Here is a 72,089-nt window from a genome sequence, read left to right as displayed (position 1 = left end):
TGATTTGACAGTTTCGGTAGCTCCGTATCGTGATTTGGGACTTGGGCGTATGCCCAGAATTTAATTTGGAGGTCCCTAGCTCAAGTTACGATCATTTAACGAAAACTAGTAATTTAAAGGCTAAAGATTTCCAAATTTGACCACGGGGTTGACTTTTTGATATCGGAGCCAGAATCCGATTCTGGAAATTTGAACAGCTCTGTTATGTCATTTATGACTTGTGTACCAAATTTGAAGTCATTCCGGATTCATTTAATATGTTTTGGCACGAAATTTGCAAATTGAAAAGTTTAAAACTCAAAGTTCGAATTGGGGTGTGAATTGTAATTTTAATATTGTTTGACGTGAATTGAAACCCTGAGTAAGTCCGTATTATGTTTATATACTTGTTGGAATATTCGGACGAGGTGCTGAGTGGCTCGGATGTGTTTCGGACGAGCCACAAAGCAATTGGAACCTGCTGCCCAGTGCTGGTTCTAGTGTTTCGCACTTGCGACATTTTGTGCGCAGGTGCGTGGTCGCTCCGGCGGAATTCAAGTTGCTTCTGTGACTTTAGTCAGCCTTGCTGAGCTCCGCTTCTGCGGAGAAATGAGCGCAGGTGCGAAACCGCATCCGCGATGGACAAGATTCTGCTAGGACGACCGCTTCTAAGGTCACTTGTGCGCTTCTGCGATGTCGCAGGTGCGACATTTTAGGCGCAGATGCGGCCACTGGACAAGTTGCCCTGTTCCGCAATTGTGAGCTTTGTCTCGCAAATGCGAGGCCGCAGGTGCAAAAATATAGCCCGCAGATGCAAAAATGCTAGGCAGAATACATAAAATCGGGTCTTAGCCATTTTTACTCATTTTTGAGTTTCAAGTCTCGGATTTGGGCAATTTCAAGGGGGATTTTCACGACGTTGAATTGGGTAAGTATTCTATAATCAAAAGTGATTATATTTCACAAATTCATGTCTATATTCATCATTTATTTCGGATTTATATGGAAGAAATTGGAATTTTTATAAATTCTTCCAAAAATGAAAAGTTAAGATTTGAAGGTCCATTTGATATCGGAATTGGATAATTTTTGTATGGTTGAACTTGTATCGGAACGGGTGTTCGGATTTCGCAAGTTTTTTCGGGATTTGAGACGTGGGTCCCACTGTCGAATATTTAAATGAATTTTAGATTTTTATCCGGAAAATTTGTAAATTCATATGGAATTAATTCCTATGATTAGTATTGAATATATCGAATTGCTTGTGAATAGATTTTAAGCTTTGGAGACAAATTTAAAAGGAAAAGATGTGGTTGAGTAATTGATTAGAATTTGCAAAGCGAGGTAAGTGTCATGGTTAACCTTGACTAGGGGGGAATAGAACCCTTAAATTAATTGTTTTGTGAATTGCATGTGAACGATGTATAGGGGAGGTGACGAGTGCCTATACGTCGTCAAATTAATTGTTTGCATAATTATTTGAAAATCCTAAATTTATTTTAATACATGAATTAATTGTTATAATAATTATTTCTTTTCTATTATTTGCCAAATATTAATTCTTAAATTCCTGTAATAATTGCTACATACTTATTTGAATTATGTGCACTAATTGCTACTTGGCATTTAGCATATTAAATAATAAACTGTCTATTTTCTTCCTGATTTTCAAAATAAATTATTATTGAAATTGTTTGTTCATAAATAAATTATAATTATTGTGTGCCTTGATGCTTAATAGTTTCTCATTAAATGTGGTATTTATTGGAGTAATTTTTATTTATATTATGAGTTGTTTAAAGTTAAATATATTGGGGGAACGGGTTGCACGCCGCAACGGAAATGAAAGTAAATATATCTATATTGGGGGATCGGATTGCACGCCGCAATAGACTTATTTAAAAGTCAATATTGCACGCCGCAATAGACTTATTTAAAAGTCAATAATGGGGGATCGGATTGCACGCCGCAACAGACTTATTTAAAAGTCTATATATATACTTGATTGAAATAAATAAATGACAGACTTGATTAAAAGGAATATATTGGGAGAGCGGGTTGCACGCTGCAACAGAATTGAATGTGAAAATATTGTGAGAGCGGGTTGCACGCTGTAACAGAATTGGTTAAAATAATACTGGATTATGACTACTGAATTGGCTTCAACTATTATAAATGAGTTACCTGATTTATTTCTATTATTTGTTGTTGTTAGTAATATTGCGCACAGGTTAATGTAAGTGACCCGCCTTAGCCTCGTCAATACTTCGTCGAGGTTAGGCTCAGCACTTACCAGTACATGGGGTCGGTTGTACTGATACTACACTCTGCACTTCTTGTGCAGATTTTGGAGTTGGTCCCTGCGGCGTACCATAGACTTGCTCGGATTTCAGCTACCAGAGGAGACTTGAGGTATAACTACATGGCGTCCGCAGTTCTGAAGTCCCTGTCTATTTTACTTTAGCTGTGTGTTTATTTCCAGATAGCTTTATTTTGTTCAGACCTTATTTGTATTTATTCTAGAAGCTCGTGCACTTGTGACACCAATTCTAGGAATGTATTTAGACACCGTTGTTTTTATGGGTTATTTCACTATATTTCAAACTTTGCTTCCGCATTTCTTTGATTATTAACAATTTAAAGATTGTTTAAAAATTGGTTAATATTATTCTAACATTGGCTTGCCTAGCAAGTGAAATGTTAGGCGTCATCACGGTCCGAAGTTGGGAATTTTGGTAAGTCTTATGGAGGGCGTGGCCTAGAATGGTGCATTTCCAGTGGCACCAGCCGTCTCACAGGCTGGGGGAGGAGCATAAACTCCCACTACTCACGCTCCGGAGCAGATTGCTCCCCAGAATCAGGCTCCAGCAGCCCCGCCAGTTGGGTTAGTTCAGCCAATTGTTGCGGCATAGATCGGTGATAGGCCCGCCATGTCTTTTGAGGCCTTATTCAGACTGGATAAGTTTACCAAGATCTTTACAGTTCACTTCAGTGGTACATCTTATGAGGACCCACAAGATTATCTTGAACATTGCCATGAGGTACTGCGGAACATGGGTATAGTTGAGACCAATGGGGTTGATTTTGCTGTATTTCAGATGACGGGTTCCGCCAAGAGGTGGTGGAGAGATTATACATTGACTTGATCAGTCGGATCGCCTGCACTTACCTGGGAGCAGTTCTCTCAGCTATTTCTAGAGAAGTTCCTCCCTATCACACTGAGAGAGGAATTTCGCAAGCAATTTGAGCGTCTACAGTAGGGCACTATGACTGTTACTCAGTATGAGTCTCGTTTTGTGGATTTGGCCCGGCATGTTCTCCTTTTACTACCTACGGAGGGAGAGAGGATGAGGAGGTTTATTGAGGTACTCACTCACCCTATCAGACTTCAGATGGCCAAGGAGACCAGAAGTGAGATTTCTTTTCAGGTGGCTGCTAATGTCGCAAGGAGGATCGAGATGGTTCTTGCACAAGAGAGAGGGCAGAGGTCCGATAAGAGGCCTCGTCAGTTCGGTGGTTTCAGTGGTGCCTCGTCTAGAGGTAGGGGTAAATTTGGTAGGGGTCATCCTTCCAAACTATTTCATTCATCACTTCATGCATCTCCCGGTGCTTCAGGGAGTCACGGTCTTATTATGCCTTACTCTGGACAACCGGCATTCAGTGCACATTCAGCTCCTATCAGTGCTTCACCACTCCAGAGTTATTACAGCGGTTATCCGGCCCATTTAGTTCAGCTTTATCTTCAGCAGCCACGGCATCAGGATGGGTGTTATGAGTGTAGAAACATTAGTCACATCAGGAGGTATTGCCCTAGATTGGCGAGTAACAAATCTCGGCAAGATTCTCGTGCCATCATACCGGCACCGATTGCTTCACCGTCTGCTCAGCCAGCTAGAGGTAGGGGTCAGGCAGCTAGAGGTGGAGGTCATGCCATTAGAGGTGGACGTCAGGCCATTAGAGGTGGACGTCAGACCATTAGAGGGGGAGGCCAGTCAGTTAGAGGCCGTCCTAGGGACGCAGTTCAGAGTGGTAGGGCCCAGCCCCGATTTTATGCTTTTCCAGCTAGGCCTGAGGCCGAGTCATCTGATGCTATGATCACAGGTATTATTCCAATTTTTCATAGAGATGCTTCAGTTCTATTTTATCCAGGATCTACTTATTCCTATGTGTCCTCCTATTTTGCTTCATATTTGGTTGTGCCTTGTGATTCTCTGAGTGCTTCTGTTTTTGTATCCACACCGGTGGGAGATTCTGTTGTAGTAGATCATGTCTATCGTTCGTGTGTGGTTACTATTGGTAATCTTGAGACTAGTGTGGATCTTCTACTTCTTGATATGGTAGATTTTGATTTCATCTTGGGTATGGATTGGTTGTCTCCTTATCATGCTATATTGGATTGTCATGCAAAGACAGTGACCCTAGTTATGCCGGGGTTACCTCGGTTAGAGTGGAAAGGAACTCTTGGTCATTCTGCCAGCAGGGTTATTTCTTATATGAAAGCTCGGCGTATGGTAGAGAAAGGGTGTCTAGCCTATTTGGCTTATATTCGCGATCCCAGTGCGGATGCTCCTTCTATGGACTCAGTACCAGTTGTTCGTGAATTTCTAGAAGTATTTCCTGCAGATCTGCTGGGGATGCCCCCCGACAGAGATATTGACTTCTGTATTGATTTGGCTCCGGGCACTCAGCCCATTTCTATTACACCATACCGTATGGCCCCGCCGGAGTTGAAAGAATTGAAAGAGTAGTTACAAGACTTGCTTGATCATGGATTCATTAGACCCAGTGTCTCGCCATGGGGTGCACCAGTATTATTTGTAAAGAAGAAAGATGGCTCTATGCGGATGTGTATAGATTATCGGCAGTTGAACAAGGCCACTATCAAAAACAAATCTCCGTTGCCAAGATTTAATGAATTATTTGATCAGCTTCAGGGTGCCAAGGTATTTTCGAAGATCTATTAGAGGTCTGTTTACCATCAGTTGAAGATTAGGGCATCTTATGTCCCTAAAATAGCTTTTCGAACTCGGTATGTGCATTACGAATTCCTAGTGATGTCATTTGGCTTGACAAATGCCCCAGCAGCATTTATGGATTTGATGAATCGGGTGTTCAAGCCTTATTTGGATTCTTTTGTGGTAGTATTCATTGGTGATATCTTGATTTACTCCAGCAGTCAAGAGGAACATGAGCAGCATCTTCGAAGTGTGCTTCACACCTTAAAGAATAATTAGTTATATGCCAAGTTTTCAAAATATGAGTTTTGGTTAGACTCAGTTGCCTTTTAGGGGCATGTTGTATCGGTAGAAGGCATAAAAGTGGATCCTAAGAAGATTGAGGTTGTTCAAAATTGGCCTAGACCTACTTCAGTTACAGAGATCCGGAGTTTCTTGGGTTTAGCAGGTTATTATCGTCGGTTCGTGGATTGGTTTTCATCTATAGCAAGTCCATTGACCAGATTGACCCAGAAAGGTGTCCCAATCAGATGCTCAGACGAGTGTGAGTTGAGATTTCAGAAGCTCAAGACCGTTTTGACTACGGCGCCAGTGTTGGTATTACCCACAGGTTCAGGATCGTATACAGTATATTGTGACGCATCACACATTGGGCTTGGTACAGTATTAATGCAAGATGGCAAGGTAATTGCATATGCGTCGTGGCAGTTGAAAGTTCACGAGAAGAATTATCATGTTCATGACTTAGAATTGGCAGCCATTGTTCATGCACTGAAGATTTGGAGGCATTACCTCTACGGTGTCTCGTGTGAGGTATTTACTGATCATCATAGCCTTCAGTATCTGTTCAAATAAAAGGATCTTAATTTGAAGCAGAGAAGATGGTTGGAGTTGTTGAAAGACTATGATATCACCATTTTGTATCACCCCGGAAAGGTCAATGTGGTGGCCGATGCTTTGAGTAGAAAGGCTGTGAGTATGGACAGTCTTGCGTATATTCCGGTTGGTGAGAGGCCATTAGCCGCAGATGTTCAGACTTTGGCTAATCAGTTCGTGAGGTTAGATGTTTCAGAACCCAGTCGGGTTCTAGCTTGCACAGTCATTCAGTCTTCTTTATATGAGCGCATCAGAGAGAGGCAGTATGATGATCCTCATTTACTTGTCCTTAAGGACACGGTGCGGCACGGTGATGCCAAATAGGTTGTTGTGGGGGAAGATGGGGTTCTGCGAATGCAGGGTTGTATTTGTGTGCTAAATGTAGATGGGCTTCATGAATTAATTCTTGAAGAAGCACACAGTTCCAGGTATTTTATTCATCGAGGTACCGCCAAAATGTATCAAGATTTGCGGCAACATTATTGGTGGAGGAGAATGAAAAAGGATATAGTTGCATATGTAGTTCGGTGTCTGAATTGTCAGCTAGTTAAGTACGAGCATCAGAGACCTGGTGGTTTGCTTCAGAAGTTAGAAATTCCTAAGTGGAAGTGGGAGCGTATCACTATGGATTTTGTTGTTGGGCTCCCACAGACTTAGAGAAAATTTAACGCAGTTTGGGTCATTGTGGACAGGTTGACCAAGTCAGCACATTTCATTCCAGTGGCAGTTACCTATTCTTCAGAGAGGTTAGCTGAAATTTACATTCATGAGATTGTCCGCCTTCACGGTGTGCCCGTGTCTATTATTTCAGATCGAGGTACGCAGTTTACCTCACATTTCTGGAGGGTTGTACAGCGTGAGTTAGGCACGCGGGTGAAGTTGAGCACAACCTTTCATCCACAGACAGACGGATAGTCAGAGCGCACTATTCAGATATTGAAAGATATGCTCCGCGCTTGTGTTATAGACTTTGGAGATTCTTGGGATCATTTCTTGCCACTTGCAGAGTTTTCTTATAATAATAGCTACCAGTCAAGCATTCAGATGGCTCCATATGAGGAATTATACGGAAGGCGATGCCAATCGCCAGTTGGTTGGTTTGAACTGGGAAAGGATCGGTTGTTGGGTACCAATTTGCTACAGGATGCCCTGGATAAGGTCAAGATTATTCAGGATCGACTTCGCACATCTCAGTCTAGGCAAAAGATTTATGCCGACCGTAAAGTTCGTGATATTGCATTCATGGTTGGAGAAAGAATATTGCTCTGGGTTTCACCTATGAAAGGTGTAATGAGGTTCGGAAAGAAGGAAAAGTTGAGCCCTAGGTATATCAGACCCTTTGAAATTTTTGAAAGGGTGGGTGAAGTAGCCTACAGGCTTGCATTACCACCTAGTTTATCAGCGGTTCATCCAGTTCTCCATGTGTCTATGCTCCAAAAATATCATGGTGATCCGTCCCATGTGTTAGATTTCAGCTCAGTCCAATTGGACAAAGATTTGACTTACGAAGAGGAGTCGGTGGCTATTCTAACCCGGCAGGTCCGACAGTTGAGGTCTAAGAGTTATCCTTCATTTCGGGTACAATGGAGAGGTCAGTCGGTAGAGGCATCTACCTGGGAGTCTGAGTCGTACATGCGGAGTAAATATCCACACCTTTTCTCCAGCTCAGGTACTTTTTCTAACTCCGTTCGAGGATGAACGATTGTTTTAGAGGTGGAGAATAAGATGACCCAAAATGTCATCTTTAAATTTAATAAGTAATTCTGTGTTCTAAGACCTCGAAAAGTACCTTTTATCATTCCTCGACTTACGTGCACAGTCCGTAAATTTTCCGAAAAGTTTTCATGTGAAAAATGGATTAAAATGTGAAATAGAGCTTTAAAACTCAATTGAGTTCACTTTGGTCAACATTTTTAGCAAACAGACCTGGATTAGTGATTTGACAGTTCTGGTAGCTCCGTATCGTGATTTGGGACTTGGGCGTATGCCCGAAATTTAATTTGGAGGTCCCTAGCTCAAGTTATGACCATTTAACGGAAACTAGCAATTTAAAGGCTAAAGATTTTCAAGTTTGACCACGGGGTTGACTTTTTGATATCGGAGCCGGAATCCGATTCTGGAAATTTGAACAGCTCTGTTATGTCATTTATTGTGTGCCAAATTTGAAGTCATTCCGGATTCATTTAATATGTTTTGGCACGAGATTTGCAAATTGAAAAGTTTAAAACTCAAAGTTCGAATTGGGTGTGAATTGTAATTTTGATATTCTTTGACGTGAAGTGAAACCCCGAGTAAGTCTGTATTATATTTATGTACTTGTTGGAATATTCGGACGAGGTCCCGAGTGGCTCGGATGTGTTTCGGACGAGCCACAGAGCAATTGGAACCTGCTGCCCAGTGCTGGTTCTGGTGTTTCGCACCTGCGACATTTTGTGCGCAGGTGCGTGGTCGCTCCTGCAGAATTCAAGGCCCTTCTGCGACTTTGGTCAGCCTTGCTGAGCTCCGCTTCTGCATAGAAATGAGCGCAGGTGCGAAACCGCATCCGCGATGGACAAGATTCTGCGAGGACGACCGCTTCTAAGGTCACTTGTGCGCTTCCGCGATGTCGCAGGTGCGACATTTTGGGCGCAGATGCGGCCACTGGACAAGCTGCCATGTTCCGCAAATGTGAGCTTTGTCTCGCAAATGCGAGGCTGCAGGTGCAAAAATATAGCCCGCAGATGCAAAAATGCTGGGCAGAATACACAAAATCGGGTGTTAGCCATTTTTACTCATTTTTGAGTTTCAAGTCTCGGATTTGGGAGATTTCAAGGGGGATTTTCACGACGTTGAATTGGGTAAGTGTTCTATAACCAAAAGTGATTATATTTCACAAATCCATATCTATATTCATCATTTATTTCGGATTTAGATGGAAGAAATTAGAATTTTTATAAATTCTTCCAAAAACGAAAAGTTAAGATTTGAAGGTCCATTTGATATCGGAATTGGATAATTTTTGTATGGTTGAACTCGTATCGGAACGGGTGTTCAGATTTCACAAGTTTTTTCGGGATTTGAGACATGGGTCCCACTGTCGAATATTTAAATGAATTTTGGATTTTTATCCGAAAAATTTGTAAATTCATATGGAATTAATTCCTATGATTAGTATTGAATATATCAAATTGTTTGTAAATAGATTTGAAGCTTTCGGAGACAAATTTAAAAGGAAAAGTTGTGGTTGAGTAATTAATTGGAATTTGCAAAGCGAGGTAAGTGTTGTGGTTAACCTTGACTTGAGGGAATAGAACCCTTAAATTAATTGTTATGTGAGTTGCATGTGAACGATGTATAGGCGAGGTGACGAGTGCTTATACATCGTCAAATTAATTATTTGCATAATTATTTGAAATTCCTAAATTTATTTTAATACATGAATTAATTGTTATAATAATTGTTTCTCCTATTCTTTGCCAAATATTAATTCTTAAATTCTTGTAATAATTGCTACATGCTTATTTGAATTATGTGCACTAATTGCTACTTGAAATTTAGTATATTAAATATTAAACTGTCTATTTTCTCCTTGATTTCCAAAATAAATTATTATTGCCATTGTTTGTTCATAAATAAATTATAATTATTATGTGCCTTGATGCTTAATAGTTTTTCATTGGAAGTGATATTTATTGGAGTAATTTATATTTACATTATGAGCTGTTTAAAGTTATATATATTGGGGGAACGGGTTGCACGCCGCAACAGAAATGAAAGTAAATATATCTATATTGGGGGATCGGATTGTATGCCGCAATAGACTTATTTAAAAGTCAATATTGGGGGATCGGATTGTACGCCGCAACAGACTTATTTAAAAGTCTATATATATACTTGATTGAAATAAATATATGACAGACTTGATTAAAAGGAATTTATTGGAAGAGCGGGTTGCACGCTGCAACAGAATTGAATGTGAAAATATTGTGAGAGCGGGTTGCACGCTGCAATAAAATTGGTTGAAATAATAATGGATTATGACTGTTGAATTGGTTTCAATTATTATAAATGAGTTACCTGATTTATTTCTATTATTTGTTGTTGTTACTAATATTGCGTACAGGTTAATGTAAGTGACCCGCCTTAGCTTCGTCACTACTTCGTCGAGGTTAAGCTCAGCACTTACCAGTACATGGGGTCGGTTGTACTGATACTACACTCTACACTTCTTGTGCAAATTTTTGAGTTGGTCCCAGCAACGTACCATAGACTTGCTCGGATTTCAGCTACCTGAGGAGACTTGAGGTATAACTGCATGGCGTCCACAGTTCTGAAGTCCCCGTCTATTTTACTATAGCTGTGTGTTTATTTCCAGACAGCTTTATTTTGTTCAGACCTTTATTTGTATTTATTCTAGAAGCTCGTGCACTTGTGACACCAATTCTTGGATGGTATTTAGACACCGTTATTTTTATGGGTTATTTCACTATATTTCAAACTTTGCTTCCGCATTTGTTTCTTTGATTATTAATAATTTAAAGATTGTTTTAAAATTGGTTAATATTATTCTAACATTGGCTTGCCTAGCAAGTCAATTGTTAGGCGCCATCACGGTCCGAAGGTGGGAATTTCGGGTCGTGACAATAATGAACATAAAGAGCGTGGATATCAAAATTGAGAATGAGGACCAGGCCTTGATTGTGTTATGTTCTTTACCATTGTCTTATGCTACTTTTGTTGATATGATACTATATGGGAAAGATAGTATTTCACTAGAAGATGTTAGTAATGCACTAAAATCTAAAGAGTTGAAAAAAAAATTTCAGACAGTAGAATTGAGGGCGAGGGTCTTGTGAGTAGAGAAAGAACTCAACAAAATGACTTTAACAAGAAAAAGTCAACTGCCAGGTCGAAGTCTAGAGCAAGGAAGCAGAACTGCTATGAGTGCGGGGATCAAGGTCACTACAAGAGAGATTGTCCTAAGCTGAAAGAGAAAAGAAGGAAGCAGAAAATAGATAATTCGACAAATATTGTTGACATTGGCAAATTCTAATGATAGTGACTATGTAGGGGAAGTTTGTGTCGTGAGTTCTAGTCATCGGCAGAATTCATGGGTTCTTGATTCTGGTGCTACTTTCCACATGTGTCCACGCAAGAATTGGTTTGCAACTTAAAAGCATATGAGTGGGACTGTCTAAATGGGAGATGATAATCCATTACCAATAGAGGGGATTGGTAACATCATATTGAGAATGTTCCATGGAATTATCAGAAACATTTAGTGTTGGCATGTTCCTCAGATAAAGAGAATTTTGATTTCCCATTCGACCTTGGATGATCAATGATATAAATTTCACTCTGAGAAAAGAATATTTAAAGTGTGTAAAGGCTTTATGGTACTCATGAAGGGTAAATTGCATTCTAAATTGTATCATCTTCTGGCTAGTGTAGTTGAAGGGGAAGCTGTTGTAGCTTTTGGAAAAAGTGATATGAATCAGTCTCAGTTGTGGCACTTACGACTTGGTCATATGAGTGACAAGGGTTGTCTTTGTTGAGAAAACAGAATTTGCCGGATGGGTGCAAAAATCAAGTTTTGAATTTTTGTGACAATTGTGTGTTTGGTAAATAGACAATGGTAAAATTCAACAAGAAGGCAGAGCACATTCAAACTTGTGGGATCCAAAAAGAGTTCCCTCCAAGAGTGGTGTGAGGTATTTTATGATTTTGATTGAAGATTACTCAAGGATGAGGTGGGTGTATTTTCTGAAAACAAAAGATAAGGCACTTTCGACTTTTGTTAAATGGAAGATAATGGTTGAGAGGCAGACAGAAAGAAAATTTAAGCATCTTTGGACTGGCAATGGATTGGAATTTTGCAATTCTGAGTTCAATAATTTCTGCAGCAGAGAAGACATAGTGAGACATCGCACTTTTGTCGGAACACCACAACAGAATGGTGTTGCAGAACGTATGAACAGAACACTTTGTGATAGGGCATGAAGCATGTTTTCACACTCATGTGTTAGCAAGGATTTTTGGGCTGAAGTAATCAATACAATTTGTTATTTGGTCAACAAATCTCCATCCACATCTATTGAGTTCAAAACTCCTTTTGAGTTATGGTCCGGTTCGCTTGCTAATTATTCAAATTTAAGGATATTTGATTATCCTGCTTATGCTCATGTGAGGGATGAAAAACTTGAGCTGGGGGCAAAGAAGTGCATATTTCTAAGATATGCAACTGGAATGAAAGTTTATAGGTTGTGATGGACAGATCAAAGACTCCAAGGCTAATTATCAGTAAGGATGTAACATTCAATGAATCTGCCTCACAGGACAGTCAGAGGGAGAAGGCAATAATAGAAATAGATCGTAGTGTCAGTGACCGCATAGAGCTGGAGATTGAATCTCCACTAGCTCAGCCAGGTAGTTCAAAAGTAGAGAAAATGGAGGAGATGCAAAATATTGATCAAGATGATAATGTTGATGCACCTGTGCAACATCATCTATATGGCATTGCAACAGACAGAGAAAAGAGAGTGATCAACTGAACGCAAAGGTTTACAAAAGTAGTTAATGGGAATCTTCTTGGATATACGAATCCTGCGCGATTTGCTTTGGCAGTTGCAGAGATCGTTGATGCGTTTGAGTGTTATAGCTATCCAGAAGTTATTTCGAGTACAGAACCAAATTGATAGATTATTGCTATGAGTGAAGAGATTGAGTCTCTTAACAAGTTTAGGTGTTTCCTAGATTTGGTTGATGTATGCGGCAATGGGTAGAGCCCTTGCGAGAGTTTAGGACAAGGTAGAGAGACGTTGTTCCTGTTGATGAAGAGAATTCAAGCCAAGGAGAAGATTTGTTATTTGTGGCGTAAATTATTTTCTTGTATATTTAGAAAACTCATTGTCCTAATAGATTTAGGAAAGGAAAACCTATTGTCCTTGTCAAATTGGAAAACGTTTATCTTATAGGTTTGAGACTATTTGGGATCTATATATAAGAGTTGTCGTTGAAGATTTTATAGATTGTATTGTGCTTTCACTACTAAAAAACAACAAACTTGTGACCGTCAAATCAGTCAAAAATCAGTCAAATATTGTGTTTTTCTGACGGATTTTCTACTGAAAAGTGTCAGTCAGAAAATACGTGGTCGCAACATATTTGCGACGGATTCAGTCGCAAACTGAAAAATACAGGGACATTTGAATTTAAGCAATTGCGACCGAATTGGTCGCTAATTTTGCGACTGATTCAGTCGCTCACCAGAATAAAAAAAATACAAATTAAAAGTTTCAACCGATTTCGTCCGAAAATTAAATAATAAAGTTAATTTTTAATTATTTATTCCGACTGAAACAGTCATACATATTGAGTATTAATTAATTAATAAATTTTCAAAAAATCTCAATTTGCGACTCACCCAAATTATTTTAATTTTTTTTCTTGATTTACTATTGGATACATACAAGTATACTAACCATTTTCACAAGAACATCTAACTAAAAAGAAAAAAAAAAAAGCTAATTAATCTAAACAAGTAAATTTTTTACACGTCACTATACATATTATATTGAAAATATTATTGCTAATTTATCTATACTATATTGCAAATTATATAGCTAATTTATACATACTATTTTGCTAAATTAATGCAAAACAAAAACTGGAAAATGACCAACGGATCTGCTGCCGGACCACCACCAGATGGGAAATGAGCCACCGGATTCCTGCATCAAAAACAAGTTAAACAACTAGGGGAAAAATAATAGGGCGAGGGGAGGGGCGGTTGGAAGGGGGAAAGGGAACGGATGAGGAGAAGGAGAGTGACAGAGGGGGAAATCATACCTTATATGGTTAGATTAGAGGAGAAAATCAAGCAACCAAGCGGGTGGGGGCAGAAGATGAGAGGGGAGGAGAGGAAAAAACTAGAGAAGAAAGAACAAAGAAGAAAAAACGGGTTAGGGTTGTATTAAAAACAGATTTGCGACCGAATCGGTCGCAAATTTGAAATTTAAAATTTTCAAATAGCGACTGATTCGGTCGCAAATTCCGTTGACTAGTCAGACCTCGTTTTTATTGCAGATTCCGACCAAATTGGTCGAAACATTTAATTTATTTTTTTAATTTTAATTTTTGCGACTGATTCAGTCGAAAACCGTAAAAAAATATTTTTGCGGCATTTTTCGTGTAATTGAGCGACTGAATCAGCCACAATTTGGAGCCAACAATTAAAAAAAATTAACATGTATTTTTAATAAAGTTTCCGACTGAATCAGTCGAAAATTGCGACTGAATTATATCGGTCGGAATTATTCAGTCGCAAATTTGTTGTTTTTAAGTTGTGTTTTCTTCTCATTCATAGTTGAAACTCTCTCTGCTTCTGCCCCGAGGATTAGGCTTAGTCGAACCTCCTTAAATCCTTATGTTGATTTTTCTTCTCTATTTATTTTGTATGTGATTGTGTGCTAGTTAACTCACGATCATCGCAAAACGGGAAAATGATCTCAAAAGTTGAGATTACCACCTTGGGCAATGCCATCCATGTACACAAAAGAATCTCCTAACACTAATTGCACGCCCCAAAAAGAACAAGGGTAAAAAACCCACGAGAATGGATAAAAAGAAGGGAAAAGGTCCAAATATACCTCCTCTACTTTGGTATGTTGTTCACATGTACCCTCCGTTATACTATAAGGCCACATCTACCCTCACCGTTATCCAACTTTATAAAAATACCCCTCATTAAAGGGAAAATGTTGGCATGACCGTTTTTAAAATTAAAAATTTCGACCCATCTACCCATAACCCGTCTACATGTCTGATGTCTGTGTTGGGAGGAGATTACAGCTTCACAAACTTCTGATGTCTGTGTTGAGCCAAGTGGCTCCAGATTTTGAAAAGGGTAAAGGAATGTATTTCATGCTCATAACCACTGAAGACAAGACCCCAGGAGGATTAATAGCTCGCTTTATTTCAACTAGTATTTACAAGAGTCCTTATTTCAAGTACAGTCCTCTTCATCACCCCAGGATAACTACACTAGTCCAACTGCAACCATTTTGTGCTCAGACTCTTACCAAAGCACGTACTCGCAAATGCTTTGTGGCCTCTGCCAAAACCAACAAGTTTTCCAGGTTGGCTCCTTTTTTGCAACCACCTTTGTTCGTGCCATGTGATTCCTGGAGAAGTACTGGTCTCTACTTTGTAATGATATCCGTACCGGAATCATTAACACCCAAATAACTAATCCTTCAGTGAGAGAGGCAGTGATGGAAATTCTCAAACCTGACCAAAAATTAGCTGGTTTCATGGAGGCTGAATGCAGCAATTGGCTAAACGGGTTATGGGTCGATGGGTCGAAACTTTTTAATTTTAAAAATAGGTCATGCCAACATGGCTGATTGCTTTCTGTTTAATGAGGGGTATTTTTATAAAGTTGGGTAATGATGAGAGTAGACGTGGCCCATAACAGAGGGTACATGTGAACAATATACAAAAGTAGAAGGTTATATTTGGACCTTTTTCCTAAAAAGAAAGCATTGGAGCTCTCCCTCTGTATGTATATAGAAGCTTTTAACTCCTTGACAACTTCAATGGTGACTTTGTTTTAAGTAATAGATCACAATTATCCTCTCATTTCAACATATATTGGTCATTGGACCTATTGCAGTCTGTGTATCAAAAAGTTGAATTTTCAGCAGAAAATGGAATAACTTTACAAACCCAGTTTCCTTAGCATTCATACTTTTAGAGACATGAAAGGATCCACATGTCCAGATGGTCACCATCACATAATGTGGCAAGACCATTTGTGGTAAGGAAATCAATTTTATTATGAAGTAGAGAGCCTGACAATTATAGCTACCATTTTTGCTTCTATTAAAGGTATATATCCAATAACCAAGTGGAGCACTGTTGCATCTCTATGGGGTAGATATCGCAATTCGCATAACCAACTGCAGTACTGTTGCTTTTTCTCTATGGGGCATTTTAATCTTACTGTGCACTTCTTAAGTTAATAAACTTTCTTGTCAAGTTAATTTTTAGTTTCTTTTGCGATAAATATCATAAGGAGAGAAAAAGTGAAAACATAACTAGCAAAACAGCATGTTCATGAAACTATGCAATAATATTTCTCTTCACTTTAAAATACAAACATACTTTTCAAGATACAAAGAATACAGAAAAATCAAACACAAAAAATCCAGAAAGTAAATGATGTTATTATAATTTTGGAAAGGAAAAGTAACCTTTTGATGCTACTCTCGGATAGAAAGGAAATGAGAATTTCAAACACAAAGGGAAACAGAATTGGATTGGTAGAGGTTTTATGTATCTGGTAGTCGTCTTTTCTCTTATAACATTTGGATTCAGGAAATGGAATTTCTCCATCTTCTAGGTGTCTTCCTTGTCAGTTCAGCATTTGGGACCTGCGAACCAATTTCATGGGATTCTAAATTTGTCATCTTGGTGAGCTTGCTTAACTTTTTCCACCCTGAAGTCCATGCCGAGGATTGCTTTGGCTTTGTGATCTTATCAAACTGTCTTTGTAAGCTATCCATGTCGTTTTGGAGTTCTAGGTACTTAGTTTTCACAGTCTCGAGTTCAAACTTAAGAGTATTGATGTCTTTCTTGGCTGTAGTCCATCCCTCTTGAAATGATTGTGGTGTTGCTTCGAGCAATGATTTGCGGTTTGATACCAGAGGCTGATAATGAGAATCTCCTGCATCTTTGAGTGAGTTGTTGGATATTGCATTGCTGATCTTCACCTGCTCAGAAAATAGGACTTGCACCACTACTCTTAGTGGGAGCCGTTCGTTCTGAGCAGCGTGCATGCAAGCATCAATAGAGAGTTTCTGGCAGTCCATCACCCTGCACAGCCGCTTTCTCTCATGTTCGGAGAGAGTTGGATGGGCCTGTCATGTTGTATAGATACTAAGTTTCTGAAAAAATGAAGTATTTCTTACAGTTTCGACCTTGAACCATGACCTTTTTCTATTTCTGTGCTGGCATTTGTGTTAGATGTTTGTAGTCCCAACCGTTCTTTTAGCCCCAAACCCAATAAAGAAAGGGCTAACTTAGAACAAAGTTTTCGTGTTGTTAATCCTAGGTGTTGTGCTATCGCACAATGCAGAAACTATGATCGTGAATGAAATTAAATAGCTGCAAACGAATAGCTGATGAGACCGTAGTCTTATCAGATACTATCAGGATTTGTAACATTTCAATTCTTATATAGTTCTTCCTTTAGAGGACTTGTTCTTTACTCATCATGTATGTGTATATAAGAACGGCAGCAATGCTTAAATTTGATTATGTTTTAATGGGAAAATCGGATGTAAATGCAGGATTATAATGCTATTTGCATAGACATTAGTGTAGAACAAAAGAACTGGCTATGGTTGAAATCATTGAAGGACTAAGACAATAAGAGATGTAGGTATTATGTAACATCATTTGGTTTCATGATGAGGAATGACACTAGCAGAAACTACAGGCTCAACATAGATGACTTCAAGAAATAATGATGCATGAATTTAAAAGATGTAGAAAATCGAAGGAATTAGATTGAAATACCTTAAGATAGGAATCAATTGCTCGATATAATCCATCATCACAAGTTCTTGCTGATTCCGGCAAAGCCTCTGCCAAGACCTGAAATTTTGTCAAGGAAAGATTTCTATCTCTGGATACTTCTGTGAGGTAACTGTCCACAAGCCTTGCTACTCTCATCTTAGCATTGAGATTGCTACCCCTTTGATTTCCATCATGCATATGTTTATCGGAGAATGAACTTCTACTGGGGCTTGAACCTTCTGTCTGTTCTTGAACTAAGAAATGTTCCAAAAGCCTCTGAACAAGATCAACATCGTACAAGGTGTCGGTCTTATTATAGGACGGTATGAGAAGATCAGCCAATGTAGCCTGCTCAAATTGCATCCCGACTCGTTTCTCCAATTCTGTCACAAGAGCAGGAGCCACTTTCAACAGGTTTGCCATTCTCAAAAGACGAAGAAGGAAGCTACACGAGACGCTGTCCTTCTGTTGTGGGATTATGCTAATTAGGCTTTCGATAATCATCCTTTGATCTTTGGCCTGAACACTTGGTACTTCATCTCTAGTTCCTGACACTATCATATGAAGACCCCCTTTCCAACTATTGCTACTACTGCCATTACTATTATTGCTATTGCTACCTTCATCCGACGATCCTGATCCTTCTTTAATTAGGCCCGGGAGCCATTTAGCAGCATAGTGCATAAGGGCAGCACCAATTAGTTCATGTCTCATACCCTTTACCTTAATAGCAGTAATCACTCTGACAAAGTGATCAATCCTGAGAATAGACACATCTTCAAACCACCAATCAGGAGGTACTACTTGCTGGTTTCTGCTCGGGCTAGAATCCTTCATTTCGTTCCATTTTGGGCTGGAAACATTAGGGTGTTTGCCTGTGTATTGCCATTTTATTCCTTTTGGATTGGCGCAGGCTTTCCAAGCGATGGACTCGCTGCATCTTCGAACGATTTGGAGGTTTTCTGCCCATGGTGATAACTTGGCACAACTCTTCAATACCAGTATGGAGTCTCTCCATGATGATAAAACCACATAGCTGAGGAAAGCTTCAGTCTTGAATATAAGGTTTCCTTCTTCTAAGTCCTCAGTCATTTCTAGGTACTCTGCTGCACAACGTAGGCCGGAGATATTGGTTGCTGTGAGATCAACAGCAATTCCATAGCAGAACTTTGCAGCTAACTCAAATGCCTCAGGTCCACCTGGTAGGTCATCTATAACTATTTTGCTCAATTCTTCATCCCTTGAGTCATATATGATTCTGTTCATCTTTCCACTTCTAGAAAGCAAAGGATACTTTTTTGAGAACAAAAAGGATTAGTTAGTCATTTAATTATCTAAGACAAAGGTCTGAAATAGAAACTGGAACAGTTTTAAGCAGAGGGTATATCTACCTTGTGTAAGTGGAAACTAACATCTCCAATTTGAACTAAAAGGTCACTGGGGATATCAGTTGCTACATACCTATAAGCCATTGGGCATTTTCATCATTTGCTTCAAACTAAATTCAGTTATTCTGAAAAGTATTTTATCTTTAAGACAGTAATAACAGTGAAGATGATGGCATTGAAACAAAAACAAAATCACAAAATATAAATGGTTAGTTGTTACATACCAAGACTGTCCTTTTTGCTCAAAACCATCAGTCTTGACTCCATGTTTGGTACTGCTGAGAACTCCATTCCCATAGTCTCTTCCACTAACAGACTCAGTCTCTGATTCCCACATGGTGAGAAGCTGCAAAAGAAATTACAAGGAAATCTGCAGCAGAGTTTTCTCAGGAAAGTGACACTAAGTTATCAAATAAGAGAGCAGAGAAAAAAGCAAGAACAAGAAGATAAGCTAGAGTCAGCTAGTAAAAAAGAAGAATTCCACATGGGGATACTTGGAATTATCTCTAATTGTCGGCTTTTTCAACAATTTTCAAGGCCCTCTACAAGCTGTGAAGTAATGGGCATACTACTTGGTACTACTGTGCTGTTTCTTTGGGATCACTTCACTAATAATTCCATTTTTCTAATTCCTAAAACTCATACGACTTGCCAGATGTTTGTGACCGAAATGTAATTATAGTTGTTGTTTGACACAAAGATAAGTGCCGATTTAACTTGTTTGTGACTTATGCGTAGTTGTGGTTGTTGTTATTTGACACTCGAATACCATATCGATCCCAACTTGTTTGTGATTGAGATATAGTTAGGGTTGTTGTTATTTGACACTCGAATCACGTGTCAACCTCAACTCGGTTGTGACTGAGGGCTTGAGGCATAGCTACAGTTGTTGTTTGAAACTCACATAACTTCCGTTAACGGTAAGGTTCGTAAACTGTAAATCTTCACTTTCTCATTGAGGTGTCGTTTGATACGATGGATAGGCAAAAATAATCCTGGGATAAAAATTCAGTATCGCCTTATCTCTTGTTTGCTTACTAATCATGGGATAAATTATTCGAGGATTAAAAATAGTACAGGGATAACTTATACCTGCCAAAGAGTGGAATAGTAATCCCAGGATAAAGCAATAAAATTGACAATTCCAAGATTAATATAACATTACCAAACAGTCAATAAAAAATAATATCAGAATAACTAATCATAAGATAACTAATTTCAGTGTAACTAATAGCCTGTTTGGCCAAGCTTCTAAAATCAGCTTATTTTGAGAAGTGTTTTTCTCCAAAGTACTTTTTAAAAAAGTGCTTTTGGTGAGAACCAGTTTGTGTTTGGCTAATTAATTTGAAAAGCACTTTTAAACAGTAATTAGTGTTTGGCCAAGCTTTTGAAAACTGCTTCTAAGTGTATTTTTCTCATAAGTGCTTCTCAAAAAAGTGATTTTGGAGAGAAGTTATTTTTTTCTACTTCTCAAAAACTACTTTTGCTTCTCCTCAAAAGTATTTTTTTTCTTCCAAAAGTTTGGCCAAACACTTCAATTTTTGGCCAAAAATGATTTTGGCCCCAAAAAAAATACTTTTGGCCAAAAATAAACTTGGCCAAACAGGCTATAATTCAAACATAACTTGACTTCAAACCAAATGCCCCAAGTATTCTCTGTACCTCTAAATAAACAGTAGAGTGCATTGACCTGTTGCAATCACAAAAACATTCTCTTTCTGAGAAGAGAAAGAAACAAAAATTATTAATGGAATAGGTTTGGTGTTCTACAAAAGTATACATCAAATTTAATATAGGAGAATGGACCACAATTTTAATTTCATACTGAAGTATAATCATTTTTTTGGTAAGCAGAAGGTCGAAAACAGGTAATGAAAAAACGAATAAATTTATTCGATCCAGCCTATATTTAATACGAATAAGGAAGGGGTTAACCGCCGGATAATATGGATATCCATATTATCCATGGCTTCTTGAATATGATCACTTTTGAAAGAATTCCTAATCTTTCAAACTTGAGGAACCCCAATTTGAAGCTTTACAAATGTAAAAGTTAAACACACTAGTTATCTATTGATTATTTATTTTCTAAGTGGATAATATAATTCTTTTATATTTTTGACCCGTTTTTAAAAAGTTTATTATCCAACCTATTTTTTTATGGATAATATGGGTGAATAACTATTTTCTTTTAACCATTTTGCCACCACTACCGGTAAGTATTGTAGGCTTTTTTAGATATATGTGCCAACTTTGAGATCAATGATTGTTCTTTCTCTCTTTGTATCTTATACTCCCTTCGTTAGCTTGACTTGTACAAACTTTAATAAGAGAAGACTTTTGAGATTTGTGATCTTAAATAAATTATATCATTTGTGTGATTACAAAATTTTTGACCTGTTACATTATTTGTGTGACTATAAATACTATTAGAAAGTGTCTATTTTTTTTAAACATATTAATAATGAAATAGTGTCAATTGTTTTTTGAAACGGTAGGAGTATACGTTTTCTTTTGATTGATGGTCTTCGGCATGGACCAAGAGAAATTGCCAATGCCAAGCCATTAATTAGTTTAGGAGAGAGAGAGAGAGACTGCAGTTCCCCAGGCCCCTACATATACGACAGATGGGTTCCTGCTTTCTTGTAAAAATTGGCTCTCTACTTTACATCTCAATACGATATGTCAATATATAAGTTACTTATATGCTTTGGATATGCAAATAATTTTTGCATCTCAATATATTTAAACTAGTTAATTTTTCCATGCTTTGTATAGTCGGATAATCTTTTTATAAATTTAGTTGACATAAAAGAAAAAAATATATATATATTGTGTCTATCAATTGATTTTCATGTTATGAAATCAAGATTATAATGCACAGTTAGTTGTTATTGTTAATCAATTTAATTTAATGATGAAAAGAATTATTTACCCAAAAAATGGATAGAGTTAAATTTATACGTAGCTCTAAGAATACTTGGTATAAATCGATACAAATCGGGAAAGATACATAAATGTGTATTGAGATTAGTTATAAAAGAAATGAGTGCAAACCAGATGAACTAATTAGCGTAAGCCTTCAAGTTTAATCACCTCCAAATCGGGTGAAGAACGATTGATAGAAGAAATAATTTGATTAAAATACCAAAAGCCACCAAAAAATAGTATTGGCTCTATTTTCTGTATATATTAGAATGAGTGTATGTCTGAATCCCCCTCCTTATAAATGATAACCACTCTTAATATAGTGGGGGAATTCCATTTTGGGTATAATTAAAAATACATAGTAGGGATCCCATGATAGACTAATTAATTAACTTTTTCTTGATTTCCGCCGAGATTTTCTCCCCAAATACGGTCATAACGGCTCTTTTTTCCCTTGGCTCGATCTCGATCTTGGCCGGTCTCGGTATGGATCGGTCTCTGGGACTCGAGCTCGATATTGATTGGTCACTGGGTCTCGATCTCGATATTGATCGGCCTCTGGTCTCGAGCTCGATATTGACTCGAGCTCGATATTGATCACTAGGTTTCGAGCTCGAAATTGATCGGCTTTTAGGTCTCGAACTCGATATTATGATGACGAACCTCGGTCCATCATTCTCCAATCTTGATTAATCAGACAAAGGGCAAATTCGGTTTTGACCGTATACAGATAGTCCCCTCGTTTCTCGAAAAGAAGGTGGCGAGAAACGATATGATTTTTCAACCTCCGACTAGGCGAATTCTGACATCTGCGATGAGCCCGATTGTGACGTATGTGACAAACGTCCCATCGGTCTAGTTACCAAGGCATTAAATGCGCGTCAGTCGATGGTCGGCCACTGCCAATTTTGAACCGTCACTGCGAAATCTATAAATAGCCCATTTCTTCATTATTTCAAACTATTATCTTTAAACCTTTTTCATTCCAATTTTTAAAGTCCTTCGCCTTCTCCAAAGTTTCCTATTTTCAGGTTTTGGAATTTCTTTGCTTGTTCTTCTCAAAACACCAAATACTTCAATCTCCCTTCTTCTTTATTCACAGAAATTCAGATGGCCAAAACATCTAAAATCGTTCCGCAAAAAGAGGTTGCTTCTTCATCACGACCCGTCGGCGGTGAGGATGCAGCGAAGCCTCGCCCTGAGGAATTCGTTTCGGTAGGGTGTTCAACTGTCAGTGATTTTAAAGTTGAAAAACCTTTTTGGTACCAAGTCAATGTGAGCCGATGTCGAGGTACCAGTGCACAATCACCGAGAAAATTCTCGAGAAAGTCAAACAAGAATGCAACTGGGCCGGTAAGCACGTGGTAGTCCCATTGCCTGATGAATCAATTACTACCCACGTGGAAGGATTCCTAAGTGTTTATACTTATCCTTTCACGTTGGGTCTTTTAGATCTTGTCATCGTTGCTTTTTGCAAGAGATACGACATGACCCTTGGCCAGATCCATCCTTCTTTTTGGAGAATAGTGATTCTTCTCTGATTTTTCTCGAGCAAAATTGAGGGGTGTCTTTTCACCCTCGACCACCTCATGCGCCTTTATAGTTCCCGACTTTATCGAGGAGGGTTAATTAAGCTTGCTCGCCGAGCCACAAAAGCATCATTCTCGAGTGTAGACGAGACTCGTGATCGAGGTTGGATGGGCCGATTTGTTCGAGTCAAAACTTCGGACCTGATCCCTGTCGATGACATGCCATTTCCTAAGAAATGGAATATGAACCGTGAGCACTTATTTCCCTTCGTTCGTTTTAATTTTGTAACTGCCTTTCATTTTCTTGATCCATTTTTTCTTTCTTGTCACAGTTGTGGCTCGGATGCCTAAGCCGATTCCGGATCTTAAACAATGGGTTGAAGGTCTGGTGCTGAAGAGACCGTACTCCGAGTGCGCTTGGGTGGAATTATCAAAGGGTCGATGGGAGGCCCGTAGTCATGGTAAGTCTCTTTCTAAATTTGTTTGTCATTTGCTCTTCTTTACTTGCTTAACCCCCTTTTTTCCTTTGTAAGACTTGGGAAGGATGTTGCCATGAGGCCCCCATCTAGTGATGAGGAGGTTCCTATCCCAAAGCAGGTTAAAGAAAATAAGAAAAAAAGATGTATTGAGTTCCCCAGTCTCGAAAAAGAAAAACCCGGCGAAGAAATCTCGCAAGCCAAAGGGGGCCCTGGTGTTATGCTTCCAGAATCGATCCGCCGATTAAGGGACGAGCCCGAAGAAGGAGAAGAGGAATTAGCCGGTGTACGGGCTAATGTTGTGATACAACAATCTTCCTAATCGGCGGAAGTGAATAAGGGAACCCTGGCCATAATCCCGGAACAAGAAAACACCGAGACTATTCTGTCTCGAGCTGAGATGGTTGAAGGGGAGACCGAGGGTAGGACTTCTCGGGCAGTAGAAGATATCTCGAGGGATGAGCTCGGGATAGTTTATATTAGCGAATCCCCTCAGATTTCGGATGCTATGATCCGCGAGGCTAGCATGATGGAAGGTCAATCCTATGAGGGCATTCAGGAGCTAACCGATATCCACGGTTTTCTGGATGGGCTCGAGTCAGCTGCCTCGGAGGAGGTTATCGGGTTCGGTGGATTACCGATACAAAAGAAAACATCACGGTTGGGCTCTATCGGGTCTTCATCGGTTCCAAAACTGGTGGACCAATTCCCGGCCTCGAGTATTGATCCTGATCGTAGGCAGAAGGTAGTGCTCTCCGTCCCGGAAGATACCCAAATTTTCTCTTTCCCTGTGGGGATTGCTAGTTACCTTCGGTCCCTAGTGACCAAAAAGGATCAAGCAGTGATGAATGCGGTAGGACCCGCCTGCCTTTTCAACGAGGCCCAGCATGCTCTGAATCGGGTAACTTTGATGGCATCTATGATGTTTCTTTTATACTTGTTGTAGATAATTCTAACATTTTTTCCATGTTTGTAGGCTTTGGTGTTGCATCACGAGGCTTTCCTCCGAATCCGAGAGGAGCATGAGGCCGAGGTTCGGGACCTCACTGAGAAGAGTGACTCCTATAAACTTCTTAGCGAGAAACTTGAGCAGATTTGGCAGCGGCTCGGGATGAGCATGAGGAGATGGCCGAGCAGGTATTCCGAATTCTTCATGATAGTGAAGACGAATTGGAGATAACCACTGACAATCTGATTCTGCAGGTTCGGCAAAGGCTTGAACAGATCGGACTGCTCAATTCGCAAGTAGATGAGCTAATGGCCGAAGGGGAAAAATTCAAAGAAAATATGGACATCCTCGCCTCCAAAAAGGAGGTCATTCAAGCGCAATTGGAGTCGGTTGAGGCCCAGCTTCGGGTTGCAAAAGAAAATGCCTCAGTGCAGATCGAGAGGGTTAAAGAGCTTTAGAGTCTGTTAGATTTGGCCACTTCCGATAAGGCAAGCTTGGCTAATGAACTCGAAGTGGTCAGATCTGAGGTGACCGAGGCTAATAAAAGAGCTGATGCTAAATTGGTCCAGTTCAGGATCGATATTGAGATTAATCGGGCCAAGGCCAAGAGCATGGTTGAACATGCTACATTGCAGGCTCTGAGAGAAGCTCTCGAGGAGGTCAGTGCTCAAGGCTTCGATGTTGAGGCCGAAATTGAAAACGACAAGGTGGAGGAAAACAGGGCTCGAAGGCTGGCCTTTCCTGAGGAAGACTCCGATAGCTCGAGCGAATCTGAAGGTAGGGAAGATCCCAAGGACGTGGTCTCCGATGAAAACCAAGCCATTTAGGATCTTAAGTAGTTTTTTTTATCGAGGCTGCTTCGGCCTTTGTAAAGAATTTCCTTCGGGTTGTGTTGCCTTTGTAAAAGATTTTGATATATATATATATATATATATATATATATATATATATATATATATATATATATGTAAAACTTTTCCCTTTTATGGCTTTTTAATCTTTTGCCTTTACGTTAACTTATACAAAGGTCAAAAAGTGCCTTAGCATGGAATAATTATTCGAAGGCCCAAGATTGAGATAGTAAGGACCAATAGCAAGTACTGTACTCGACATTTTCTTATATGTAGTCCCCGAGTGAATGTTCAAACTCGAACTGAGGTGGCTCTTAGGCTTGATAAGTAGATGTCAAGTGAAATGATTCGCTCGAACTCGAAGCAAAGTATCCCTTAGGCTTTACAGTTGAGTGAGAATGATTTCTCGAACTCGAATTAAGGTAGCCCTTGGACTTTGTAGTCGAGTGAGAATGATTTCTCGAACTCGAATTTAGGCTTTGTAGTCGAGTGAGGATGATTTCTCGAACTCGGATCAAGGTAGCCCTTAGGCTTTGTAGTCGAGTGAGGATAATTTCTCGAACTCGAATCAAGGTAGCCCTTAGGCTTTGTAGTCGAGTGAGAATGATTTCTCGAACTCGAATTAAGGTAGCCATTGAGCTTTGTAGTTGAGTGAGGATGATTTCTCGAACTCGGATCAAGGTAGCCCTTAGTCTTTGTAGTCGAGTGAGGATGATTTCTCGAATTCGAATCAAGGTAGCCCTTAGGCTTTGTAGTCGAGTGAGAATGATTTCTCGGACTCAAATTAAGGTAGCCATTGGGCTTTGTAGTCGAGTGAGGATGATTTCTCAAACTCGGATCAAGGTAGCCCTTAGGCTTTGTAGTCGAGTGAGGATGATTTCTCAAACTCGAATCAAGGTAGCCCTTAGGCTTTGTAGTCAAGTGAGAATAATATCTCGGACTCAGATTAAGGTAGCCATTGGGCTTTGTAGTCGAATGAGGATGATTTTTCGAACTCGGATCAAGGTAGCCCTTAGGCTTTGTAGTCGAGTGAGGATGATTTCTCGAACTCAGATCAAGGTAGCCCTTAGTCTTTGTAGTCGAGTGAGGATGATTTCTCGAACTCGAATCAAGGTAGCCCTTAGGCTTTATAGTCAAGTGAGAATGATTTCTCGGACTCGAATTAAGGTAGCCATTGGGCTTTGTAGTTGAGTGAAGATGATTTCTCGAACTCAGATCAAGGTAGACCTTAGGCTTTGTAGTCGAGTGAGGATGATTTCTCGAACTCGGATCAAGGTAGCCCTTAGGCTTTGTAGTCGAGTGAGGATGATTTCTCGAACTCGAATCAAGGTAGCACTTAGGCTATGTATAATTCGATCTCGTTGATTTTTCGGATGGGAGTCCCCGATTTATGGGGTAATTATTCGAACTCCGGTCATGGTCGGTCCCTAAGCCTGTTTGCATAATAGATCGAGAATATGAAGTAGAAGAACCTTTCTGAAGTATGAGATATTGGTAAAGAAGAAATTTCTCTTTTATAGGTCATGCGTATATGTTTTGTGCCAGGGCTTGAGCAAACTATGCGGGCATGGTTCGTTTGACCATTTGGCCCTTACAAATTTTTCCTACCGAGATCATGTTGCCATGAAGTAACGATCTTGCCCGAACTTGATATTCGACGGCAATGCCCCCCAGTATTCGAGATTGATTGTAAAGAGGCCTCGGATACTGTTGAATTGTTCTAAGTTAGCACGATCAATGGTTGCCTCATTAAAAACCTCGCCGGAAAACCCATTTGGGACAAAATCGGTCTAAGGAAAAAAGAGTGCAATGCGTGCATTCAGACCTAAAGGCTTCACGTTAAAGAATCCATCCTTACTTCTGCTCGAACACCTGCAAGGGTTAGTTTCAAAATACAAATGAACATGGGAGGGTCGTACCTTAGCAATAGTAATGTTTTAGGTGCGATACGTTCCAATTGCTCGGTAGTTGTTTGCCATTTATCATACCGAGCTTGTAGGATCCGTTTTCGATGATTTCGAGAACCTGATACGGTCCTTCCCAGTTCGGACCCAGTTTCCCTTCATTTGGATTTCGGGTATTGAGTGTGACTTTTCTTAGCACCAAGTCCCCGATGTTAAAATGTCAAAGATTAGTTCTTCGATTGTAGTATCTTTCGATTCGCTATTTTTGGGCGGCCAATCGGACGAGAGCGATTTCTCGTCTTTCGTCCAACAATTCTAGGCTCCTATTCAAGGTCTCGCTATTTGACTCCTCTGTTACATATAGAAACCTGATGCTAGGCTCTCTAACCTCGACTGGGATAAGAGCTTCGACGCTATAAACAACGAGAATGGCGTTGCTCCGGTACTGGATTTTGATGGTGTGCGGTATGCCCATAAGACCTCAGGTAATATTTCTCTGCATTTTCCTATGGCGTCGGTCAATCTCTTCTTAAGATTTTGGATGATGGTTTTGTTGGTTGATTCGGCTTGTCCGTTCCTGCTGGGGTGATAAGGTGTTGATAGGATCCTTTTGATCTTGTGGTCCTCGAGAAATTTAGTTACTTTGCTGCCGATGAATTATTTTCCATTATCACATACAATCTCGGATGGCATCCCGAATCGACATATGATGAGGTCCCAAATGAAGTCTATCACTTCCTTTTCCCTGATTTTCTCGAAAGCCTGTGCTTCAACCCCTTTAGAGAAATAATCAGTCATAAACAAAATAAACTGAGCTTTACCTGGGGCCGATAGGAGGGGGCCAATGATGTCCATTCCCCATTTCATGAAAGGCCATAGAGATAGGACCGAGTGGAGTAGTTCCCCGGGTTGATGAATTATGGGCACATGCCTTTGGCATTTGTCGCATTTTCAAACGAACTCCCTTGCATCCTTATCCATATTGGTCCAATAATATCCTTCTCTGGTTACTTTGTGGACCAGCGAATCGGCACCGGAATGATTTTCACAAGCGCCCTCGTGAATTTCATGTAGGATGTAATCGGTATCTCCTAGTCCTAAACATATTGCCAATGGTCCATCGAACGTCCTCCTAAATAACGTTCCGTCTTCATACAAGGTGAAACTTGCTGCCTTTGTGCGCAGAGCTCTCGATTCCTTTGGGTCTGATGGAAGCTTCCTGTTCTTGAAATACTCTATGTATTTGTTTCTCTAATCCCAGGTTAAACTTGTGGAGTTTATCTCGGCGTGACCTTCTCCGATTACCGATCTCATGAGTTGTATGACAGTCCCCGAGTTAAGTTCGTCATCATCGACCGATGAACCTAAGTTTTCAAGGGCATCGGCCTCACTGTTTTGTTCTCGGGGTACATATTGCAAGGTCCATTCCTTAAATCGATGTAGAGTCACCTGTAGTTTATCCAAGTACCTCTGCATTCGATCTTCTCGGACTTCAAAAGTCTCGTTGACTTGGTTTACCATGAAGAGGGAATTGCACTTAGCCTCTACGACTTCCGCTCCCAAACTTCTAGCTAGTTCGAGACCTACAATCATGGCTTCATACTCGGCCTCATTGTTAGTCAATTTTGTAGTTCTGATAGACTGTCTAACTACATTACATGTGGGTGATTTTAGTATGATGCCTAGTCCGAACCCCTTCGCATTCGAAGCACCATCCGTAAAGAGGGTCCAGAGTCCCAAAGAGGTACCCGATGTTATTAGTAGTTCTTTTTCGATCTCGGGTACGAAGGCCAGTGTAAAGTCAGCCACGAAGTCCGCCAAGATTTGAGATTTGATGGTGGTTCGGGGTCGATACTCAATATCATACCCATTGATTTCTATGGCCCATTTGGCCAATCGACCCAAAAGCTCGGGTTTGTGCAAAATATTTCGAAGAGGATAAGTTGTTACAACACATATCGGATGACACTAGAAATATGGTTTTAGTTTCCTAGAGGCGCTTATTAAAGCAAGCGCTAATTTTTCTAAGTGTGGATATCTAGTTTCGGCCTCGCCTAAGGTTTGACTGACATAATAAATAGGGAATTGCGTACCTCGTTCTTCTTGAACCAGGACTCCACTTACCGCTATCTCCGAGATAGCCAAGTACAGGTAAAGTTGTTCGTCCATTTTTGGGGTACGAAGCAGCGGCGGGCTCGATAAATACCGCTTTAGTTCCTCCAAAGCTTGTTGGCATTCCGGAGTCCATGCAAAGTTGCTCTTCTTCTTAAGTAGTGAGAAAAATTGGTGGCTTCTATCCGAGGATCTCGAAATGAATCGTCCTAGGGCGGTTATCCATCCCGTTAGCCTCTGCACGACCTTCACATTATCCACTATCGTGATATCCTCGATAGCTTTGATTTTATCGGGGTTGATCTCGATTCCCCGATTGGATACCATGAAACCAAGAAACTTACCTGAGCCAACTCCGAATGCACATTTTTCGGGGTTGAGCTTCATATTGTACTCCCTCAGTATATCGAAAGTTTCCTATAAATGATTTAAATGGTCCTTTGCTCGCAGGGACTTAACTAACATGTCATCAATATAAACTTCCATTGATTTTTCTATTTGTTTTTCAAACATTCAATTTACTAGGCATTGATAAGTTGCACTAGCATTTTTTAGTCCGAATAGCATTACGTTATAACAGTAGGTACCGTACTTAGTGATAAACAAGGTCTTTTCCTGGTCTTCCGGGTTCATCTGTATCTGGTTGTACCCGAAGTAGGCATCGAGAAAACTGAGAGTCTCGTGGCTGGCCGTGGCATCGATCATACGATCGATATTAGGCAATGGGAAAGAATCCTTAAGGCATGCTTTGTTTAGGTCTTTATAATCTATACACATTCTAAGTTTGCTTCCCTTCTTAGGGACTACCACCACGTTTGCTAGCCATTCGGGGTATTTTACTTCTCGAATGGATCCTATTTTAAGAAGTTTGGTTACCTCATCCTTGATGAAGGCATGCTTGACCTCGGACTGGGGCCTTCTTTTTTTCTTCACCGGATGGAATTTCGGATCCAAACTTAGTCTATGAGTGGTTATTTCCGGTGGGATCCCTATCATGTCAAGATGGGACCAAGTGAAACAGTTCATGTTAGCTATAAGAAATTGAATAAGCTTTTTCCTGACCTCGGGATTTAACCCCGTGCCCAGGTATACCTTTCACTCTGGCAGATGTTCGATTAGCGTGATTTGCTCCAGTTCTTTGACCATTGATTTGGTAGAGTCAGAATCATCGGGAACTATGAAGGATCAAGGAATCCCATAATCATCATCTTCGTCAGTTCTTTGATTCTCTAATTGGGTCGAGGCTGACATTTGTGATTGCTATTTGGTGTCTCATTTCTCCTTCGAACCTGATCCATTTGTCGATGATAGTGATGATATCGGAATCATTTCATCGACGGCAAACATTTCCTTTGCAGTTGGTTGCTCCCCATAGACCGTTTTGATTCCCTCTGGTGTTGGGAATTTTAGAACCTGGTGAAGGGTCGAGGGTACTACTCTCATGTTGTGGATCTACGACCTCCTGAACAGGGCGTTATATCTCATGTCACCCTCGATCACGTGGAACTTCGTTTCCTAGATGGTCCTGGCCATGTTTACTGGCAAAATTATTTCGCCCTTAGTAGTTTCACACGCCATATTGAATCTGTTTAGTACCAGGGTTGCGAGCACGACCTGGTCCTGTAGACCAAGTTGCTCTACGAACCTTGATCGAATGATGTTGGCCGAACTACCTAGATCAATTAACACACGTTTAACTTGAGTTTTATTCATAAGTACAAATATTACCAGCGCATCGTTATGGGGATGCATGATTCCTTCCGCGTCTTCGTCACTAAAGGACAAGGTCCCTTTAGGTATGTAATCCTGAGTTCGAGATCGCCTCTCTCTTATAATCGACATATTAGTGCGTTTAAGCACCGGCCCTTGGGAGACATCGATCCCTCCGATGATCATGTGGATGATGTGTTGTGGCTCTTCCTCTTTGTTTTGTCTATTGAACTCTTTGTTTTTGAAATAGTTCTTGGCTCGGTCGCTTAAAAACTCTCGAAGGTGCCCTTCATTGAATAACCGGGCTACCTCTTCTCTCAACTGCCTGCAATCTTCCGTTCTGTGGTCATGGGTTCCATGATACTTGCACATTTGATTGGAATTTCTCTGGGCTGGATCGGACTGCAGAGGTCGAGGCCATTTAGTATCTTTGATGCGTCTGATAGCCGATACGATGGCGGATGCATTAATGTTGAAGTTATATTCTGATAACTGTGGTGCTTCCTTAGGTCCGGTATGCCTACCGAACCCACTCTTGTTCATCATTCATCGATACCCTTGGCCTCGATCACTTCCCCTCTTAACTCGTACGGGGTTACGTCTCGGTTTTCTATCCCTACGATCTTCATTATACGGCCGGTATCGGTCCCTGTTCGACCTTGGTCCTCGGTCGGTTTCCCTTTTAATAACGGACCCAGAACCCAACTGGTTGTCTTCGACTCTAATCTTCGATTGATATCGATTATGTACGTCGGCCTAGGTAACAGCCGGGTACTCGATCATGTTATGCTTCAACCGTCGTGAAGCCATCGAGCTTCGTTCATTCAGTCCTTGGGTGAAAGCTTGAACGGCCCAATCGTCCGTGACCGGTAGTAGATCCATTCATTCCATTTGAAAAAGAGATACGAACTCTCTTAGCATCTCATTATCTTTTTGCCTTACCTTGAAAAGGTCTGACTTCCTGGTTTCGACCTTTATGGCTCCTGCATGTGCTTTTACGAAAGAATCTGCAAGCATAGCAAAAGAATCGATAGAGTTAGGCGGTAAATTATGATACCATATCATTGCTCCCTTTGACAGGGTTTCACCGAACTTCTTTAATAATACGGATTCGATCTCGTCATCTTCTAGATCGTTCCATTTGATAGCACATGTGAAAGAGATGACATGTTCGTTAGGGTCAGTCGTTCCATTATATTTAGGAATTTCGAACATGCGGAACTTCTTGGGGATCGGTTTTGGAGCCGCGCTTGGGGGGAAGGCTTTTGTACGAATTTTTTGGAATACAAGCCCTTCAATATTGGTGGTGCCCCCGGGATCTGATCAACCCTGGAGTTATAAGTTTTTACTTTTTTGTTGTTTGCTTCAATCCTCCTTTCTCCTGACTCTATTCGTTTTGTCAGTTCCTCGAGCATTTTAATAATTTTGGGATTGGTCCCTGATTCTTGTTCATTTGACCTTACTATAGCTGGCCCCGTTTTGTGGGTGTCTTCTTGGGGTGGACCGGGCTCGAGCCTGCTCGGTGTCTGGGTTTGGCTTTGCAACTGAGCTATCACTACCTGTTGAGATTGCAACATTTCGAAAATCATACGCAGACTGATCCCGTCTTCTCCAGCATTTTGGGCATTTTGAACTGCAGATCGAGCTCCACCATGAATGATGTTTTCAGGGTCAGAACATTGGTTCGCCTCAATTGCCACATGTGAATTAACGTCAATTTGATCTACGGCTCGAGTTCCAACCGGGTCGACGAGTGGCCTTTCATCCCCGGGCGTCAAGTTGTTGTTCTCATCTTGAAGACCAGCTTCGTTATCGATAGGTAGGGCCATTAATTGAGAGTTCGTCGTTTTTAACCTAAAATCAAAGACACTTCCAAGAACAAGTGTAAAATAGCGTGTTTCACGAAGGTTCGTACCAAATAATCACTATTATCCTTAGCCCCACGGTGGGCGCCAAACTGTGTTACCCGAAAAACGGATAGAGTTAAATTTATACGTAGTTCTAAGGATACGTGGTACAAATCGATACAAATCGGAAAATATACATAAATGTGTATTGAAATTAGTTATAAAAGAAATGAGTACAAATGAGATGAACTAATTAGCCTAAGCCTTCAAGTTTAATCACCTCCAAATCGGGTGAAGAACGATTGATAGAAGAAACAATTTGATTAAAATACCAAAAGCCACCAAAAAATAGTATTGGCTCTGTTTTCTGTATATATTAGAATGAATGTGTGTCTGAATCCCCCTCCTTACAAATGATAACCACTCTTAATATAGTAGAGGAATCACATTTTGGGTATAATTAAAAATACATAGTGGGGATCCCATGATAGACTAATTAATTAACTTTTTCTTGATTTTCGCCGAGATTTTCTCCCCAAATACGGTCATAACGGCTCTTTTGTCCCTTGGCTCGATCTTGATCTTGGCCGGTCTCGGTATGGATCGGTCTCTGGGTCTCGAGCTCGATATTGATTGGTCACTGGGTCTCGAGCTCGATATTGATCGGCCTCTGGGTCTCGAACTCGATATTATGATGACGAACCTCGGTCCATCATGCTCCAATCTTGATTAATCATACGAAGGGCAAACTCGGGTTTGACCGTATACAAGAATAATACCACATCATTAATGTACACAAGTTAAACCGATATATCTTTTATTTAAGTATGAAATGCATAATTTGGAGTAGGAATCCTACTATACTACTCTTTTCTCTATAAGGAACATTTATGTAGACAAATCATTTTGAATCGTATTATCACGAAATCATATTTTGAATTGTATTGTCGCGAGTTAAATTTTTATACTCCATCAATTACAGTGTCGGGAGTTTGAATTTTTAATAACTTGCTAGCTTGTCCAATTAGATCTTTCCTAGTCTTTTGTTGATTATGAAGAAAAAGAAGAATCTTCCTCATTTACAAATTTTATAATCTATTGTTAGCAGTCTCAAAAGGAAAAATTAAAGACAGGAAAGAGTTCTAGTTACTCTAATTGTAGCAGCATGTGTTTGATCTTCTTAACGTTTGATAATAGGTAAAATGATAAGCAGAATTTTTTGTCAGAGCTAACTTAATCCTAGAACCGGTGGCACAACAGCCAGGCAATACAGTGATCGCTGTTTTATTATAAGTACATGATTTAATAACTCAATAGCTATTCGAAAAATGTGAACTACAAATTACTATCACTACTCCCTTTTTTTAAATGAGTGAATTATTTCTAATGTTTCCTAGATTAGTTAAAAGGAAGAAGACAAACATTGCCATTAGTTAAGACACTTTTCACTGCAATGATTGATAGCGATAAGGTTCGTGGGACCAAACATGGTTTCCTTATATTCATTCCTATCCCTTTTATTTTTTTATGTTTTCCTTTATTTTTATTTTCTTTTTCTTTTTTATGAAAGTGGAACTGGCCAAAAAAAGCCAGTTCATTGTTCAATCAATCAGAAAATCATGGAACAAGAATGTAAGAAATCATATAGATTGGCATTACCCCAGATCTTCTTTATCAGTTCTAGGAATGTGCGAAAAAGAACCATTTCGAGTAAAAGATAATGGAAAGAGATTTGATTTTCTAATCTGAAATATAATAGAACTATGACTACTTACTAAGAACCATACCGCACTTATTTTTGTATTTCATTAAAAAAAAATTGAATTATTTGAGGATGCAAATCGGTCGAAACAAATTAAGCTATCAATCATTGCAGAATTGAGTGATAGCTCTGTTAGTATAACTGTTACGTTGTATCCCGCAAGAACAACAAAGGTAGATTTCCTCTTATCATGAGAAAATAGTAGTAACTGTTTAATCATTTGTGAATTAAACTAGCAAGTGAAATTTGTCTAAGTTTGATTCATTATGATTTAAATGAACTTGAAACAGATTAAGTGACGACTCGAATTTGTGTTGTGTTAAGTGGTCAAATTGGCGCATTATATATTGTTGAGGTTTTATTTTAAGATGTAATATTCTTAAAATGAGGGTGAATGGGAAATGGAGGGAAAATGAAATTTTGAGTAAAATTTTAAGTTTCCCCCTCTTAACAATGAGACATTGTCCCATATTGGAAGTGGAAGACATTTTTGGTGGGTATATATATAATTGCTCTTCTTGTAGCTCTTAAAGAGTTAAGAAGAAAGCAAGCCTCGCGCCGTCGTCGTCGTCGCTCGCTCGGCTCGGCTTCGGCTACGGCTACGGCTTCGGCTTCGGCTTCGGCTTCGGCTTCGGCTTCGGCGTGATTTGCTACCGAACTTTGTGTTCGCCGAAACACTGGGGTTTGAAGTACCGCTACACCAGTGTATTATTCGTTCTATCCTGGGAGGAAATAATCCATTACCTTGGGTACTAGGAGGGGATTAAATTCCTTAAGGAAACACTGTGAATTCAGTGGGCTCGAATTTATTATTATTGTTTCATTACGTTAACTTATATTTTGCAGAATTAATATTTACAAATACAGGAATATTGACGGGAATAACAATCTTAAGGAATTTAATATTTATTTCTGTACTTGTGTTATTCTTATTATTCTGCAAACTAAAACCTTTGTGGTTTGTGTACTCCCGTTTTGGAGAGTTAAGCCTTCGTGGCGTTTTGTTGGATATTAAAATCTACGTGATTTTTACTCCAGTTTGAAAACGTGTATTAAACGTTTGTTTGTGTCATTCTTTTCTGAAAAAGATGATGACTGAAAACGAAAACCAAGCTGTTCCGATGGCGACTGCCAACGCAACGACAAGCCGAACACCGGCGTTGGCACCGGCAGAAAAACCCGAAAAATTTTCCGGGATTGATTTCAAACGCTGGCAGCAGAAGATGTTCTTCTACTTAACTACGTTATGTCTACAGAAGTTCATCAAGGAAGATGTTCCTGATCTGCCGGATAAAACTCCAGATAATGAACGCTTTCTCGTGGTTGAAGCGTGGAAGCATTCTGATTTTTTATGCAAGAATTATATTCTTAGCGGACTGGATGATAATCTGTATAATGTATACAGTAGCATGGAGACATCCAAAGAATTGTGGAATGCGCTTGAAAAGAAATATAAGACTGAAGATGCCGGGATGAAGAAATTCGTTGCCGCAAAATTTCTGGACTACAAAATGATAGATAGCAAGTCTGTTATTACTCAAGTCCAGGAATTGCAAGTGATTATTCATGATCTACTTGCTGAAGGTCTTGTAATCAACGAAGCATTCCAAGTAGCAGCAATGATTGAGAAGTTGCCTCCGTTGTGGAAGGACTTCAAAAATTATTTGAAACACAAACGAAAGGAAATGTCCCTTGAAGATCTCATTGTTCGGTTGAGAATCGAAGAGGACAATAAAGCTGCTGAAAGGAGAGGCCGTGGAAATTCAACAATAATGGGAGCAAATATTGTTGAAGCTAACAAAAAGAGGAAGAAGGCTTCTGGTCCGAAATACAACCCAAGCAAGAAGCGGTTCAGTGGAAACTGCTACAACTGTGGAAAAACCGGACACAAATCTACGGAGTGTCGTGCTCCGAAGAAAGACAAGAAAAGGGGTCAAGCAAACATGGTAGTAAACCATGATGATGTTGATAACTTGTGTGCCATGCTCTCTGAATGTAACTTGGTGGGAAATCCTAAACTGTGGTGGTTTGATTCAGGAGCCACTCGCCATGTTTGTGCAGTTAGAGAGGCTTTTGCTACCTATGCTCTTGCTGAACCCGGAGAGACAGTTTATATGGGAAATGCTTCAACAGCAAAAGTTGAAGGATATGGGAAGGTATTTCTAAAAATGACTTCTGGCAAGGTCATGACTTTGAACAATGTCCTTCATGTTCCCGAAATGAGAAAGAATTTAGTCTCTACTGGACTTCTTGTTAAGCACGGTTTTAAGTGCGTTTTTGTATCCAACAAGGTTGTAATTAGTAAGAATGAAATATTTGTGGGAAAAGGTTACCTCACCGAGGGCCTTTTCAACCTAAATGTAATGGTTGTTGAAAATAATAATAATATTTCAGCTTCTTCTTACTTACTTGAGTCAAATGATTTATGGCATGTACGTTTGGGTCATGTCAATTATAAAACCTTGCGGAAAATGATTAACTTGGAAGTACTGCCCAAGTTTGAATGCGAAAAATCAAAATGTCAAACATGTGTGGAATCTAAGTATGTTAAACATCCTTATAAGTCAGTTGAAAGGAATTCAAATCCTTTAGACTTAATTCACACAGATATTTGTGACATGAAGTCAATACCATCTCGCGGTGGAAAGAAGTATTTCATAACTTTTATTGACGATGGTACTCGATATTGCTATGTTTACTTACTGAATAGTAAAGATGAAGCAATAGACGCATTCAGGCAATACAAAAAATGAAGTTGAAACGCAACTTAACAAGAAAGTAAAAATGATAAGAAGTGATAGGGGTGGTGAATATGAATCTCCTTTTGAAGAAATATGTTTAGAATATGGAATTATTCATCAAACAACAGCCCCTTACACGCCCCAATCTAATGGGATTGCGGAAAGAAAGAATCGCACATTAAAGGAGATGATGAATGCGTTGTTGATAAGTTCTGGTTTGCCACAGAACTTGTGGGGGGAAGCCATTCTTACGGCTAATCGAATATTAAATCGAGTGCCCCATAGCAAAACACAATCCATTCCTTATGAACAATGGAAAGGAAGGAAGCCCAACTTGAATTATTTTAAAGTGTGGGGGTGTTTGGCAAAAGTGCAAGTTCCTAAACCCAAAGGGTAAAGATAGGACCGAAAACCGTTGATTGTGTTTTCATAGGATATGCGACAAATAGTAAAGCATATCGATTTCTAGTTCATAAATCAGAAAATCCCGACATTCATAATAATACGGTTATAGAATCAGATAATGCTGAGTTTTTTGAAAATATATATCCGTATAAAAAGGAATGTGAGTCGTTTGGTGAAGGATCTAAACGACCTCGGGAAGAAACAAAAGAAAGTACATGTAATCAGGAGAATCCAAGACGTAGTAAACGTCAAAGAACGTCTACTTCATTTGGACCAGATTTTGTGACTTTCTTATTGGAGAATGAGCCTCAAACATTTAAAGAAGCTATGACTTCTTCGGAATCATTGTTTTGGAAAGAGGCAGTCAATAGTGAAATAGAATCCATATTGAACAACCATACATGGGAATTGGTTGATCTTCCTCCTGGAAATAAACCTTTGGGTTCTAAATGGATTTTTAAGAGAAAAATCAAAGATGATGGCACTATTGATAAATTCAAGGCAAGGCTCGTAGTCAAAGGGTATAGACAACGAGAAGGTCTAGACTACTTTGATACATACTCTCCAGTTACAAGAATTACGTCCATACGGATGTTAGTAGCATTAGCTGCAGTGTATGGTCTTGAAATTTATCAAATGGATGTTAAGACGGCCTTCTTAAATGGAGAGTTGGAGGAAGAAATTTACATGGAACAACCTGAAGGGTTTGTGGTTCCAGGTAAAGAAAAGAAGGTATGTAGACTTGTTAAGTCTCTTTACGGACTAAAACAAGCACCCAAACAATGGCATGCAGAAATTTGACCAAACAATGTTGTCAAATGGTTTTAAGATAAATGAATGTGATAAATGCGTGTACATTAAAAATGTTCCAAATCACATAGTCATTGTTTGCCTATATGTGGATGATATGTTGATAATGAGTAATGACATTGCCAACATAAATGCTACTAAGCGTATGCTCAATAGCAAGTTTGATATGAAAGACTTGGGAGTTGCTGATTTAATTCTGGGAATTAAGATCAATAAGACTCCTCAAGGTCTGGCATTGTCACAATCTCATTATATTAAGACAGTACTTGAAAAATTCAAGCACTTGGGCTTTAAAGTTGCAAAGACTCCAATTGACGTGAATCTTGCATTAGCAAAGAACAAAGGCCAAAGCATATCACAATTGGATTATGCTCGTGTATTGGGATGCTTAATGTATATCATGAATTGTACACGACCAGACATAGCTTGTGCTATAAGTAAACTGAGTCGATATACGAGCAATCCAGGCCAATCTCATTGGATGGCAATGAAACGAGTTTTGGGATATTTAGAACATACCCAGAACTTTGAATTGCACTACAGTAATTTCCCTGCGGTGATTGAGGGATACTGTGATGCAAATTGGATCACCGGTTCAACTGATTCTAAGTCCACGAGTGGATATGTATTCACTATTGGTGGAGGAGCGGTATCTTGGAAGTCGTCCAAACAAACATGTATTGCCCGCTCTACAATGGAGGCTGAATTCATAGCCTTAGATAAAGCCGGTGAAGAAGCTGAATGGCTCCGGAATTTCTTGGAAGACATTCCATTTTGGCCCAAACCGTTGGCACCAATATGCATACATTGTGATAGTCAAGCGGCAATTGGAAGGGCTGGGAGCGTCATGTATAACGGTAAATCTCGTCATATACGACGAAGACATAAAACCGTTAGGCAATTACTCTCTAGAGGAATTATCACAATTGACTATGTAAAGTCAAGTGATAATGTGTCGGATCCACTTACAAAAGGCCTAACTAGAGAGGTAGTTGAGAAATCATCAAGGGGAATGGGGCTATGGCCGAGAACAAGTCATTGTGGCGGTAACTCTACCTAGAAGACTGGAGATCCCAAGATCTAGGTTCAAAGAGATCAAACAAAGTCATTAATGACGGTTCAACATTGTCAAATAAAATTTTAGTCCATTCTCGTGATGAGACAATGTTCAGTACCAAGGATAAAGCATTAAGGCTTTTTAATGATTTCTAAATTTGATACGGGGTATATCAAATAGTGTATCTACAGGATGACACGTTTAGGAATCACCTATTTAAGTGTGAAGTGTGAGCCGCTTCAAGGAGAACTCTGTAAGGCCAGTTCTCTATGCACTTATGAAACCAGGCGGTGTTCATGGCTGAAACGAACACAACAATGAGAACCAAAGACGGTTAAGGGTTGATTGTGTGACTTATGGTTGTCTAGGTATACACCAAAGATCGACGGTTCAAAGATATCAAATCTACCGATTGACCGAGTATATCCGACATAAGTTTACTACGGAAAGTTCAAAGGGAAACCTACTTATCCAGATGCAATTAATCCTTGCTTGTAAATCACACAGTTTTTCATGCATACTTCCGTGATATAGCCATTCCCCATTCATGTGGGGGGATTGTTGAGGTTTTATTTTAAGATGTAATATTCTTAAAATTAGGGTGAATGGGAAATGGAGGGAAAATGAAATTTTGAGTAAAATTTTAAGTTTCCCCCTCTTAACAATGAGACATTGTCCCATATTGGAAGTGGAAGACATTTTTGGTGGGTATATATATAATTGCTCTTCTTGTAGCTCTTAAAGAGTTAAGAAGAAAGCAAGCCTCGCGCCGTCGTCGTCGTCGCTCGCTCGGCTCGGCTTCGGCTACGGCTACGGCTTCGGCTTCGGCTTCGGCTTCGGCTTCGGATTCGGATTTGGATTTGGATTTGGATTTGGATTTGGTCAAATGATCGATTGATTGATTAATTTTTTGGACCAAATTTATTTGTTAATAGTAAATATTAACGTAAGATTATCCGTATTTGTAAACGGATATTTTCCAATCCGTGTATTGATAATTTGGCAGCCGGATAATGGTCTTCCCACCATGAAGTGCTTGCTCCACAAACATGAAGTGCTTGCTCCACAAACATGTAATGCTTGCTCCACCATGAAGGGTGGACGTTTGGTCTTGCACTCCTTCTTGGCTGCTATATATATGAGCAGCAAATGTTGAAGAAAGATACTCAACTCAACATACAATTCGCTCAACAAATTGGCTATACATTGCATTCCTTCCTCTCAGAACTTCCATACGTTTTTCTGAGTATATACTCCTTCGTTCTGCATTGTTTTTTTAACTTCAAACAAAGCAACTGTAAGTGTGATTTGCTACCGAACTTTGTGTTCGCCGAAACACTGGGGTTTGAAGTACCGCTACACCAGTGTGTTATTCGTTCTATCCTGGAAGGAAATAATCCATTACCTTGGGTACTAGGAGGGGATTAAATTCCTTAAGGAAACACTGTGAATTCAATGGGCTCGAATTTATTATTATTGTTTCATTACGTTAACTTATATTTTGCAGAATTAATATTTACAAATACAGAAATATTGACGGGAATAATATATATGCCCATTTGACACCTCCAAGTGACAAGACAATAACCATCTTGACACAAAGAAGACGTATGTATGGGAAAAGAGGTGGATAATTGGAGTGAGCTATTGCACGTGCTAATCTATAAAGATTGTTGGATATTGGTGTGACAAGATATGTTGTTAAACCAATGGAGGAGCCCATTAGATTAGAGTTAGTAATATGAATATGAATATGAATATGATAGTGATGCCAATTGCCAGCTTCGTGTTTCAAACCAGCCTAATCATATGAAAACCGGAAAGTGTTTGGTGGTGACTACTGAGAGTTTCTTTGCATTTTTAGTCCAAAGAAGCAAATTCGGCCCAATAAACGCCTTGGGCCATAAATTTAAAATTAGAATATACCAAGAATTCATGATATATGTTCAATTCATACTTTACTGACTGTATTTTATTGAAATTGAGATAATATTCTAGGGAAATTTAAGAAAGAAATAAAAACTTTTGAAACAATTGTAGTCTAAAACAAGCCATATATTTATGGCTATAAATCATCTCATTAATAGTTGATAAGTTTAAAGTCATTCTTTTTAAGACATATCAAAAGGAAGCACATGACATAAATTAATTGACACAGAGGGAAGTAATGCACTTAGCTACTACATTGACATCCACTAGGAGTAGCATGATCTGAATTCTTCTTGTTTGAGACTAACTCTTCCTTCTTCCTTATTCTCACCTCACTAAGAACACCTCTAGCCCATTCAGAAAAATAGGTCTTATTGTATCCAATTTTGGCACCTTTATAAACGGCCATGCAACGCCTATCGTCGTCCGAGTAAGGGCAGGGTTCACCATCAGGGTCACGCCAAGCTCCCTCGTGTTTCATCCCCGACCAGCTAGCTATCCAGTGATACACATATTGGCCTACACCTGCAAGTTTGAGCCACCCTTTGGGGAAGAATTCCAACACACTGCTGTTTCTGTCCATGAGGAACATGTTTGTTAATTGCGCTCCATGTGGGGATATCAATATGTCTGTCATACTCATCACCTTCACCTGCACATGTTGTAATAAATAAGCTTTGTCTATGTAAATATACTAGAGTATATGAATTGACGGATGAATGCAAAATATCAAGTAGCATCATTATGTTTGTACATTCACTTTAGATCCAATGTTTGTTAGTAGTTTTTTTTTTTTTGGGTCTGGTTAGAGATTTATATGTTTGTAGCAAATGTAGAGAACTTCTAATCTGATGATAACTTGTTTGGAATTAGTGCATAACTGTTCTTTTATTAGTATGTCTGTCAAACTTGAGGTTCTTTTCTATAAATCAACAGAACTATGACTCTAGCACATGGTCATATGGCTTAACACACTCACCAAGAATTTCACCATTGTTTCCAGGGAACTACGATTCTAGCACATGAATCATGACAGAGCTAGGATAATTCAGAAAAATACATCAAGTTTTATTCAGTGGCAGTTTTACATACTTGAGGATAATAGCTAAATGTTAAATTCTTAAGGATTAGAGACCCAAAACAAAGTAAAAATAAATTGCAGATAAGAGTAGAGAAAAAAAGTATAATAATGATACTTTTAATAATGGATTTATAATGGGAAGTGATATGACTATTTTTGTTACCGAATGAACCTAGACGCTTTACACAATGAACATGATTGTTTCTTAGTTGTGTACATAACTCATATATAGATAACAGATTTGTAGGAATCTCTTGTATTTCTTTCCTTAGTTAGCACTTGATGTACATGTATATATATGTATCACGACATGGAATAATATACCAATTTGATTCTTCCATACCTTGTTAATTACAAAGTGCCATATCTTTACATGGTATCAGAGCCACATGGCTCCGCCGGAGTTGAGTTTGTCTCGCCATAGTTGACCAAAAATTTCCGGCAGACACGTGAGGTGCGCGTGTGGTCCATTCTTTGTCCAGCTTTGTTCTCCGAGATTAACACGTGAGACTCGGACAAGGTTGTATAACACCAATTTTGGTCAAGTTTGAGTTCTACTATTTGATTTGTTTTTGGGATACTGAAGTAGTCGCGGAACAATATTCTTGCATCTGATTGCTTGTTTTGTGAATTGGTATTTGTTGGTTCTTCCTTGTAAGACGCTTTGCTACAATTTGAGACTTGACATTATCTGTTGGGTCTTCCATTATCAGAAACTTTGTTGGTCTCTGGTTTGATTTGATTTGGGAACAAATTTGTTTGGTTCTCTGATTTGATTGAGTGGATTATTGGAGTGGAGTTCTGTTAAATAGATTATTGACTTCGTATCTACCAGATATCTCTTTTGGTATCTTTTAGCTTTGGGGACCTCTATTAATCAGTTTGTTATTCAAAGGAAAAATGATGGTAAAGAATAATAATGCTACAACTCCTAGTCCAACAATCTTGGTTTCGGATGAGTTTCTAAAATTCCTTCAATATCATAAATTAGTTAAGGAATCTTCTTCAGTTACTGCCTTTGTTGGGTTAGATAAAACAAGTCTTATCACCCCTTCCAATAAATGGGTGATTGATTCAGTTGCCACAAATCACATGAGTAATCTAAATATTTTTTCTAGCTTTCGCTCACATAAAGCACCTTCTCCAGTTATTGTAGCTGATGGATCAACTTATAGCAGTGTTGGATCTGGGACTGTTAAACCAACTTCCTTTATTACCCTGTCATCTGTATTAAGTCTACCAAACTTGGCCTTTAATTTGATTTCTGACAGTAAAATTACCAAAGACCTTAATTGTTGTGTTGCATTCTTTCCTGATCATTGTTTGTTTCTAGATCTTACAACGAAACAGGTTATTGGTAAATGCTATTTATTTGGTGATCTCTACATCTTTGATGAATGGGAGCCACAATCTATTGCATGCTTTAGTGTTGTGTCTCCCTTTGAAGCACATTGTCGATTGGAACACCCCTCTTTGCCTTTGTTGAAGAAGCTCTATCCCCAGTTTTATAATATTTCTTCATTGGATTATGAGTCATGTCGATTTGCAAAACACTATCGCATCTCGTTAAGTCCAAGGGTTAATAAACGAGTTGAGTCAGCTTTTGATTTAGATAATTCTGATGTTTGGGGACAATGTATGTAACACTCCCCAAATCTATAAAAGTTTCAAGACACGCTAAATATAGATTATAATTTTATAATCTTAAATTATACTTCTATTATGGATTTAAACCCTTGTGATTGATTTTTTTAGTTACTTCTCTATTTATAAATAATTGGATATACAATTAGGGGAATATTAATAATTTTAATATTATTAATTATTAAAAGCAGGTATAACTAAATACTACTTAAGTCAAAAAAAAAAAAAAAAAAGGAAGCACGTGCCAAGCTAAGCCCATAAAGGGTTGTTGGACCAAATAGAATAGCCTTATAAGAGGCGTAAATAGCCTTACAAGAACCAAACAGAATTAACATTTTGTTTGCTCAAGAAACAGAGGCAGCGAAATTCACGCATGCAATGAAAAATTCTATGGTTTTTTACAAATCACTAATTCTTTAACTCAGGTATATAAAATTTCCTATTGTCAATTATCCTAAGGTAGTGGTATATAAGAATTGAATAGTTAATTCCCTTCTTTCTCTGTATCAACAGTAAAGTTCCGTGTTTAGGTGCGAAACTTTGAAATTAATTAAAATACATTGGTTGTTGTAGAATCGATTGTTTGACTGGTGTCAATTGGATTGGGGCCTACGTATTGGCTCGAGAAGTTTTGAGGTGAGTTGATATAACCCTTTACTAAAGTGGTTTAACTCGCAAAAGTACGCATACAAGGTGTTTGATGAATTGCTTAAAAAGAGTTTATATTTACTTAATTAGAGCGAGTGAGTACCTATTAACTTAGAATTATTCTACAAAAAGTTTAGATGATTTATTATGATATATGTGCATAAATTTTCAGATTTTTGTGTTATTCTTATATGCCATTTTCATGTTAAAAATTTATGAAGAAGCAAGAATCTTTAGAAATACTTTTGAATATTTATTTCATTCTTATGCCATGCTTTACATTTAAAGATACTAGTATGAGTATGTATAGGATGTTCCAGAAATGATTTAGACTTGAAAAGTCAAAAGAAGAAGTTTTAGAAATAAAAGATTTTTGGAAGTATCCTTTATTCTGAGAAGGAGTCATCATCCAGGCCGAGGGTCCTGATCAAGGCGTTGACTTCCTGAAACTACTTGTGCCAAAATAGGGAGCACACGAGCCGAGGGTCTCGTTGCTGAGAATTTACTTAGCTAGGCTAAGGTATGATACATGAGCGCTGAGAACCATGAAGCGAGTGGCACCTCGTGGATTGGGCCTATTCGATCAGGTTGGGATCGAACCTGTGCCGATTACACGGTGACTAAGACAGAAATAGGTCAGGATAGTTGGAACTCCCAAAGTATAAAGTGAAGTATTTTTTTTATAAGAAAGAAAAAGAAAACAATTTCTTTTAGAATATTCATAAACTGCTATTATGCAATTATTTTAGAATTGTTCTTATAAACTTTATGTTTTACATGCATTTAGAATCTTTGCTCGTAATGTATATGTTATTAAAGCTTCGTCACCTATCGTTGAGACTCACTGAGTACAATGGATGGTACTGACGTTCTCTTTTGGGAACCTACGTTGGTCTGCGGTACAACGTAGGAACCGATTTTGGCAGGCTATGGGTTAGGACTTCCCTCACTTCCAGTGCTATTGGTGAACTCCACTTTTGTTCGTGGAGTACTCCTTTGAGTCGTCATTATTTAACTATTTCTTTGTTTACTTAGAGAACTGGCCATGAAATCTCATGTCCTGAGCAGTGCATCAGTTTATCAGTAGAGACTTCATAGACACAGTCGGTGGGTTAAGATTCAGATGTTTTTGATAATAACTTAGCAATATTTCATTGGTTACTATGAATAAAATTTTGGAGTTGGTTTATTTTAAATATTTAAATTAATTAAAAGTATTTGGTTACAGTATTGCCTTGTGGCATATAAAGTTTGAAGTTATAATAAATTTGATAAGCGTAGATGGTTCGCTCGGCCATGTATAGTGATCGGGCACCGGTCCCGCCTTGTTCAGAAAATGGGTCGTGACAATGTCTCGTTGTTTCCAAAACTAGGCATAAGTATTTTGTCACTTTTGTAGATGATTTTTCTCGAATGACTTGGATTTACTTTATGAAGAGCCGCTCTGAAGTGTTTACTCACTTTTCTACCTTCTATGTTGAAGTCAAAACTCAATTTGATGCTTCGGTGCGTATTTTAAGAAGTGATAACTCTAAAGAATACATGTCAGAGTTATTTAAGTCGTACATGAGACAACATGGTATACTACATCAGTTTTCATGTGTTGATACACCCTCTCAAAAAGGAGTTGCTGAGAGGAAGAATTGGCATCTACTTGAGACAGTTCGGACACTTTTGTTCAAAATGAAGGTTCCTAAACAGTTATGGGCTGATGCGGTCTCTACAGCTTGCTTTCTGATTAATCGCATGTCGTCTACTGTTCTTGGTGCCTTGGTGGTAATGTGCCTTACAATGTTCTTTTTCCAAACAAGGCATTATTTCTGGTGGAACCTAAGGTATTTGGAAGCACATGTTATGTTCGAAATGTTCGACCATCTGTTACCAAGTTGGATCCCAAGGTATTGAAGTGTGTTTTCCTTGGCTATTCTCGCCTTCAGAAGGGGTATCAGTGTTATTCTACTAAACTTGGCAAATATTTGATGGCAACTAATGTGGTATTTTCAGAGACTACACCATTCTTCTATGCACCTCCCATTTCTACAAGTCAGGGGGAGGAAGATGAGTGGCTAGTATATCAGGTTACCCGTACTTTGACAAAACAACGAGATGATGTTCCTCCATCTCCTAGTTCATCTATCGAGCACCAATCCACTATTCTGCCTTCAGCACCTGCTCCAATTGTGTTAGCAAGACCGCCAATTGTTCAAGTTTACTCGCGGAGGCAACAGATGAATGATACATGTTCTGCACCAGTTCCTTCATCATCAGTTCCTTCATCATCAGATTTGCCTCCACCTGACCCTCCAGAAAACCTTGACCTTCCAATTGCTCTTCGCGAAGGTATACGTACTTGCAAATCCACATATTCTATTGCTAATTTTGTTTCCTACGGCCACTTGTCTCCCGCATCTAGATCTTTGATTGTGTCTCTAGACTCTATTTCTATACCCAAAACGGTAAAGGAAGCTTTGAATCATCCTGGATGGTCTGAAGCAATGCTTGAGGAAATACATGCCTTAAAGAAAAATCACACTTGGGATTTGGTGGATTTACCCAGTGGAAAGAAAGCAGTGGGATGCAAGTGGGTCTTCACGGTTAAAGTTAATCAACGGCTGGATCTATTCTCTTTGTTGTATATGTAGATGACATTGTTATTACAGGGAGTGATAATACAGGAATCTCTTCTCTCAAGTCTTTCTTGCATACTAAATTTCATGCAAAAGATTTGGGACAACTGAAATACTTATTGGGAGTAGAAATAACTAGAAGCAAGAAGGGAATTTTTCTATCTCAAAGAAAGTATATTCTTGACTTACTAGCAGAAATTGGTAAGTTGGCTGCCAAGCCTTGCAGTACTCCAATGGTTCCTAATTTGCATCTTATGAAAGATGATGGCGATCCATTTAATGATCCAGATAGATACAGAAGGTTAGTTGGGAGATTAAACTATCTCATTGTGACTCGTCCAGATATTGCTTTTGCAGTAAGTATGGTTAGCAAGTTCATGTTCGTGCGCCCACAGTTAAATATTAGGAGGATTTGGAGCAGATCCTATGTTACTTAAAAAGAGCTCCTGGACTTGACATATTATACAGCAATCACGGTCATTCTCGCATTGATTGTTTTGCATATGCAGATTGGGCTGGATCCATGATTGATAGAAGATCTACTACTGGTTACAGTGTATTTGTTGGTGGAAACTTGGTATCATGGATAAGTAAGAAATAGAATGTTGTATCTCGGTGCAGTGCAGAATCCGAGTACAGAGCTATGGCACAATCAACATGTGAGATAATGTGGATACATCACCTTTTAACTGAAATTGGGTTGAAGCATCCTACTCCATCAAAACTTTGGTGTGATAATCAAGCAGCACTTTATATAGCCTCAAATCTAGTGTATCATGAAAGAACCAAACATATTGAAGTTTACTGTCATTTTATTCGTGAGAAGATTGAGGAGAACTTGATTTCCACTGGCTACGTGAAGACAGGAGAGCAGCTAGCTAATTTGTTCACTAAAGTATTGAATGGCACTCGAGTTGATTACCTTTGTAACACGCCAGGCATGATCAATATATATGCTCCAGCTTGAGGGGGAGTGTTACAGAATGAACCTAGACACTTTACACAATGAACATAGACTGTTTCTTAGTAATGTACATAACCCATATATAGATAGCAGATTCGTAGGAATCTCTTTTATTTCTTTCCTTAGTTAGCACCTGATGTACATGTATATATATGTATCACAATATGGAATAATACACCAATTTGATTCTTCCATACCTTGTTAATTACAAAGTGCCATATCTTTACAATTTTAAAGGGGAGAGAGGACTAAGGCAGGAGGATCCCATGTCTCCCTTGCTATTTGTTCTTGTAATGGAATACTTGACTAGAGCTCTTAGCAAAATGAGTGAGCTGCCCGACTTCCATTATCATCCAATGTGTAAAGAAAATAAACTAACACATCTGATCTTTGCTGATGATCTGATATTGTTTTGCAAAGGGAACATATCTTCTATAAATAGAATAAGCTTGTAGCTAACTGGAAAAATCTAACATATTCTTGGCAGGTGTTGATGAGGATAACCAGCAGAGAATACTAAGCAACACAGGATTTTCTTTAGGCTCACTGCCTATAAGATACCTAGGCTTGCCTCTCTCCTCTAAGAAATGGAACAAAGTGGAATGCCATGCACTGGTGGACAAAATCACAGAAAAATAAGACGTGGTTACTCCAAATTACTCTCTTATGCTAGCAGAATACAAGTTATCAATGTTGTTCTCTTCTCTATTTACAATTTTTGGGGAGTTATTTTCATCTTGCCACAAAGTGTGGTTAAGAATATTGACAGGATATGCAGAAAATACCTGTGGAAAAACTCTGTAGGCCAAAGGAAGTTATCCCTTGTCGCATGGCAAAGGGTCTGTATGCCTAAGAAGTATGGGGGCTTGAACATTAAGGAATGTAAGCAGTGGAATATCACTTCAGTTGGCAAACTGTTATGGTAGGTGGCAACCAAGAAAGGTGTCCTATGGGTGAAGTGGGTAAATGAAGTTTATATGAAGACATGTCGAAATATTTGGGATCATCAGCCCCCGCAAGATTGTAGTTGGTATTGGAAAAAATTGAATGCTCTAGAGGAGCATATGGATCAAAATGGTATAGTAGAGGTGTCTATCAACTGACTGCTAGTGGCATGTACTCAGTGTCAAGCAACTACATAGCGTTGATGGGGAATATGACTAGGTTGAGGGAAGGAGAGCTGATTTGGAGTGCGGTGATGCTGCCTAGACAAAGAGTGATCACTTGGCGCTAGCACTCCAGGACAAGCTACTGACGAAAGAAAGACTGGTGAGACTGAATATACCTATAAATGGAGATACCAATTGCCTGTTATGTGATCAAGTTGCTCCTGAAACTCATCAACATTTATTTGTAGACTGTAAATAGATAAATAATGTAAGGGAAGCAATGATCAATTGGTCAGGAATACCTATTCCATCACAGACTGTTAACAGAAGCTTACAATGGATTAAGAATAGGCATTGGAGCCAGTTTAGGAAAGAAGTAGCAGCAACAATACTTTGAGCCATGATCTATTATACCTGACAAGCTCGGAATTGGAAACTTTTCAGGAAGATAAATGTAAATAGTGCTTTTATAGTGACACAAATACAGAAAGAACTTAGGGAGAGAACTAGTATGTTAGCAGGTTCTAGGAGAGGTAGAAACTGTCTAGTTTTGATACAAAGACTAATTAGAGTGGTGTAGTTGTTATGCTGGTACTTGAGATCTAGATGTTCTGATCAAATAGGATTGGAATAACTGGATGCTCCTAGTTAGTAAATCATTTGGTTGTTATGGTAAATATTCACATATTATTGCCAAAAAATGGGGGGGGGGGGGGGGTATCTTACATGTACTGATAAGGTAAAAGAACTTTACATTACCCATTATTATGAAAAGGTTGCTATTCCCGCAAATATTGCTGTATTTGTAAATAATAATTCTGCAAAATATAAGTTAGCGTAATGAAACAATAATTAATTCGAGCCCACTGAATTCACAGTGTTTTCTTAAGGAATTTAATCCCCTCCTAGTACCCAAGGTAATGGATTATTTCCTCCCAGGATAGAACGAATCACACACTGGTGTAGAGGTACTTCAAACCCCAGTGTTTCAGCGAACACAAAGTTCGATAGCAAATCACACTTACAGTTGCTTTGTTTGAAGTTAAAACAATGCAGAACGAAGGAGTAGAAACTCAGAAAATCGTATGGAAATGCTGAGAGGAAGGAGTGCAATGTATAGCCAAATCTGTTGAGCGATTTTAGGATTTCAGTTTGTGTGTTGAGTGTTGAATGTCTTTCTTCAACATCTGTTGCACATATATATAGCAGCCAGTGTTGAAGAAGACCAAACATCCACCCTCCATGGTGGAGCAAGCATTAGCTTGTTTGTGGAGCAAACACATTCATGTTTGTGGAGAAAGCACATTCATGGTGGGAAGAGCATTAGGCGGCTGCCAAATGGTCAATACACGGATTGGAAAATATCTGTTACAAATGCGGATAATCTTACGTTAATATTTACTATTAACAAATAAATTTGGTCCAAAAAATTAATCAATCAATCGATCATTTGACCAAATCCAAATCCAAATCCAAATCCGAATCCGAAGCCGAAGCCGAAGCCGTAACCGTAGCCGAAGCCGAGCCGAGCGAGCGACGACGACGACGGCGCGAGGCTTGCTTTATTCTTAACTCTTTAAGAGCTACAAGAAGAGCAATTATATATATACCCACCAAAAATCTCTTCCTCTTCCAATATGGGACAATGTCTCATTGTCAAGAGGGAGAAACTTAAAATTTTACTCAAAAATTTCATTTTCCCTCCATTTCCCATTCACCCTCATTTTAAGTCTATTTCATCTTAAAAATTAAAAACTCAACAATCCCCCACATGAATGGGGAATGGCTATATCATGGAAGTATGCATGAAAAAACTGTGTGATTTACAAGCAAGGATTAATCGCATCTGGATAAGTAGGTTTTCCTTTGAACTTTCCGTAGTAAACTTATGTCGGATATACTCGGTCAATCGGTAGATTTGATATCTTTGAACCGTCGATCTTTGGTGTATACCTAGACAACCATAAGTCACACAATCAACCCTTAATCGTCTTTGGTTCTCATTGTTGTGTTCGTTTCAGCCATGAACACCGCCTGGTTTCATAAGTGCGTAGAGAACTGGCCTTACAAAGTTCTCCTTGAAGCGGCTAACACTTCACACTTACATAGGTGATTCCTAAACGTGTCATCCTGTAGATACACTATTTGATATACCCCGTATCAAATTTAGAAATCATTAAAAAGCCTTAATGCTTTATCCTTGGTACTGAACATTGTCTCATCACGAGAACGGACTAAAATTTTATTTGACAATGTTGAACCGTCATTAATGACTTTGTTTGATCTCCTTGAACCTAGATCTTGGGATCTCCAGTCTTCTAGGTAGAGTTACCGCCACAATAACTTGTTCTCGGCCATAGCCCCATTCCCCTTGATGATTTCTCAACTGCCTCTCTAGTTAGGCCTTTTGTAAGTGGATCCGACACATTATCACTTGACTTTACATAGTCAATCGTGATAATTCCTCTAGAGAGTAATTGCCTAACGGTTTTATGTCTTCGTCGTATATGACGAGATTTACCATTATACATAACGCTCCCAGCCCTTCCAATTGCCGCTTGACTATCACAATGTATGCATATTGGTGCCAACGGTTTAGGCCAAAATGGAATGTCTTCCAAGAAATTCCGGAGCCATTCAGCTTCTTCACCAGCTTTATCTAAGGCTATGAATTCAGCCTCCATTGTAGAGCGGGCAATACATGTTTGTTTGGACGACTTTCAAGATACCGCTCCTCCACCAATAGTGAATACATATCCACTCGTGGACTTAGAATCAGTTGAACCGGTGATCCAATTTCTATCACAGTATCCCTCAATCACCGTAGGAAAATTACTGTAGTGCAATTCAAATTTCTGGGTATGTTCTAAATATCCCAAAACTCGTTTCATTGCCATCCAATGAGATTGGCCTGGATTGCTCGTATATCGACTCAGTTTACTTATAGCACAAGCTATATCTGGTCGTGTACAATTCATGATATACATTAAGTATCCCAACACACGAGCATAATCCAATTGTGATATGCTTTGGCCTTTGTTCTTTGCTAATGCAAGATTCACGTCAATTGGAGTCTTTGCAACTTTAAAGCCCAAGTGCTTGAATTTTTCAAGTACTGTCTTAATATAATGAGATTGTGACAATGCCAGACCTTGAGGAGTCTTATGGATCTTAATTCCCAGAATTAAATCAGCAACTCCCAAGTCTTTCATATCAAACTTGCTATTGAGCATACGCTTAGTAGCATTTATGTTGGCAATGTCATTACTCATTATCAGCATATCATCCACATATAGGCAAACAATGACTATGTGATTTGGAACATTTTTAATGTACACACATTTATCACATTCATTTATCTTAAAACCATTTGACAATATTGTTTGGTCAAATTTCGCATGCCATTGTTTGGGTGCTTGTTTTAGTCCGTAAAGAGACTTAACAAGTCTACATACCTTCTTTTCTTTACCTGGAACCACAAACCCTTCAGGTTGTTCCATGTAAATTTCTTCCTCCAACTCTCCATTTAAGAAGGCCGTCTTAACATCCATTTGATGAATTTCAAGACCATACACTGCAGCTAATGCTACTAACATCCGTATGGACGTAATTCTTGTAACTGGAGAGTATGTATCAAAGTAGTCTAGACCTTCTCGTTGTCTATACCCTTTGACTACGAGCCTTGCCTTGAATTTATCAATAGTGCCATCATCTTTGATTTTTCTCTTAAAAATCCATTTAGAACCCAAAGGTTTATTTCCAGGAGGAAGATCAACCAATTCCCATGTATGGTTGTTCAATATGGATTCTATTTCACTATTGACTGCCTCTTTCCAAAACAATGATTCCGAAGAAGTCATAGCTTCTTTAAATGTTTGAGGCTCATTCTCCAATAAGAAAGTCACAAAATCTGGTCCAAATGAAGTAGACGTTCTTTGACGTTTACTACGTCTTGGATTCTCCTGATTACATGTACTTTCTTTTGTTTCTTCCCGAGGTCGTTTAGATCCTTCACCAAACGACTCACATTCCTTTTTATACGGATATATATTTTCAAAAAACTCAGCATTATCTGATTCTATAACCGTATTATTATGAATGTCGGGATTTTCTGATTTATGAACCAGAAATCGATATGCTTTACTATTTGTCGCATATCCTATGAAAACACAATCAACGGTTTTCGGTCCTATCTTTACCCTTTTGGATTTAGGAACTTGCACTTTTGCCAAACACCCCCACACTTTAAAATAATTCAAGTTGGGCTTCCTTCCTTTCCATTTTTCATATGGAATGGATTGTGTTTTGCTATGGGGCACTCGATTTAATATTCGATTAGCCGTAAGAATGGCTTCCCCCCACAAGTTCTGTGGCAAACCAGAACTTATCAACAACGCATTCATCATCTCCTTTAATGTGCGATTCTTTCTCTCCGCAATCCCATTAGATTGGGGCGTGTAAGGGGCTGTTGTTTGATGAATAATTTCATATTCTAAACATATTTCTTCAAAAGGAGATTCATATTCACCACCCCTATCACTTCTTATCATTTTTACTTTCTTGTTAAGTTGCGTTTCAACTTTATTTTTGTATTGCCTGAATGCGTCTATTGCTTCATCTTTACTATTCAGTAAGTAAACATAGCAATATCGAGTACCATCGTCAATAAAAGTTATGAAATACTTCTTTTCACCGCGAGATGGTATTGACTTCATGTCACAAATATCTGTGTGAATTAAGTCTAAAGGATTTGAATTCCTTTCAACTGACTTATAAGGATGTTTAACATACTTAGATTCCACACATGTTTCACATTTTAATTTTTCGCATTCAAACTTGGGCAGTACTTCCAAGTTAATCATTTTCCGCAAGGTTTTATAATTGACATGACCCAAACGTACATGCCATAAATCATTTGACTCAAGTAAGTAAGAAGAAACTGAAATATTATTATTATTTTTCACAACCATTACATTCAGATTGAAAAGGCCCTCGGTGAGGTAACCTTTTCCTACAAATATTTTATTCTTACTAATGACAACCTTGTTGGACACAAAAATGCACTTAAAACCGTGCTTAACAAGAAGTCCAGTAGAGACTAAATTCTTTCTCATTTCGGGAACATGAAGGACATTGTTCAAAGTCATGACCTTGCCAGAAGTCATTTTCAGAAATATCTTCCCATATCCTTCAACTTTTGCTGTTGAAGCATTTCCCATATAAACTGTCTCTCCGGGTCCAGCAGGAGCATAAGTAGCAAAAGCTTCTCTAACTGCACAAACATGGCGAGTGGCTCCTGAATCAAACCACCACAGTTTAGGATTTCCCACCAAGTTACATTCAGAAAGCATGGCACACAAGTTATCAACATCATCATGGTTTACTACCATGTTTGCTTGACCCCTTTTCTTGTCTTTCTTCGGAGCACGACACTCCGTAGATTTGTGTCCGGTTTTCCCACAGTTGTAGCAGTTTCCACTGAACCGCTTCTTGCTTGGGTTGTATTTCGGACCAGAAGCCTTCTTCCTCTTTTTGTTAGCTTCAACAATATTTGCTCCCATTATTGTTGAATTTCCACGGCCTCTCCTTTCAGCAGCTTTATTGTCCTCTTCGATTCTCAACCGAACAATGAGATCTTCAAGGGACATTTCCTTTCGTTTGTGTTTCAAATAATTTTTGAAGTCCTTCCACAATGGAGGCAACTTCTCAATCATTGCTGCTACTTGGAATGCTTCGTTGATGACAAGACCTTCAGCAAGTAGATCATGAATAATCACTTGCAATTCCTGGACTTGGGTAATAACAGACTTGCTATCTACCATTTTGTAGTCCAAAAATTTTGCGGCAACGAATTTCTTCATCCCGGCATCTTCAGTTTTATATTTCTTTTCAAGCGCATTCCACAATTCTTTTGACGTCTCCATGCTACTGTATACATTATACAGATTATCATCCAGTCCGCTAAGAATATAATTCTTGCATAAAAAATCAGAATGCTTCCACGCTTCAATCACGAGAAAGCGTTCATTCTCTGGAGTTTTATCTGGCAGATCAGGAACATCTTCCTTGATGAACTTCTATAGACATAACGTAGTTAAGTAGAAGAACAGTTTCTGCTGCCAGCGCTTGAAATCAATCCCGGAAAATTTTCTGGGTTTTTCTGCCGGTGCCAACGCCGGTGTTCGGCTTGTCGATGCGTTGGCAGTCACCATCGGAACAGCTTGGTTTTCGCTTTCAGTCGTCATTTTTTCTGTAAAAGAATGACACAAACAAACGTTTAATAAATGTTTTCAAACTGGAGTAAAAATCACGTAGATTTTAATCTTCCAACAAAACGCCACGAAGGCTTTACTCTCCAAAATGGGAGTACACAAAACCACAAAGGTTTTAGTTTGCAGAATAATAAGAATAACACAAATACAGAAATAAATATTAAATTCCTTAAGATTGTTATTCCCGTCAATATTGTTGTATTTGTAAATAATAATTCTGCAAAATATAAGTTAGCGTAATGAAACAATAATTAATTCGAGCCCACTGAATTCACAGTGTTTCCTTAAGGAATTTAATCCCCTCCTAGTACCCAAGGTAATGGATTATTTCCTCCCAGGATAGAACGAATCACACACTGGTGTAGAGGTACTTCAAACCCCAGTGTTTCAGCGAACACAAAGTTCGGTAGCAAATCACACTTACAGTTGCTTTGTTTGAAGTTAAAACAATGCATAACGAAGGAGTAGAAACTCAGAAAATCGTATAGAAATGCTGAGAGGAAGGAGTGCAATGTATAGCCAAATCTGTTGAGCGATTTCGGGATTTCAGTTTGTGTGTTGAGTATCGTCCATCCTCCATGGTGGAGCAAGCATTAGCTTGTTTGTGGAGCAAGCACATTCATGTTTGTGGAGCAAGCACATTCATGGTGGGAAGAGCATTAGGCGGCTGCCAAATGGTCAATACACGGATTGGAAAATATCCGTTACAAATGCGGATAATCTTACGTTAATATTTACTATTAACAAATAAATTTGGTCCAAAAAATTAATCAATCAATCGATCAGCGACGACGGCGGCGCGAGGCTTGCTTTCTTCTTAACTCTTTAAGAGCTACAAGAAGAGCAATTATATATATACCCACCAAAAATCTCTTCATCTTCCAATATGGGACAATATCTCATTGTCAAGAGGGGGAAACTTAAAATTTTACTCAAAAATTTCATTTTCCCTCCATTTCCCATTCACCCTCATTTTAAAACTATTTCATCTTAAAAATTAAAACCTCAACAAAAGCAACCTATACTTATCTTTTATAGAAAATTAAAGTATTTAATGATAGACATAGAGTTTACCTGTTCACAAAAAGTGAGATTACTGGAGTAAGCAACTATGAATCTGCAGCCCTCCACCTTCTGACATTCCTTCTCAAAGATTTTAATCACAACTGATTCATTCTTGAAAGATCTCGGTCCAGTCCTCATATACATTGTCATTCCGATCACCGGCAATCCCCCTTCGTTCACCTCCGACAACCTAACTTCTAAGCTCACATTACAATAAATTCTGGCCTTACACCTTAGTAAATCATATACTTCTATCCTTTTATGTCTAGACATGCCCCCTTCATTATGTCTCATCACCACAGCATCCTCAAAACAAGAAGCATTCATGTTTTCAGATTCTTCATTTCCATAATTATTTGTTTCAATATGAAGTGGTTCACCAAATGTAGCTTCCATTAAAGATTTCAACCAAGGTCCCATTTTAATCCTAAGTTCACCCCAATGGTACAAAATCCATCTAGATGGAACAAGTGAACATTGGTTTTTAATATGCCATGCTACAAATGGTACCATAGCTGACAAGCCATGCCAAATGTTATCATAATTATAGTGATTGTAAGATACAAATATGAGACCTTTTTTTAAGGTGGAATTGTAAGGCAATGTTTCAGGCCATGCTAGTGCATAGTAATTCCATGCACCATCATGAGTGTCATTACCTTTAAGGCACAAAACTCTACCTTTTGATGCATTTGAAGGGAATATTTGGTATTGGACTTCACCTTCTTCATGTGTGTCATACATGGAACTCATGAACCATGTGTGTCCTTGTTGAGCTGTGGAGGAGTAACGTAAGTCTTTCAGAGGAAGAAATGTAACCGACTCGCGGAGTTTCATGGTCATTGATTTGGTGAGATTATCTTGATCATTGTTGCAGTTGTGGTCACTATTGAAAGTTGATATGCTTGTAGTTGTGTTGATGATGACTTTTTGCCACTGATTCAAGAATGTCCATGATGGCAAGAGAGATGTGGAAGGAGAAGAAGATGGGGTTTGTAAAGATTGGATTTGGAAAACAATGAAAAGAATGGCACAAGTGATTAGGAAATAGATGGAGAATTTGGGTGAGTAGATTGAAAAGAGTGAATATGTCTTAGAATGTTGTTTGGGATGGTAAGGCTTATACTTATGATTACTGATGGTTCTTTCTTGTTGTGATAAGCCTACTGATCTGGTCATTTTTGGCATAATAAAAGGAAAGGTATTAAAGGTGAAGCTTTAATGAAGTTTGAAAATGGAGATATCTGTTGATGATAATGGATTTGAGTACTGAGAAAAAACACAAAAATAAAAGTATATATACATGCATTCCTTGTGCAGGAGAACTTATGAGTAGGAACGTGGGTAATGTGAGGATATGAGCCTAATTTTGTCACCATTAGCTTTAAAGGGATGAAAAGGAAACAGACGTTTTATGGCTAACCAAAAAAAAAACAAAAGAAGAGATGCTACTAATTAAAAGTACTATAGGAGTTTAACCATTATTTTATTACTGTAGTACTCCTATCATTTTCAAAGAATTTGGGTTTGGACTGTGTAAAGTGCAAAGCACAGCCACCATTTTGAATTAATGAAAGTACACCTGATTCCCCACTTAATTACAATGCAACTTTCAGACCCAATAAACTAACCACCCTCCGGCCATCGGCAACCTCCTACGTCTATTGTTATTATTATTGTTGTTATTTTAGTCAACGACATTATTTTTTTTTTATTTAACCGATGTGTTAAGAGTTGACGAGTGATGCGATGTGTTAAGAGTTGACGAGTGATGCTCCCAAGCGCGCGCACACCCCAAAAAAAAAAAGACCCCTCGGAAGAAAAAGATAATAGAGCAGTGTAAGGCTCTCCTGAAATGAAAGACCCTGTTTTACAATGGCGCGTGGAAGTGGTGTTCAGCAACTATTATTAGATCTAGCAGATCTCTTATTATTATCACAAGGCTACTTTAAATTTCTCAAACTTCTTTAGGCTGCAGTGGAACGAACAAGGGGAAAAGGGACAGAGAACACAGCTAAAGCATCACAGACCTTGTATTGAAGCAAGTCTGAAGCTGCAACATCTTCACATTCTAGTCCTTAACATTATTTTTCAAATGATAGCTATGAGGATGAAGAGTTTCAACAATATGGAATTCATATTAGTATGTTTTGAACCTAGAGCAAACTACACAATCACTTAGTAAGGATGCCCATCAGATCAGTTATTCCAAATAAATACACATAAGTCTGGCTAAATAGACTAAACAAGTCAAGAATAATTGCAGAACTTTTATGAACCAGTCTCGGCTAAAGGCGCAACCCAACAGTAAATCGCCTACAATGAACTGCCAATTTATCTAGAAGCAAAATTAATTAGTATAGAAAAAAGTACAACTCTTTCATCCATGATTATTGTCTCTCTATGCTGCTGCATACAAATGCTTGCAAGCATTCTCAAATTAATATGTTTGATCTCATGGTCATGCTACTGTGATTCATCTATAAGGTCACAGCCTTTCTGAATTAGAAGCAATTGGAAAGCTGCAGCTCTCTCTTCCAACCCAACTTCGCTATAAGCCTTTAGAAATCTATTGCAGCTGGAGCTATCAAAATCTGTCGCAGCAGATTGCTTCCACTGATCAATAATTTCTCCAACTTCCTTCATATGTCCAAGCATGAGATATGATGAGAGTATGCAAACATAATTTCTGCAAGTCATTTTTTGATTAGTCATCCGTAAGGATTTCCAAATTTGATCAAGCTTGTCTTTATTTCCCAATGCACCATAGAGAATAATAAGAAAGTCATATGATATCCACTCTCTTTGTGTGATACCCTTCTCAGATTCAACTACAGAGTTCGATCCTGAGTTTACAAGGTTACCTGAGGTGATATATATTTTAACAAGATTCATATATCTTAACCAATGTTCACCAGAGTCAGAGCCAAGACTTATTTCATCAAGAATCCGTCTCACCTCATCAATGTTTAGAGCTGCAGCACATGAACTTACCCACAGATTATAAGTAAATAGGTCTGGTGCAACCTTTTGAAGTTTCATCTCCTCAACAGAAAGAGGTACTTTCTCTAGCTGTCCAACAGACATGTACAAAGTCATCATCTCATTATAAGTGATAGTGCTCAGAGAAAGATTTGCTTCTTTCATTCTTTCAAACAGGTCCTCAGCTTTGTCAGTTAATCTCAAACTAGCATAGGAGTGGAGGAGAGCAGTATATGTTTCAGTAGTTTTTACAGTGGTAGGAAGTCCTTCAAAATAGCGTTCAGCAGAATCAATTCCAAAAACTTTGGTCATCAAGTCAATGCGGGTGGCATAGTCGGAGTCCAATGCTTCATCCTGATTGTGGTAAACCAGCCATTCTGAGATCTGCAATGCTATAGGATGCAAATCAGTACTTATGCAACAAATACGGACATTTACATTAAATTAGCAGTTCTCATTTAGTGTCTGGATTCTTAATGTGATAAAAGCGAAGTGAGGTCTCAGGTTCCCTTGACAACTGTCAGGCCAGGGAAGAGAACTGCATAACCTAGCAAATACAACTCCAGTTCGTATAAATTCCTTACGTAACAGTCCTCATCCCTAATCCAGGTACACTACAGAACCATTTCTAATTCAATGGCAATGCATCCCTACCTAATCCAATTGGAGCACCAAAGGTTCCCTAAGGATAATATATTTCTTGGAACTGGTGTTGTTTTACAGACACGTCAAAGAGTATAAAGAACTCTAGGCAGAATTTGATTCTCAGGTAGTTTGTGCAGCTACAGATGTGATTACTTCCAGTAGTTATACAATGAATGATTTGCAAGGTGAAACAACTATCTCCTACCTACAAGTTTTCCGAAGCAAAATGGCTAACATGTTCAGATATATTCATGGAATTTAAAATTTCATGTTCTTTTCTTCTTCAAAATATAATTTAAAAAAACTCAATGTTCTCCGTCTTGTGGCCAACTAGAGACTTACCTCAGAAATTTCCTGAAAGTTAACTGAACAAAACTGTATGATGACATAGTGTCAGCATAACTAATCTTCACACAGCAGAGGTTTTTATTCAGGGAGTTTATGGTGGGAAGGGAAAAAAGGGGAAAACCCTCTGAACTAGTTGAAATTTCAGACATCAGAACATAAGCAAAGAGAGTAGAGTTAAGGAAAAAGCTGAGGATATGGCGTGCACATATTTTTTTTTTTTTTAAAAAGCTCTGAACTAGATTTACAGTTCTTTAGTTAACCAATTTTGGCTCTATTTTCAACCTGTTCCTAATATTGGAAGTGAAATAGCAGATAAAGTATAAAGCAAACTCACTGATCCATCACTGTCATCCACTGGCTTATAGATGAATCTCACTTTTTAAACTAAAAACGGCAAAGTTGTATCAGTTCTCGACCAAAGCAGTTGTTCCCATTGCTTCGATGAATCTATCGCAATCAATCGCTAACTAGCCTTCACTACCAAACTAGTGGGAGGGCTTTATGATCCTCTCTGAACTTTCCTCTCTATATCCATTTCATTCCAATGCAAAAAAGAAAAAAGAAAAATAATTTATCTCGGCAAACACCGGAACTGTATAAGTGCAACAACAACAATTAAGTCTCAATCCCAACCAATTGGTATAGCCTATATGGATCATTTGCTTTCATTGCGTCCTGCTCCTAGTTTTGTCTGCATTGCTTTCGAGAGAATGTGTAGATCTTTTGAGGCAACTCTCTTCATTTTTTGTGATACCAGTGGAGTTATGCTAGATTGCACGCACCTCGACTATTCAATTGGGTACACATATCCTTTCACTAGTACAGGTACTTGGTAACTTCGCCTATTAAAACTTAGACAGATTGAAAGTAATCAGCTAACCTTTTTCCCTTTACTGGTATTGTGATGCTGGTCTCCCATGATCTTCATTCCAATTTCATTGACAGGTAAGCTACCCTAAGATGCTTCCATTCATAAAGTATTATTTTAGGTCTACTTTGTTCCCTGCCTCTAATCATGAGTGTTGCATTTACATCAGTGCATAAGAGATCTACATAGTGCTCTCGGTGCGCTCTTCCGTTTCACTCACTATATTTTAATTCTATGTGTTCCATCTTCATCTGCTTGAAATAGAGTGGAATGAGCATCGAGGATTAATATAGTCGACCCTAACAAGATTGGGATCGAGAAGTACATAGTTGAATAATTGATTATTTTACCTCTTCATCTATCATGCTATTCTCCTTGGAAGACTGAACTTAAATACCCCAAATGTCTTCTTTGGCACCACAATTCCTTAATCTTACATCCCCTCAAACTTTGGTTGGATTTATTGCTAAAAGCATTTAATCAAATTATGTTAATCTCATTTATGAAATCTTTGGATGAAATAGTCTAATTACTGGTAATTTCCTTTTATTTTTACCTGGAAGTAAAAGATACAAAAGGGGGAAAGACAAAAATCTAGAGAAGATTGAAAAGAAGAAAAAGAAACCTCGAGGGCGTGCTTGAATCTGCGTGAGTTGCGGAGTTGTTTGGAGATGTGACGGAGGTCAGAGATGGAGACTTGTCGGCCGTCAGTGACCCATTTCTGAAGGACGTTGGTGGCGCTTCTTTTGGGTAATCTAAGACTGAATATTCTGCTCTTTAAATCATCTCCCGTTTCACCATTTTCTTCCTCCGCACAGTTAGAGGAGGGGTCTTCATAGACAACTTCAGTTGTTGAACTAAAAGATCTGAATAGACTCCTTTCTCTGCCACCAGCTTTTCTGAATTTTCCAACAGAAAAATAGCTACTTAATCAGGTAAGTTTAAGAAAAACATAAAACAATATAAGTGCAGAAATATGGAGAGAAAAAGAGGGTGGAGGTGAATACCTTGTGAGAGTGGCGAAAATGGAGCGACCAGCCATGGAAACTACGCTTCTTCGAGCCCTCGGGAATCAGCGAGCACTAACTATAGCTGAAGGAATGGAGAAAATGACAAATATTGCCCATATGTTTTGCGGTAGGTTTAAAAGAGTACATGTGATATACAGAGTTAATATGTCAAACCCGCCTAAACTATAATATTTGTCGATTTTCTACTTAAAACTAACGACTGTCCCAAAAAACCCTGAACTATATTCCCTTAATAATAAAACACTCCGTCACTTATATGGTATATTGTATAAAATAAGTAGCCTAAGAGCGCGTCATTAAAATAGACCCACCTGACATGAACTAACGGCTAATTAGCCCCTCTTTTAAAAAAACTTATATTTTCTCCTCTTTTTCTTTATATTACACATTTCTTCTCCATTATTTCACCTTTCTTCTTCATTTCTTTACCTTTCTTTTCCATTTCTTCATCTTAATCCATTTGAAATTCTCCCTCTCTTGATTGAGTTTATTTTTTATCTTTCTCATTTTATCCATCCTTCATTGTTACCTAAATCTATTAGAAAGAAGAACACTCTTTCAAGTAAAAAGACACACTTCTATTTCTGGAACTAAAAAGGATTGCAGAAACTAAAAAGGGTCATATGATAACTTACAAGAAACCTTATTTGTGTTATTTAAGCAAGAAATTCCACTAAATAGTTTACATTAAAAGGAATACAAGAGAAAGGGAGTAACATTTTTGCTTCATTTGCTCTCATTTACACAGAAAATGGTTCCAAAGTGAAATTTTGGAACACCAAATGCAACAACTCCCAACCAAAGTAACCATTTTTCCGGTTCGTGACCAAATAGCAAAACCTCTGCCCTAAATAAATTAAGCAATTTTCAATTTTCTGTGTTCTATTGCTTCTTTCAACACAAACCCAAAAAAAATAAAACAGAAAAAATAAAATTTTTAGATTTTAAAAAAAATCGAAGAATTGATTGAACTGAAAATGAAGCAAATTTAAAGGAAAAGCAACCATATTTATAGTTCTTGATCAAACAACAAAACATCTATCTTATAAAAGTTAGGAACTTTTTCAATTATCTGACATATGTTGCTTCATTTCAAGAATAGGACCTGTATTAAAGCTATCTTCTTTAATAATCTTCAGAATCTTCAAACAATCTTCAGAACTAAATGAATATTCAGTACCCTAAACCCTAATTATTTACACTGATTCACCAGCAAAACCCTATATTTACTCCCGATTCGAAATAGCAGCAATAATAAGAAGAGAAATCGATGGTAGCAACAATAAGATTAAGGTAATTAAGAAGAGAAATCGAAGGTGTCCCTCATCTCCGATGAGAGAAGTTTTCAAATGAGAGCAAAGAGACCATTTTTACTGAGAAGAAATGATCGACTAGTAAGTTAAAATCTCCTTTTTAATTTTTACCATATAATTAAATTAACGTATGCTAATTAAGTCCATTTTAAGATTAAGGTAATTAATTATCTACGTGGCATACCACATGGAAGGTTTTAAAATTTATTTAGAGTGTGTATCATACGCACTAGTAAGATTAAGACATGGGGGTTTATTATGAAGAGATATAGTTCAGGGGGTTTTGGGGATAGTCAATAGTTTAGGTATGGAACTGACAAAGATCGTATAGTTTAGACGGGTTTGAGGGTATTAACTCTGATATATATCCTTCTGAGCAATTTTAGTTCTTTTAAGTTAGCCAAAATTGACATGTATGCTTATCTTAATTTATCACTTAATTGTGGTCAATTAGCAGGATTTGATGTAGGATAAAATAGGTAAACAACCACTTTTTTGTCTGCTAATTAGGATTTAGCCATAGTTTCAGAAGCAATTAGAATTTAGCCATTTCATATTAAACTTGATTAAAAATATTTTTCTTCTTTTCCTCTGTCTGCGTTGCTAGAGATTTCACGACATGAATGGAGTAGAAAGCCTATTCAATGAGCTATGGCCAGGACTCTAATAAAGTATAAAGAAATATTTCATATGTATCGCTAAAAGAAAAATAAACCCTAAATGAAATAGCAGAAGAATAAGAAAAAATATTATATTGCGGCGTGCAAACCATTCTCAATATCATTTCATTAATATTAACAACTCAAGACAATGGGTTCCAAAATCACAACCAAAAAGGAAACTAAAGCGTATAATCACTAAGGTAATACGAGTACAAATACAAAATGTCCAACAACTCAAGTTCATATAATATCCTCACATCGTAAGCCAGCACGAACCTCGACAAATATATAACGCAAGAATAGGCAAGGGCTTACACAATCGAATATAACATAATAAAGTGCAATAAGTAACATGTAAAGGCAATACAGGCTTGAAATAGTAAAGACATTCATCTAACACAGGTGAGAGCATATAGCAGGTAAAAACAGATAATACTCAAGGAAGGAATAAATAGAAACATATAACAATTAATGAAAGGTAACAAGTAAATGCCTAAATAACAAGTAAGAAGATATAACAATTAAAATATGTAACAAGATATAACATGGAATAAATGATAACATGATGGTAAATGGCACACCCCGCATGCTTGAATCTATGACAGCGCATATAAACTCGTCACCTTACATATACATCATCTTCACACATAAGTCAAGTAGCAAATAGACCAAACAAGTCATATTTCCCTCAAGTTAAAGTTAACCACGATACTTACCTCTTTTCGAAATCAAATCAACAATCAACCATGACTTTTCCTTTGGAACAAACCTCCAAACTAACCGAATCTAGCCAATTATAATTCAAACAATCTAAGCTTTATAAACTACCCACAAATGAAAAGGGTTCAATATTAACTAAATTAAAAAAGTCAACAAAAGTCAACCCCGGACCCATGAGGTTGAAATTCGAGATTCAGACCAAATTTCAATTACTCATTCACTCCCGAGCTTAGTTATGTGATTTATTTTGAAATCCGACCTCAATTCGAGGTCTAAATCATAATTTTATAAAATTCCTAAATTATACCCAAAACCTCTAATTTCTACCTTAAAACTTATAGATTTGATGAAGAAATTCATGGACAAGTAATTGAAATTGATTGAAAACTAGTTAAAGTTTCTTACTAATGGTTGGCTATAATCCTGTATTTTAGTCGCTTATTGCACTTTAATTCACTGCACTTCACTTGTTTTGAGCTTTAATTGGCAGTGTTTTGCACTTATTATGTATTTTATGCCTTGTAGGAGTAATTCTGAGTGATGTAGATGTTGTGGAGCTAATTTGAGCTATTTGGAGCTTTGAAATCTGAGTAAAATCCCAAGAGATTAAGTCGGGATCGTGTTCGGGGGTCGAGGACCAAGCCTGGACGTCAAAACGTAAGATTTGAGCCGTACTCAGCGAAATTTGCACTAGTGTGACGCAGTGTGCGAGGCATAGTGTGACGCAGCAGTGTATTTTGGAAGCCTGATGAATTGTTGAGCTCTCTAGATTTCCCCACTAATGCCCCGCATGGCGCTTCACCCCATGCGGCGCGCCTGTGCAATATTTACAAAACCAATGTCCTATTTCGGCTAGGAGAAGGTGGTTTCGTCTAGGCCCGATCCTACTTGGTATAAATACATGAAAAACATATTTTCTGGACTTTTGACACATATATAACCTAAGAAGGCTAAGGAGGAGTTGGAAGAACACGAGCACATGGATTTCATCATTCCTTCCCCACTCAAGACACGAGTTTGGATTGAATTTATGTTTTCCTATACTTTAACTTTATTTGTGATGAATTGCTCCATATCTATAGAGTAGTTCTCTTTAGGATTTGATGGATTTGGTGTATTGATGATTGTTTGTGGATTATAACTCTAGCTTTATGTATTGAAGCGTTTTTGGATGATTTAGTTGTTGCATTTATAGTCACTTGTTCATGTAATCGAGAGAGGCATAACTTGTGATATCTTTACATTATATTATTGGTTGAGTTCGTTAATTCTTCTTAGTAATCGAAAGAGGCTAGTTGAATCATTGATTAAACCTAGTTAGGAGGATAATCGAGAGAGGTTCTCCTAAAGACCAATCCACTATGCATTCTTGCATATCTTTACGTGCTTAAGTAGGTTCATCTTGTGAAGTTAAGACTTAATCGAGAGAGGAGTTTTGTCATGACCCAAAACTAGCCTGTCGTGATGGCGCCTAACATGGTACTACGCAAGCCGACACCTCAAAAACATTTCCAACACTTTTAAGTAAACAATGAAATAACACAGGTTTAAAGCATCAAAACTCTCAAAAACTAGATAGCGGAAATTCCCAACATCGGGGTGTCACTGAGTACATGAGCGTCTATACAACACAAGTCTAGAAACACTGTCTATGAAAGGCTAAAACTAAATACATAAAGCTCAAAGATAGGGAAGGAGAGACAAGGTCTGCGAACGCCAGGTAGCTACCTTGGAATCTCCAAACGATCAAGTTGTGCAAAGAAATCAACATCCACTGTGACCAGTAACACCTGGATCTGCACACGAAGTGTCAAGTGTAGCGCGAGTACAACCAACTTAGTAAGTAACAAAACTAAATATTGGACTGAAAGTAGTGACGAGCTTCACGGATATAGTTAAATTATAGAAATTACAACATAGAAAGATAGGCATGCTTTCAAATTCGACAATTAAGGCCAAACAGTTAATTCATGTCAAGTTCAATTGAAACATGATATATTATCTCTCAGAAATTACATGATAATGATATATGCCAGCTGAAGTACAACAGTAATGAAATCAAGTGCAAAATCTCAGAGCAGCAGTCACTCAGTCCTCCCATGCACTCCAACCTCACAGTCGCTCATTCCTTACAGTCTCTCATTCCTCTCAATCGCTCAGCTCTCGTACTCGGCACTCGTACTCAGTAGGTACCTGCTCTCACTGGGGGTGTGTACAGACCATGGAGGGGCTCTTTTAGCCCAAGTGCTATAATGAGCCAATCCTGACATAAATCAATAGAACATGTTGTGGCGTGCAGCCCGATCCCATAAATATCCTCATAATCAAGACCTCGACCTCACTCAGTCATCAACCTCTCCAGTCTCTCGGGCTCTCAGTAATCATGATAATCAGTCCAAACAATAATGATATAATGTATTAATAATGAACAACAGAGATTGAGATGTAATATGCAAGTAAAATTGTGACTGAGTACAAAACAACAATTTAGCAGATAATTCAACATATACACGACCTCTGTAGGTCCCTACAGTGCCAACACATAATCTAAACATGATTTCCAACATGATTTGCAGTTTAGTTTCTATAACACTTGGAGAATATACAGATAACAACAGATTATTCAACTACACAGTTCCTAGGAATTTACCAAGTCACAATTCCTACGGTGCATGCCCACAAGCCCGTCACCTAGCATGTGCGTCACTTCAAAACCAATCACATGACACATAATACGGGGTTTCATACCCTCATAATCAAATTTAGAACTGTTACTTACCTCAAGTCGTGCAATTCCCTACTCCAACACACCCTTGCCTCGCGAACCGGCCTCCAAATGCCTCGAATGTAGCCACAAACAGTTTGATACAACCAACACGGGCTAAAGGAATAAATTCCATAAGAAAATACTAAGTTATTAATTAAAAAATAAAAGTCGATTCAAAATCCGACCCTCGGGCCCATCCGAAATCAACTCGAGGCCCCCAAGACCTCAACCAAACATACCAAAAAGTCCTAAAACACGATACGAACTTAGTCAAGACCTCAAATCACCTCAAACAACATCAAAAAACATGAATCACACCCCAATTCAAGCCTATTGAAACTAAGAAAATTCCAACTTCTACAAACGACGTTGAAACCTATCAAATCTCGTCCGATTGACCCCAAATTTTGCACACAAGTCACAAATGACACTACGGACCTACTCCAACTCCCGGAACTCCAATCCAAGCCCGGTAACCACAAAGTCCATTCTCGGTCAAACTTCTAAATTTCAAAATTTTGCCATTTCAAGCCTAATCCAACTACGGGCCTCCAAATCACAATTCGGACACGCTCCTAAGTGAAAAATCACCCAACGGAGCTAACGGAACCACCAAAACTCCATTCCGGAGTCGTTTACACATAAGTCAACATTCGATCAACCTTTTTAACTTAAGCTTCCAACCTTAAGACTAAGTGTCTCAATTCATTCCGAAATTTCTCTGGACCCGAACCGACTACCCCGACAAGTCCCATAAAACAGTAAAGCATAAAATGAGAATTAAATGGGGGAACGGGGCTACAACTCTCGAAATAACCGGCCGGGTCGTTACAAGTTTTTGCTGAACATTTGAACTAATAATTGAGTGAATTCGAGAGACTCAGTTAAACATTAGAAGTGAATTACCTAGAGTTAGATCCCAAATAATTATCTTGCACCTATCCTATCAACCCCTATTTTCTCCCATTGATAACTTTCTTGCTTACCTTTGTTGCGATTGTTATTAGTCAATAGCTTTAGATTCTTGATTAATTGTAGTTAGAAATCATAAAAATCTCAATTGTTAATCATCTTGGATAGCAAAAAAGCTAGAAATTATGAGAATATTGTTTAAATCCAATCCTTGTGGATACGATATTATATTATACTATATTTGATTAGCGAGCATAATTTAAGTGTGTGTTTTGAGCTCGTCAAATTTTAGCGTCATTGCCGGGGATTGGCAATCAATAGTGTTTGAAATAGTTTATAGTACTAATTCAGGAATTTTTTTTCTTTTTATTTTATTTTGTTTGTTCCTTTTTACGTTTGGTGTTGGTGACTGTGCGCAGGTTACAGGTTTAGATTGGTGCATGACTAGTGCTTCTACGAAAAAAGTGATACCATACGATCCAGAGATAGAAAAACAACTGTGACAGCAGAGGAAGGAAAGAAATCTCATTGAGACGTTAGGAAACGTTGGGAAATCCTCAACCAAATAACTTATGGCTGGAAACGATGATGATAATGTGGATTTGGATGCAAGAGAGGCAGCCCAACAACGAGAAAAAGCTGCAGGGGATGCTGAGGAAGCAGCTATTAGAGATGCACAGAATATCTGTGAAGAAGAGAGGGGGCTCAAACTTAATCAACATCAACAATTGCCTGGGAGACCACTCAGAGATTATGCTAGATTGGTCTACAATCAAGGATTATCCAGTGTTAGACCACCTCCAATTGCAACAAACAATTTTGAGTTGAAGCAAGGGTTGCTTCAAACCCTTCAAAATTATTGTGTCTTCAGAGAGAAGCCAAACAAAAATCCAAATACTCATATAATGGAATTCGAGGAGATTATGAACACCTTTCAATACAATGGGATGTTATAAGATACAGTGTACTTAAAGGCATTCCCCTTTTCACTTAAAGATGATACTAAAGAGTGCCTTCGAAGCTTGCCCAGTGGATCAATCAGAACTTGGGAGGAGATGATTAGAAAATTCCTTGATAAATATTTCTCCTCGGCTAAGACGGGCAAGATTAGAAGAGAAATCCATAACTTCTGCCATAAAGAGTCTAAAACTATTTTTGAAGCATGGGAGAGGTTTAAGGAGATAGTTACAAAGTGTCAACATAGCCGAATTGAACTCTAGATTCAACTTTGAGACTTTTGGGAAAGATTGACACCGGCATCACGTAGAACATTGAGCAATGCAGTTGGATGACCTTTGATGAAGAAGACTCTAGAGGGGATAGTTATAATTTCATGATGAGTTATCTGAAGATACAAATCAGTGGCCCTCTGAGAGTGCTGAAAGAAGAAGATCAACTGGTGTTCACCAAGTTGATGCTAACATATCTGTGCAGGTACAACTTGATGTTATGGCTAAGGAAATAAGGAAGCTGACCTTAGCCTCAATACAAAATGAGCCTCACGCAGCTTGTGACATATGTGGAAGAGGATACCATACTCATGAGTGTCAAGCCTCAACTGAGAAAGTGAATGTTGTGGGAAACTACAATTATAATGCAATAGGTCAGAGGCACCCCCGGCTTTTCATGGAGTTCACCTGGAGGTACAGCGAATGCTTGGAAATAAAATAACTCTAGACCCCAAGGATAAGGATCTCCAGCATACCAAAATCAGCAGAGGCAGCAATATTAGCCACAATAGCCCATTCAGCCTGGTCTAGAGGATCTAATGAAGTCCTTCATTATCAAGACTGATGAGAGGCTGGACGCCCATGGAGAAGCTATCAAAGAATTGGGCACTGGTTTTCGAAACTTAGAGAGACAAGTGGGACAGATTGCAACAATATTATCTGAGATGGATACAGGAACGCTCCCGGATGATAGTGCGAGAAATCCTAAAAAAACAGTGAATACAGTAACTCTGAGAAGTGGGCAAGTGTTGAAAGATCCCGCCTCGATCCAAAATGATGTGAAACTTGAAAAAGAAAGTGGGGAGCAGCTGAAGAGTGATGTTGATAAAAAGAAGAAAGGCATAATGAATGCGGAGAAAAAGAAAAAGGAAGAAAAATTGAGAAGTGAGGAACATGATTAGAGCAAGCATATGACTGCTCTACCTTTCCCCCAAAAGCTATATAGAGAAAAGGTGGACAAACAGTTTGGGATATTTCTAGATATGCTGAAACAGGTTCATGTAAACTTACCATTCACAGAAGTGCTCTCACAAATGCCTGATTATGCCAAATTCTTGAAGGAGATCCTTACAAATAAGAGGAAAATTGAGGAGACCTCAGTGGTCAAGCTCACAGAGCATTGCATCGCGATATTGCAAAACAAACTTTCACAAAAGTGTGGAGATCCAGAAAGTTTTACTATACCTTGCTCATTAGGAATTATCAATTTTGATAAATCTTTATGTGATTCGGGTGCCTCAATTAACTTAATGCCTCTATCTATTTACAGGAAACTGGAGAAGGAGATTGGAGAGATAAGGTCAATACCAATATCTTTGCAGCTAGCAGACCAAACGACTTTAATACCCGAGGGGATAGGGGAAGATGTGTTAGTTCGGGTGGACAAGTTCGTATTTGTTGTGGATTTTATAGTGGTGAATATGGAAGAAAATAA

General features: G+C 38.5%; 3 protein-coding genes and 1 non-coding gene across 4 annotated transcripts; all 4 read right to left on the bottom strand.

Annotated features, from left to right (window-relative positions):
• Positions 1-15,902: 15,902 nt before the first annotated feature.
• Positions 15,903-19,241, bottom strand: LOC104121235 (root phototropism protein 3-like). The gene is made up of 4 exons (XM_070188249.1): positions 18,982-19,241; positions 18,761-18,830; positions 17,370-18,662; positions 15,903-16,708 (listed from the first exon to the last, which is right to left on the bottom strand). The coding sequence occupies exons 1-4, from the start codon at positions 19,092-19,094 to the stop codon at positions 16,163-16,165; spliced, it is 2,022 nt and encodes a 673-aa protein (XP_070044350.1). The 5' UTR covers positions 19,095-19,241; the 3' UTR covers positions 15,903-16,162.
• Positions 19,242-41,933: 22,692 nt separating this feature from the next.
• LOC117273645 (uncharacterized) lies at positions 41,934-58,077 on the bottom strand. Its single transcript, XM_070188376.1, has 2 exons — positions 57,187-58,077; positions 41,934-42,419 (listed from the first exon to the last, which is right to left on the bottom strand). The coding sequence occupies exons 1-2, from the start codon at positions 58,018-58,020 to the stop codon at positions 42,012-42,014; spliced, it is 1,242 nt and encodes a 413-aa protein (XP_070044477.1). The 5' UTR covers positions 58,021-58,077; the 3' UTR covers positions 41,934-42,011.
• A 1,218-nt stretch (positions 58,078-59,295) lies between these two features.
• LOC104097971 (pentatricopeptide repeat-containing protein At5g09450, mitochondrial) lies at positions 59,296-63,184 on the bottom strand. Its single transcript, XM_009604601.4, has 3 exons — positions 63,028-63,184; positions 62,646-62,919; positions 59,296-60,543 (listed from the first exon to the last, which is right to left on the bottom strand). The coding sequence occupies exons 1-3, from the start codon at positions 63,060-63,062 to the stop codon at positions 59,644-59,646; spliced, it is 1,209 nt and encodes a 402-aa protein (XP_009602896.1). The 5' UTR covers positions 63,063-63,184; the 3' UTR covers positions 59,296-59,643.
• A 7,344-nt stretch (positions 63,185-70,528) lies between these two features.
• LOC117277162 (small nucleolar RNA R71) lies at positions 70,529-70,632 on the bottom strand. Its single transcript, XR_004507439.1, has one exon. It is a non-coding gene; the product is annotated as a small nucleolar RNA R71 (small nucleolar RNA).
• Between the last annotated feature and the right edge of the window lie 1,457 nt (positions 70,633-72,089).

This window comes from Nicotiana tomentosiformis, chromosome 11, assembly GCF_000390325.3.
Source record: "Nicotiana tomentosiformis chromosome 11, ASM39032v3, whole genome shotgun sequence".
Lineage (NCBI taxonomy): Eukaryota > Viridiplantae > Streptophyta > Magnoliopsida > Solanales > Solanaceae > Nicotiana > Nicotiana tomentosiformis.
The sequence above is the reverse complement of the archived record's forward strand: the minus strand, read 5'-3'. Positions and strand labels throughout refer to the sequence as shown.

Excerpts from the sequence above, each read along its gene's own strand:
- LOC104121235 (XM_070188249.1), bottom strand. The coding sequence starts at position 19,094 with ATGTGGGAATCAGAGACTGAGTCTGTTAGTGGAAGAGACTATGGGAAT. Across the intron at positions 18,831-18,981 it reads GAGCAAAAAGGACAGTCTTG|GTATGTAGCAACTGATATCC; the intron begins GTATGTAACAAC and ends AATGGCTTATAG. Across the intron at positions 18,663-18,760 it reads TTAGTTTCCACTTACACAAG|TATCCTTTGCTTTCTAGAAG; the intron begins GTAGATATACCC and ends TTCTCAAAAAAG.
- LOC117273645 (XM_070188376.1), bottom strand. The coding sequence starts at position 58,020 with ATGACCATGAAACTCCGCGAGTCGGTTACATTTCTTCCTCTGAAAGAC. Across the intron at positions 42,420-57,186 it reads ATCTCACTTTTTGTGAACAG|GTGAAGGTGATGAGTATGAC; the intron begins GTAAACTCTATG and ends CAACATGTGCAG.
- LOC104097971 (XM_009604601.4), bottom strand. The coding sequence starts at position 63,062 with ATGGCTGGTCGCTCCATTTTCGCCACTCTCACAAG. Across the intron at positions 62,920-63,027 it reads ATTTTCGCCACTCTCACAAG|AAAAGCTGGTGGCAGAGAAA; the intron begins GTATTCACCTCC and ends TGGAAAATTCAG. Across the intron at positions 60,544-62,645 it reads GATTCAAGCACGCCCTCGAG|ATCTCAGAATGGCTGGTTTA; the intron begins GTTTCTTTTTCT and ends ATAGCATTGCAG.